This window comes from Pelobates fuscus, chromosome 1 (assembly GCF_036172605.1).
Source record: "Pelobates fuscus isolate aPelFus1 chromosome 1, aPelFus1.pri, whole genome shotgun sequence".
NCBI classification, from domain to species: Eukaryota; Metazoa; Chordata; class Amphibia; order Anura; family Pelobatidae; genus Pelobates; species Pelobates fuscus.
In genome coordinates this window covers 165,651,688-165,706,477 of record NC_086317.1, presented here as the reverse complement: position 1 = coordinate 165,706,477, position 54,790 = coordinate 165,651,688, and the positions used below count along the sequence as shown (strand labels likewise).

Genomic DNA, 54,790 nt, shown 5'->3' with positions numbered 1-54,790 from the left:
GGGTTAAGCAAATAAATACTGTAGCTAGGATCCTGGCATTTAAAGAATCCATCTGCTACAACAGTATATTAACTTAAAGGGAAACTCCAGTGCCAGAAAAACGATCCGTTTTTCTGGCACTGGAGGGTCCCTCTACCTCCCACCCCCCAATCCCCGGTTGCTGAAGGGGTGAAAACCCCTTCAGTGACTTACCTGGGACAGCGGCGATGTCCCTCGCCGCTGTCTCCGCCTCCGCAACGCTCCTCCTTGTGATTACGTCGGCCGGTGGGCGAGACTAATCTCGCCCACCGGCCGAGGAGACCTAATGCGCATGCGCGGAAATGCCGCGCATGCGCATTACGTCTTCCCATAGGAAAGCATTGAAAAATCATTTCAATGCTTTCCTATGGGGTTTTGAGTGACGCTGGAGGTCCTCACACAGCGTGAGGACGTCCAGCGACGCTCTAGCACAGGTTTCCTGTGCTAGAAACCAGGAAGTGACCTCTAGTGGCTGTCTAATAGACAGCCACTAGAGGTGGAGTTAACCCTGCAATGTATTTATTGCAGTTTATGAAAAACTGCAATAATTACACTTGCAGGGTTAAGGGTAGTGGGAGTTGGCACCCAGACCACTCCAATGAGCAGAAGTGGTCTGGGTGCCTGGAGTGTCCCTTTAACCAGATTTTAAATATCAGCCTCCTAAGCATAACCTAGCGAGGATAATCCTCCAATAGTCATACGGGTCATGCTCTTGTGAATATATACCACTTCACTTAAATTGCTGACCCTGTTGCAGCAATTAGTGATTATTGAAACCCATAATAACTAATCACCGAGCAGTAGCTAATTTGAGCCAGAAAGGAAACTTAAAGTTTCCCAATAGAATTATGTAAAAGTATATGCCAATACCCTTTATAGGCTTTACTCAAATAAAATCTATTTTAGACCCGATCTACTAAGTGCTTACCCCTGCAAAGCGCTATATGCTTTAAGACTTTAGTAATAATCCTTAACCCCTTAAGGACTCATGACATGTAAGACATGTCATGATTCCCCTTTTATTCCAGAAGTTTGGACCTTAAGGGGTTAAAAGAAAAAAACTCTCCTACTTAGAAACATTATCTACCTTACAGCACTGATAACTTATTCAGGCTAGAGTCATTTAAGATAAAGCAAAAAGTCTTACCTTAAATGTTCTCAGAGTGTGTAGGAGGTTTGGTGAGAACACACTTGCAACAGATTCTGAGTGCACCTGGCAAACGGTTAGTTGCTGCTGGGTAAACAGCCTCTCTAAGTCCTGGAAACCAATATCTTGACCCCGGAGAGAAAAAACAAAGATATTGGCGCCTGAATTTTAAAATCACATTACGCATGTCCTGCATTTCGCGATTCCACAGTGGAAATAAACATAACCTGTACGAGTGTTCCACCGCCAGGACTTCCCAGCTAGTGCCCAAAAGCGCACCATCGTCTGCCCGGCACCTGGCTCGGTATAGACGGAATTAATACAACCTGGGGAGCTACAGCCGTCTGGAGTGTTAACCCTGGCTGATCTCTGAAAAATGTATATAAAAGAAGTAGAGCCTCCAGAGCCTCAGCCCTCTCACCATACTTCTAGGGAGAAAACCTGACCTGACACCCTCCTCTGCTGGAGGCAGGCAAAGAACTGGGGATGTCTTGGATAGGAAGCTATTTATAAGGCCAAAGGTTAATTGGGGGAGGTCCTTGAAAAGTTTTGGAGATTGCCTGCCTGTTTTATCCCTCTAGATGAAATCCCATTGGTAAAAGTACTGCCTCTAATCTGAAGGGAAAAATACCTTTAAGACCCTAATTCGTTTTACAGAAAGCAAAAGATTTTCCAAGTAAAGATTATTTCATCTTACTTCAAAAACCTCTGAGCCGTGTGGGGGGCTGGTGACATGGAGAATCTTTTCTGACCAGCATCCAGATGCCAGAGGGAAACTGCAAAGCATTTATACGCCCATGGATTCAAATCCGGCGCCATTTCCTAGAAGATCCGGTTCACGCGCGTGCAATGGCGTACACGAAACTTCGGTGGAACGCAACTCTACCCCGGCGTGCGTCCCACCGCTGTGCACAGCCTGTAGTGTCATGAAGGCGCCCCTTGGCCCGCCCATATTCACAAAGCCGGAACATACTCGGCACAAGTTTAAATACCTGAAAAGACTTTGGAACCTCCACAGATGGAGCCAGGCCAAGACTGGCCATCGGGCACACCGGGCAAATGCCCGGTGGGCCGCGGTGGCCATGGGCCGAGGCCGGCAGGAGAAGGTCCCAGGATCTCCCCTGCCGGTCTATGCAGGGCCGGCACTATCCGAGCGCCGGCCCCGCTGTTTTCAATGAAGGGCCGGTGAGGGATCTCCCTCACCGGCCCACTTGGACAGACCTGCGGCACATGCGGCTGGGGAGGGAGAGGACCCGGCGGAGCTCCATCTTGCAGCTCCGCCGGGTTCCTCTCGCGAGATCCGGCGCATTGCCATAGCAATGACCGGATCTCGCGAGAGTGAACTCTAGCCTCGCAGGCTAGAGTTCACTCACCCACTGGACCGCCAGGAAAGATACCAGCGTGCCGGTCCCCCCCTCTCATTTACCAGCGTGCCACCTCCCAGGCTAAAGGTAAGAAGGGGGGGGGGGACATAATGCTACTTTTTTATTTTATTTTACCCCCCCAACACTCAATCCCTTCTAACTTTCACACACAGCACTATCACTCCCATCACACACAGCACTCTCACACCCATCACAGCACTTTCACACACAGCACTCTCACACCCATCACAGCACTTTCACACACAGCACTCTCACACCCATCACAGCACTTTCACACACAGCACTCTCACACCCATCACACACAGCACTCTCACACCCATCACACACAGCACTCTCACACCCATCACACACAGCACTCACACACATCATCCACCGCACTAGCACACTCAGCACTCTCACACACAGCACTCTCACACATCATCAACAGCACTATCACACTCGGCACCCTCACACACATCATCCACAGCACTATCACACTCAGCACTCTCACACACATCACACTCAGGACTCACACACATCACACTCAGCACTATTACAAAACACATAATACACAGCACTCTCACACACATCATACACAGCACCCTCATACACAGCACCCTCACACTGCACCCTCACACACATCATACACAGCATCCATCATACACACATACTGCACCCCTCACATACACACAGAACCTCCCCAACACACTGCACCACACACATACACAATACTTCCAAACATACATATATATATATACACACACACACACACTACATTCCTGACATACACACTCTGGATCCCCTATACACACACTAGATTCCTTGTAAGCAAACACATACTACACCCCTAAACACACACTCTCTACAAACACTACATCACATACACACACACACACACACACACTATAGCCTGTATGCACACACTTGCTACATCCCCTATACACACATTCTCTACAGCCCCTAGCCACATATGCATTACATCACACCACAAACACAACACGACTAAAACCGACCTTATTACACAATACCACACCACAATCAGCTCACTCTATACACACACACAATCCCACAAGCAGGCTCCAAACACAGCACAATACTCTTTCCTGGCATTTTTGTGTCCTGGTATCCATTTATAGAGACACCAGAGACAAGTTGCAAGGAAACACAGTGCAAGCATGTTATTAAATTTGCTTGCACTGTGCAGAACAAATACAGGGCTTTTTTCTCATGCTAGAGCTCTTTAGCAGAGCTCTGCGCATGGTCTGCCCTGGCCTGCACTTTGAGAAGGGGGCGTGTTTGTCGTTAGTGACGACAAAACACACCCTCTCTGCCGCTGTGATAAAAAAATGCTCGGGCCGAATTTTTATCCCAGTCCGGCCCTGGATGGAGTGGCTAATCGGCCCTACTCCCCCAGAAATCAACCTGTGCGCCTCACCCTAAAGTAGACGCTTGATCCATCCCGTGCTGGGAAAAGGTAGAACTGAGGTGGGTTTTACAGGGGAAGCCCTTTATGGGATAAAGGGGAGGGACTTTTAATTAAGTCTTATTTTGCAGATGTTTGTCCCAATTAAGGAGGCACAACCCACATGTACAGCACAGGTAATGCCACCACATGCCAAAAAACAAAACAAAAAAAACAACAACTTGTTTTTCTATTTCAGCACCTCGTGGCATATTAGCTAAATAGCCTTTTTGCCATTATGCCTGTTGAAGTGGAAATCAATCAATAAATTGATTACTTTGTGTATCTGCCCCTGGCCAAATTAAGAAACAGTGCGTGCACGCTCCCTGAAGTAATTCACACCAGACACATGTTTCAGGTTAATGAAAAACTTGAGGAATGTTTATTAGAGGGGGTGGCAGGGGGGGATAACATTGATTTATACATCAATAATTGGTTAGGGGTTAAGTGGTTGATTCATTGCTCGTCCTACTGGGTGTGATGTCACTGGCATCTTGCAGGTCTCCCCCAGATTCCAGCGCCATCTTGTTAGTACGAGTGTTATTCGATGACTAAGGGCAAACTCCCTGGCCCTAGCGCCCATTTTAAGTAAATCATGTGTAACGATAAATACTGATTGAAATAAAATGTAGTAAATAGACATTTTACTAACTAAAATAAATCTAGAAGCTATTTCATGTCCACAACAGTCCCCCCTTAAAATGGCTATTTACTAGATAGTCGACTGCAACTGTCCCTAAGGTGTCCCTAACTGGCTGCAGCTCATCTGTCTCAACAGGCCTCGAACGCTTCACTCCGTGGATATCCCGCAGTGGCTAACCCACTACTTCTTCCACGAGAGACTTCTGCCCGTAGAGACAGACGCTATCCCTACCCTGTCCCTATAGGAAAGCAGTTGTCTGTTTGAACTGGTGAGACTGTAGGGGTGTGTGTGGTGTGTCACATTTTGTATCATCAATGTCCTGGTGTAGAAATGTAGGAGTTACATTGTCAATGGTCTGTCCTACTGTCTTCTGTAGGTATTTCTGTATGCAAGGTAGTATGCAGCATGTTAGGAAAAGGAAGATGACTGTTACCGTGAGGACCGCCATTCCAACCTGGAATAGAGTCTTCTGCCACCCATTCATCCATCCAAACCATCTGTCCCACGTATTGGGGACTCCAGAATTCTTTTGTAATTCATCAGAGAGGTTATCTAGTTTTTCTATTGCCATTGTTACCTTCCCGCTAGGGCCTGTGTTATCAGGGATAAAGGTACAACAAGTCATGGTATCGGGGAGTATTTTGCATACTCCTCCCTTTTCAGCTAGAATCATGTCCAAAGCCATCCTATTTTGAAATGTCATTTGGGAAGTAGCTTGTAACTGCTCTGCTAAGCCCTGTAGGGCATCACGAGTGTAATTAACAAACCGCTGTTGATTATAGTAAATATAGTTTATCCAGTTAACGTTTTTATTGGCGGTAATTAGCGGGACTAAGGATTCAAATCCTGCAGCTACCTCATCCCTAGCTTTAAACTCATTAGGCACCCCCCTTGGCACTCCTATGGCATCAAAATAAACGTGCAGATCGAAACTTCCGCGTAGGGGGGCTTCCCTTCTAACTCAGAAATACGTATGTGGGGAATCTAGTGGGCCTTGGTGATCATCTGAGATGGCTTTGGCTAGGGTGCATTCCCCCCACCATAGGCCTGCTAATTGGGATCTTAACTGCATGTCACCGCAAAGGCAGTAGATATCTCCAATTGATTTGACATGATTTACCAATAATGTCATAGGTGGGTCATGATAGGTAGTACAATAACCAGATGGAAACTTCCCCATGAACTTACCAGTGTTCTTATGTATTGTATAACAAGTGTAATTACCTGGGTACACTGTAACGCCATCAGGTGGCTTGACGTTTCCCTGGGTAATAGGGTACACCTTTTTCCACGATTCACATATTGATGAGTTAATGGTTGTCTGTACATAGAGGCTTAGGAAACACAATTCAACCTCAGGAGGTAGATTAAGGGGCACGGTACCCAAGTGAGGTCTAGCCCCGCCACATACATAACAATTGAAGATTATGCTAGCGCAGTGTACTAATAATCTTAATTTTAATAATGACAGGAGGCGAGTATTTGCATTAACTTTCTTTACTCACTCCATAGCAGCAAAGAAAAAAACAGTAAAACAAAGAACCAATCACAGTGAGTCAGAGTGTATATCAGTTCAGGCATAGCCCATCATTTCCTCTTGATTAATGCGACATCACAAGTTCCAATGTAACATGTAACGTGTCTGATCCAACTAGAAAACGATAATGTAGTTAGGTCTTCCCGGTAATCCATACTTGTTAAACTGAAAGGAAAGAGAAAGTAGTATCAGTGATACGGAATGGACCGTATGAAACATATGTTCTATGAGTGTTATATAAACTCTATGCTGATTTAGATTATCTATCGGTTGTCATTTTAATGTCCATCTATCGTATTATTTACCCCTACCTAGGGTGTAATTCAGTAGTCATCCCACATTCCTTAATTCAACTTACCTGAGACGAGGGTGGGAACATCAAGAATGATAAGGGAGGGAAATACTCGCCTCCTGTCATTATTAAAATTAAGATTATTAGTACACTGCGCTAGCATAATCTTCAATTTTATAACATGACAGGAGGCTTCGTATTTGCAGTTTTAATGCTTCGGCAAAAGAGAAAAAGCGGCGTTGGAAGACTGGCGGAAGTAGAACGTCCGGGAGGTCGATTCTCGGGACCAGTCTGCCGCATGTAAGATATCCGATAGCGACGCGCCTGCTAAAAAGACTGAAGACGCTGCAGCTCCTCTCACGGAATGAGCTCCGAAGGACGGGTCCATTCCTGCTAGGGTGAGGAGCCATCTAATCCATCTGGATAGTGTAGTGGTCGAGACTGGACTGTGAGGGTTAACGTATGAAATCAGTAATTGTCAAGAGGTTGGCTGGCGTAGTGTCTCCGTTGCCGCCATGTATGTTCTCAAAGCCCTAACTACACATAGTTGGGGCTCTGCCGTGAAGAACGGATAGAAAATTGATGTTGAGTCGGTTTTGGTTCGTCTTGAGATCTGGAATGTGACCCCTTCCGGGTTGATAGAAAATGCGTCTGATTCGAAAGTTCGTATGTCTGAGACTCGACGAAATGAGACTAGGCACAGTAAGAAGGTGAATTTCGCTGACATTTGTCTCAAAGATAGTAGTTCATTCCGTGAAGTACCTTCTCCACATCCCAGAGGTGTTGGTATTTTGGTGCTGGGGGGCGTCTCAACCTGATGCCCCTTAGTGCCCCTTAGTAACCGGCAGATCAAAGGGTTTCCTTGGGATGGAATGTGGGCTGCTGATATAGCCGATCTGATGACGTTGATGGTGCGGTATGATTTGCCTTCTTCGAAGATGGAAGACAGAAAATTCATTATCTCGGGAACAGGAGCTGTAAAGGGATCCAAGTCCCGTCCCATGCACCAACTGTGCCAAGTTCTCCATGCAGATAGGTAACTTTTCCTAGTTCCTGGGGCCCATGAGTCCCACAGCAGGTCCTTAGTTGTAGCCGATAGTTCGTGGGTGTCCCAGGCACCCCTGAAAGAGTCCAGGCCACCAGGGTTAGTCTGTCATCCTGAAGCATGGGATGCGGGTTCCCTGTTGGGTCCCTGAGTAGATATGGGTCGGTCAGTAGGAGGAGTGGATCCTCGCACGTTAGTTCGAGAAGGTCCGGGAACCAGGGTTGGCTCTGCCATAGTGGTGTCAGTAGTGTTAGCGTCACCTCTCGTCGTCGAATGTGGTGAAGTACTCTCGCAATCATTGCAAATGGGGGAAAAGCATACGCCCCTTGTTTGGGCTAGTGTTGAGTGAAGGCATCCACTGCCGTGCATTCCGGGTCCGGGATCCAGCTGTAAAATCTTGGGAGTTGATGGTTGTTGCGTGATGCGAAGAGGTCGAGGATGAACGGGCCTCTCTGTTCGTTCAGGTGGGTGAATATTTGTGTGTTTATTTGCCAGTCGCTGGTATCCCTCCAATGTCGTGAGTACCAGTCTGCGGTGAGGTTCGATTCTCCTGGGAGATGTTCTTGCCGAATCGAGATGTTGCGTGGAAGCAATAATCGAAGATCCCTCCCAGGTGGTTGATGTATCGTACTGCGGAGATGTTGTCCATCCGCAGTAGGATGCAGCAATTGGATTATCCCTTCGTCAGGCTTTGGATGGCGAAGGATCCGGCCAATAATTCCAGGCAATTGATGTGCATGGTGAGTTCCTGATTCATCCAGGTCCCACCTGTGGCTGCGTTCCCATCTGTTGCGCCCCATCCCCACCGGCTCGCATCGGATTCCAGAATGAAGTCCACCCGGTTGCCGAAGATGGCTCGTCCATTCCACGCTTGCATGCAGTCCGTCCGTCAGTGGTACCGGTTGGTTATCTGTGGGGTCTTGTCTGAGGAAGCGGGCTTTTAGCCGTTGCATGGCCCGGTAGTGTAAGGGGCCAGGAAAGATGGCCTGGATGGAGGAGGATAGCAGACCTATTATCCGTGCCAATTGTCGGAGGGGAATGTTCTCGAGTTTGAGGACTTTGCGTATCTCTTTCCTGATGGCCGATACCTTGGTATTTGGAAGGTGAAGAGTGCAAGACCTGGAGTCTGTTTCGAAGCCCAGGAATTGGATAGTGCGCGTGGGGGTCAGTGACGATTTGTCTCTGTTGACAATAAATCCCAGTGATTCTAACAGTTGAATCGTGTATTCGGTGTGGTGTGAAACCCCTTCACTTGTTCTGCAAAAAATGAGTATATCGTCTAAGTAGATGATACATCTGATACCTCGAGTCCTGAGATGGGCCACTACTGGTTTCAGAATTTTTGTAAAGCACCAAGGTGCTGAGCTGAGGCCGAATGGGAGGCAAGTGAATTGCCATGGGGACCCCTGCCATAGGAACCGAAGGAGCGGTTGGCTGTCTTTGTGAATAGGGATCGACAGGTATGCGTCTTTGAGGTCCAGACGCGTGAACCAGTCCCTTTCTTGTAGTAAGTCCCTTAAGAGGTGTATGCCCTCCATCTTGAAATGGCGGTATACAACGTGGGCGTTCAGTGCCCTCAGGTTGATCACCGGCCTGAAGTCTCTGTTTTTTTTTGCGAACCAGAAACATGTTGCTGAAGTAGCCCCCTTGCGTGTGTGCGGGTTGTATTGCGCCTTTGTTGTGGAGCTCGTATAGTTCCTGTTCTATAAGCTGGGCGTTCGTGTCTGCCAAGTATAGGGGGGTTGGGGGGTGATGTTGGTTGGGATATGATTGTAGTTTGATGCGGTAACCTCTGACCGTCTGTAGCACCCACGCGTCTGTGGTTAGACCTGCCCAATTCTGGGAAAAAAGAGAAACGCGGCTGGCAGTCATGGTTAATAAAGGCACATTTGAGTTTGGTTTCCTTACCCGTGGGAAATCTTGCGCGGGCACATCCGCGTCCTCCCCGGCCTCTATCTGTTCCTCTTTGGAAATAGGAATAGGATTGTCTTGCACCCGAGTCCGGATAGGACTGTTGCGGGTAGAAAGGTTGTGGAGCTCCAATGCGGGGGCCTGATGGCCAGAAGCAGCTGGTGGCACGGCCCCGCTGCCGACCAGCCCTGCCAAAAACACTGGGAGGGGTTACCTCTGAAGACTTTCCGCATAGAGGTACGCGCTCTGTTCAGAGAAGTGAATACATTCACATGTTTGTTGAGCTCCTTCATGAATGCCAATCTCCAAAAAGCTTGCCCTGTGCCTGCGGGCCTAGTTCTTTCACCCCGAGATCAGCCAACTTTGGGTCAATGCGGAATAGTGCTGCGCGGCGCCGTTCTGTTGATAGGGCCGCATTGGTATTGCCCAGGAAACAGAAACCCCGCTGGGTCCATTCCCTGATATCGTGAGCACACTCACGTACCATGTCCGCAGTAAAGGAGTCTGCTCTGGCGTAGGCGTCATCCGCCAGGTACATCACTCGGGCCAATGGCCCCATTGTATCTAGGAGCTTATCTTGCGCCCCTTTAAAGCTCCTTTCGATCCCCCAGCGTGGTGTCAGGATCGGGACAGGGATCCAACACGCAGAGTACAAACAGTAGCCAGATACGTATACCGGACCTTAGAATGGCTGGACTAACGTAAGTAGTACAGTATAGAATGGTCAAAGACAAGCCGAGGTCGAGGGTAACAGAAGACAGGTAAGCGAGAGACAAGCCGAATCAAGGGTAACAGAGATAAGCAGAGTAAGGTAAACAAGCCGGGTCAAAACCAAAAGGAATAATAGAATACACAAGCACTGAGTGACTAGAACAAGCTAGAACCACGACAGGGCAATGAGCAAATGAAAGAAGCTCTGTTAAATACCCTGTTCAGAGCAGTAACCACGCCTCCGAGGCGTCCTGATTGGTCCTGCAGCAATTGACTGACAGGTCGTTCCGGGGGAGTGTCCTGATGACTACTTCCTGCCTAGATGCTGTAAAAGGCAGTCACTCCCTCGCGGCCGGCCTAGCATGACCGGATAGACCGCGGGGAAGGGAGCCATCAGACCGTCTGGATGGAGGAACAGCTAAGTCTCTACCTCTTTCGGAGGTAGAGACCACAGGTACCCTGACAGTACCCCCCCTCTCAGATACGCCCACCGGGCGGAATGAACCGGGACGAGATGGGAAGCGAGAGTGATACGCCCTGCGGAGACGGGGAGCATGAACATCCTCCTGAGGTACCCAACTCCTCTCCTCAGGACCATATCCCTTCCAATCAACCAGATATTGTACTCTCCCCCGGGAGATTCGAGAATCAATAATAGAGTTAACCTCATACTCCTCCTGACCCTCCACCTGAACGGAGCGAGGAGGGGCTATTGTGGAGGAAAATCTGTTACATATGCGTGGTTTCAGCAATGAAACGTGAAACGAGTTCGGGATGCGTAAGGTATTAGGAAGAGCTAAACGATACGCAACTGGATTGATACGGGTCAGCACCCTGTAGGTTCCAATATAACGAGGAGCGAACTTCATGGAGGGCACTTTTAAACGGATGTTCCTCGTGCTCAGCCATACCCTATCACCAGGAACAAAGACCGGGGCCGCCCTTCTACGTTTATCAGCGTGTTTCTTGACCAACATAGAGTTGTGCACAAGGATTTGTCGAGTTTGATCCCACAACTTCCTCAAATTGGCAACATGAACATCAACCGACGGTACCCCCTGGGAAGGAGAATCCGAAGGAAGAATAGACGGATGAAAACCATAATTCATGAAGAAGGGGCTTGAATGAGTAGAATCGCAAACGAGATTGTTGTGTGCAAACTCCGCCCAAGGAATCAAACCGACCCAATCATCCTGGTGTTCAGAAACAAAGCATCGTAAATATTGTTCAATTTTCTGGTTGGTACGTTCAGCAGCTCCGTTAGACTGAGGATGATAGGCAGAAGAAAAGTTTAATTTAATACCAAGTTGAGAGCAGAAGGACCTCCAAAAGCGGGAAACAAATTGGGAGCCTCTGTCCGATACAATTTGAGAGGGTATCCCATGTAGGCGAAAAATCTCCTTAGCGAATATCTCTGCCAATTCGGGAGAAGACGGGAGTTTAGGCAGGGGAATGAAGTGTGCCATCTTAGTAAACCTGTCAACCACGGTGAGGATAACAGTCTGTCTTTTAGAGATAGGTAGATCGACAATAAAGTCCATGGCCAAACAGGACCATGGTTTTTCTGGAACCTCCAAGGGTTGCAGGAATCCACATGGAAGCGTATGGGGTTGTTTGGTTTTAGTACAAACTTCACATGCAGCGATGAACTCCTCAATATCCCTCCGTAAAGCAGGCCACCAGAAGTCCTTAGAGATCAACGCGTAAGTTTTGCGAATACCAGGATGTCCCGCCATCTTGCTATTATGTAAACACTGTAAAAGTTCCAGTTGAAGAGCAGGAGGAACGAAATGACGGCCCGCAGGAGTCTGTTTGGGTGCTAGATGTTGCAACTTAATGATCTCGGCCAATAATGGAGAATGAATCCTGAGGAGCATTGCATAGTCCAAATGGCATAACAGTGTATTCGTAATGGCCATACCGGGTATTGAATGCCGTCATCCACTCGTGACCTTGCTGGATTCTCACCAAATTGTAAGCCCCTCTGAGATCTAACTTGGTGAAGATTTTGGAGCCCTTAAGACGATCAAATAACTCGGTAATCAGTGGGATAGGATAGGCATTTCTGACAGTTATTTTATTCAAGCCTCGGTAATCGATACAAGGTCTCAGCGTGCCATCCTTCTTCTTAATGAAAAAGAACACAGCCCCGGCCGGAGAAGAAGACCTCCTGATGAATCCCTTTTCTAAATTCTCCCGAATGTACTCCTCTAGAACCGAGTTTTCCTGAACAGACAAAGGATATACATGGCCCCTCGGAGGCATAGTGCCGGGTAGAAGCTTAATCTTACAGTCAAATGACCTGTGTGGAGGCAAAGAATCGGCATTCTTCTTGTCAAACACTGCCCTTAAGTCTAGGTAAAGGTCTGGTATTTGTCTTTCTGTGGACTGAGTAGGATTCTCCGGTATGTTAATATTAGCTAATGGAGAAACCTTGCACAAACACCGATCCTGGCAGCCCTGGCCCCACGAGAGTATCTCTCCTAACTCCCAATCGATAATAGGGTTATGTTTTTTCAACCATGGGTACCCCAGAACTATGGGAACGGAAGGAGACGAAATGAGCAGAAGAGATAAATTCTCCACGTGTAGGATACCAACATTTAAATTAATGGGTATGGTCTCACGAAAGATAACAGGGTCTAGTAGTGGTCTACCATCTATGGCCTCAACGGCCAAAGGTGTCTCCCTTAGCTGGGATGGGAAATTGTTCTTACTAGCAAAGGCTTGGTCGATAAAATTCTCAGCAGCACCGGAATCTATCAATGCCATAGCCCTTACTACTTCCTTCCCCCAAGTTAAGGAAACTGGTAGCAGAAGCCTGTGATCTTTATAATCAGGAGTAGAGGACAAAATAGAAACACCCAAGGCCTGTCCTCTAGAGAGACTTAGGTGCGAGCGTTTCCCGGGCGGTTAGAACAGTTCGAGAGTAAATGACCCTTGGCTCCACAATACATACACAAACCCTCTCTTCTCCTGTGCTGTCTTTCCTCCTCAGAGAGGCGGGTATACCCTATCTGCATAGGTTCAGTAAGCAAAGATATCGTGGAGTCAGGACTTGGAACAGCGGGAGCTAACCTAAAAGAAGGTCTCTGGTTCCTCTCTCGAGTGTTCTGTCTCTCTCTTAGACGTTCATCTATATGAGAGATGAACGAAATTAAATCCTCTAAATTCTCAGGGAGTTCTCTGGTAGCAACCTCATCAAGGATTACATCAGATAGGCCATTCAAAAATACATCCATATACGCCTGCTCATTCCACTTGATTTCTGCCGCCAGAGACCTGAACTCTAGTGCATAATCCACCAGTGTTTGGTTCTCCTGTCTCAGGCATAACAGTAATCTGGCTGCATTAACCTTTCTACCTGGAGGGTCAAATGTTCTTCTAAAAGCAGCTACAAATGCGTTATAGTTATAAACTAATGGATTATCGTTCTCCCATAATGGGTTGGCCCATCTCAGAGCTTTCTCAATAAGTAGGGTGATAATAAATCCTACTTTTGCCCTATCTGTAGGATAAGAGCGAGGTTGCAATTCAAAGTGGATACTAATTTGGTTTAAAAAACCACGACACTTCTCAGGAGCCCCACCATAGCGTACTGGGGGGGTAATGTGAGAAGAAGCACCCACTGTGGCTACCTCTAGACCTGAACCGACAGGAGAAACAGGGGTATTACGTATCTCCTCTGGTGGGTTATTGGCACAAGCTAATAGAGCCTGTAGCGCAAGCGCCATCTGATCCATTCTGTGATCCATGGCTTCAAACCTAGGATCAGGAGCAGCCAGCTGACTGTTTGTACTTGCAGGATCCATTGGCCCTGTCGTAATGTCAGGATCGGGACAGGGATCCAACACGCAGAGTACAAACAGTAGCCAGATACGTATACCGGACCTTAGAATGGCCGGACTAACGTAAGTAGTACAGTATAGAATGGTCAAAGACAAGCCGAGGTCGAGGGTAACAGAAGACAGGTAAGCGAGAGACAAGCCGAATCAAGGGTAACAGAGATAAGCAGAGTAAGGTAAACAAGCCGGGTCAAAACCAAAAGGAATAATAGAATACACAAGCACTGAGTGACTAGAACAAGCTAGAACCACAACAGGGCAATGAGCAAATGAAAGAAGCTCTGTTAAATACCCTGTTCAGAGCAGTAACCACGCCTCCGAGGCGTCCTGATTGGTCCTGCAGCAATTGACTGACAGGTCGTTCCGGGGGAGTGTCCTGATGACTACTTCCTGCCTAGATGCTGTAAAAGGCAGTCACTCCCTCGCGGCCGGCCTAGCATGACCGGATAGACCGCGGGGAAGGGAGCCATCAGACCGTCTGGATGGAGGAACAGCTAAGTCTCTACCTCTTTCGGAGGTAGAGACCACAGGTACCCTGACACGTGGATCACGACCACCTCTCTCCATGAATGCCAGCATGAGCTGGTCAAACTCTGGCATAAACGCCACCTTGTCGGGCAGAGAAGGTTGAGGGCATTCCGCCCGCATCCGCTTTCGCACTCCAGCGGCTTGCGAATCCAATAGTGCATAAATTTCAAGAGGTGGTCGGGTGGAGCCCATTCCCCTGAGCGGGGGTGACGTATATTTCTGGGATCAAACATGCATTGTCCCGTCGTATCCATGAAGCTCCCCTGTTCATGGGTAGCGGTCGACGTGCCAGACTCTGCATCCCCTTTCGTCTGGGGCTCACCCAGAAAGGTCTCTGAGACGTAGACATTGGATCCCCAATCGCCTTCGTCTGAATCCGAGACCTCTGCCTGCCACTCATCCAGGATGGAGAGGGAGTGGGGCATCTCTTCTTTCTCGTCCGAGGAGATTTCTTTGGGAATTCTCAGGGGTGCGGGTGTGGGTATGCGTTTGTTACGCTTAATGGACGCCTTGCCTTTGTTAGAGGCCCTCCGGGACGCTTCACCTTTCCAGTGGCGTTTTGCCGTACGTTGTCGTTCCTGGGAGGACGCGTCTGAATCTTCCGATTCCTCCCTGGTGCGCCTAGATTTACCAGTCGGCTTGATTGCATCAGTGGCCGCTGGAAGCACCTTTGCCATGGCCTTCTCGAGGGATGCGGCTACCGCCGCATTAATCATGGCCTGCATTTGTTCAGTCGACATCTGTGGCTCTTTTTCCATTGTAGGATGGCTGACAGGCACAGGTATGAGAGGTGTAGGGACCGTGAGGGAGGGTTTGGTAATGGCCAGTGGCCGTGTATTATATAACGCTGTTTTGCGTTTAAAAGCAGACTCTTATAGACACTGGGGCTCACCCAGGAGGGACGGAATTGCTATAGCAGATTCCGGTAAGCAGCACTTATACGGGGGCTCACCCCTTGCCAGAATACTCGTTAAAAACTGACTGGCAGATCCACTCCCTAAGGGTACTATACCCAGCTGCACAGGTCCCTGTGTGAAAAAATTGTAAATAACACTCACTTTTGCGATGAGAAACAGGAGCTTCCACTTGTAGCAGTACTAATTGCCTCATCCAACACCACACAAGATGGGCGCCGTAACTGTCACTTTAAAAGCCCGGGAAAGGCAAGGAGGATTTCGGGAGCTAGTGTGATCAGATTGCGCTCGGCAGATTTGCTGTTCGCACAAACCGCCAAACTCAATATGGTGAAAAAGTGGCTTAGCGTTCGGCAGTTTGAAACAGCAAAACGCTTTAGACAGACTCCGGCTCCGTTCAAGCGGAGGAGGGCTGCCCCGTCCGTGCGTCTCTGTGGACGGACCGGGGAGAGGAAACTGGGGAGGGGACGCGATTCGCCCAGCCCAGCCCTGCAGCCAGCGGGTAGCTAACTGTGAGCTTATCCCGGTCGGGTAATGTAAAAGAGAAACGAGGTGGCGAACGTAGCCACCAGGGAGAGGAGAGGGAGGGGGATAGAGGGGGGAAAAATCCTGACAGGCTGCCTCCGATTATGTGAGGAGCCTGAAGGGTAAAAATGAGCTAACAAACATGTTGGCAAATTTAAAATCACCCATAAAGGTTTCCCCACCACCCTTAGTAAGAAACACAATACAGAATATATTAGAATATGTGTATATAGTAAAACAGAAGTAGTACTCTGACCTGTTACTTGTGATGGAGCAGCAAAGAAAGAGGAAATGATGGGCTATGCCTGAACTGATATACACTCTGACTCACTGTGATTGGTTCTTTGTTTTACAGTTTTTTTCTTTGCTGCTATAGAGTGAGTAAAGAAAGTTAATGCAAATACGAAGCCTCCTGTCATGTTATAGAAATTAGTCTTGTTGTGTGAATTTGCGTTATATCTCATCCATTCCAGCCACAGGTTAGTGTCTGAGAACCCTGTTTCTACAGCCATGGTATCTTCAAAAGTGGGATTGGCAATAGCAACCATGTCTTTTAAAGTCTTAATGTGAGGTTTCAGTGGATTAACAGTCATGTGAGTAGTACCTACCCAGTCGGGTGATGTGAGCATGTCTTGTAAGTAAAAGGTTCCCAACTGATTGTGTGAACCACCTCCCTTCCAGTACATACCCATTACATATTCCCCAGCATCCCCTGAGCTGGGATGCTCTATGTTTGAAGTGAGCTTCATAGGGGTCAACCCTGCGGGTTTACACAGTGTCATTCTATATAACAGGGGCTTCCCATTTCTGTCAACCCTATCCAGGGCACATTGGGGCTTATAGCCCCATGGTCTACCAGTGTTCCATCCGGCTGCCTTCCAGGAGCTACAGTGATGCCCCCAGCGGCTCCCTGTTACACAGATATATGGGTATTTCTTGTTAGGTATGTCCTTGTATATGGCAGAGTGTTGTGTCTGTGGAAAAGTACAAGAAACAATATCACAGTAATCAAAAGTAAAAGTAGCCACGTGTGTGTTTGAAGAATTGTACCAAAACATGTAAACATGATTGTCTTTGGTGATAGCAACTTGTTGGGCCTTTATCAGGCCTAGCAGCAAAAGTAAGCACAGGAAGCTCATGTTTCTATGGAGGTAGCTTCCTCTGGATCAGGTACTTTCTTACAATGTGAAGCGTGTAACCAGGAACTCTTTCCGGCCAGCTTTACTGAGGTAGCTGTTATCAACAGTACTTGATACGGGCCGTCGAACCTTGGCTCAAGAGTATGCTTTCATAGGAATTTTTTGACCATAACCCAGTCACCAGGGAGTAGTTTGTGGGTGCCTGTGTTTGAGTCTGGATCTGGAATAGAAGAAAACACTTGGGCATGGATTTTGGTCAAGGCATTAGAGAGAGCAGTAACATAATTTATCATAGCGTCTGACTGGATTTGAAGTTGTTGTGGGAAGTAACAACCTAACCTGGGTGCTGTACCAAACAAAATCTCATAAGGAGACAGACCGAACTTCCCTCTTGGGGTATATCGTACACTGAACAGTGCTAAGGGAAGACTCTCGGGCCAGGGCATGTTAACTTCCTGGGACATTTTTAGCATTCTGGCTTTTAATGTGCCATTCATGCGTTCTACCTTACCACTACTCTGTGGATGATATGTTGTGTGAAAGGCAAGGGTCACCCCCAGTGCTGTCCAGACTTCCTTCGTTAACAGTGCTGTGAAGGAAGTTCCTTGATCACTTTCAATTACTTCCGGTACACCGTATCGACAAACTATTTCCGTGAGGAGATGCTTAGCCGTAGTCTTTGCTGTGAGGTTGGCAACTGGAAAAGCTTCTGGCCAGCCTGAGAACATATCCACTATAACCAATGCATACTCATACCACCCACTCTTCGGCATTTGAATATGGTCAATCTGAATCCTTTGGAAAGGATACTGTGGCTTAGCCAGGTGGTTAGGAGCGGCCTTGATAACCTTCCCGGGATTACATTTAGCGCAAATTGTGCAGGATCTGCAATAGTTCCGTGTGAGGGTGGTGATACCGGGTGCTTCAAAGTGTTTATCAATTAAGGAATTCATCAGATGCTTAGACAGATGGGCTGGTCCATGGGCCCATTGGACAACAGCGGAATACATATTTTTAGGTAAACAAAACTTGAGGTTGATTGTATAGACATCATTTCTTTATCCTTCCAACTCTGTTTTTCTTGAGGAGTCGCTGCAGCTTGTTGTTCTCTGAGGATCCTGAGATCCGTGGGCAAAGTCTGCATAGTGTAGACAGGAGTCTCTTCAGGAGCCACTTTTCTGTCCACTTTCCATCCGTTTCGTGCTGCTTCTTTAGCGGCCTGGTCGGCCAGATGATTGCCCTGGGCCTCTGTTGAATTCAGCCGGCCATGTGCTTTCACCTTCAATACTGCCACCTCCCTGGGAAGTAATAGGGAATAGGGAAGTAATCATCCATGAGCTCTCCAATTGCTGCCCCATGTTTCACTGGGGTGCCAGTAACTGTAAGGAAGCCCCTGGTTTTCCAAATCAGGCCAAAGTCGTGTGCCACACCCAGGGCATACCTTGAATCTGTGTATATATTAGCACATTTTCCTTCTGACAATTTACAGGCCTCAGTCAGTGCTGTTAACTCGGCTTCTTGAGCTGATTTTGATGGTGCGAGTGCAGCAGCCCGTAATATTCGGCTTTCTGTAGTAACCGCATACCCAATATGGTATTGTCCTTGTTCATTAGCAAACCGGGAGCCATCCACGAACAATGTGCAGTCTGGATTGGGTAAGGCGGTCTCGTGCACAGTTGGTAAATGAGTGGTTTCCATCTTCATATGTTCAAAGCAATCATGGGGTGCTTCTGGGTCCTGCTCTGTATCCTCACATATCTCAGTATGGTATCGAGGATAACTAACTGTATTACAATTAATAATCGTCTTATTAACTCCCGTCAAAATGAGTTGTTCCTGGGTTGCAGTGCTCCAGGATTTGGCCAACGGGCCCAAATCTTCCCATGAGAGTTCTGGGGACTTGGTGAATGAAACATGAGGGGCAGCCACATCCCAGAGATGATAGAGATGTGATGCCTCCATTGGCAGGTGAACCAGCGAGACCATGTTGCCTCTGGAGTCCCAAAATAAATCTGTCAATGTAATTCATATCTCTACCAGACGGAATAACTCTTCCTCATAGTGTGGATCAGGTCCTGGAGTGTCTTTAAACCACAATGTACAATGCAAGAGGTTTTCAGGTTGCTCGTCATGTGGATTTGCGGGTGTAGGTACCTGGAATTCCATCCGGACGTCAGGGTTGATGTCTAGGCTGTACCAGTAATGTGGTACTCCCCCCTTTGGAAGTGGCAGAAGAGTGGCTGGATTCAGGGTATAACATCTTTAAAGAGTGACATTGTCGGGAAGAATGAGAGAGGTCTGAAGGCGAAGATGACGTTGTGATGATAGGTGGTTTGGTTGTACTTGTTGCAGAATAGCCGAAATGTCATGTGGAGCAAGGACAGTGAGAGGATGTCCGAGGACGAAATCATTGGTCCTATCCAATAATGCACTTGCAGCAAAAACAGCACGTAGACATGAGGGGCTTCCTCTCGCCACGTTTACCATGAGACTGTGTAAGGACTCCCGAAGCGTGGCCCATCTTTTCTGAAACAGTTTAAATGGTAGTTGGTAGTTGGGGAGACCCAGAGCAGGGGAGGAAGAGATAGCCTTTTGTAGAGAAGTAAAACACGCAACCGCATGGGGTGTTAATGAAAACAGTTCATTCTTCAGAACATCGTACAGTGGCTGCATGAGTAGTGAGGCTTCAGGAATCCAAGCTCTGCAATACGTGATGAGGCCCAGAAAGGCATGTAAAGACTGGTGAGTAGATGGAAGCGGTATATTCAGGACAGCAAGGATCCTATTCCTGGTGAGGTGACGGGTGCCATGGGAAAGACAATGTCCCAAGAAGACCACAGAGGGCCGGCACCACTGTAATTTTGATTTTGAGGCCTTACAACCTTCATTAGCCAGGAAACAAAGGAGATCTTCAGACTCTCGTTCAGCAGTTGAGAGGTCATCTGCACAGAGGAGTAGATCATCAACATACTGGAGTAGAACCACATCGGTATGTGTTTGCTGCCAAGGTTCCAGAACAGTAGACATGGCTTTTGCAAACTGAGTGGGGGAGTTCTGAGCACCCTGTGGCATAACTGTCCACGTGTATTGCTGTCGGTCATGTGTGAAGGCGAACAGATGTTGGCAGGATGGGTTCAATGGGACGCTGAAAAAGGCGTTAGCAAGATCAACCACTGTGAAGAACCTGGCAGTAGGTGGAACTTGTGATAGCAGGGTATGCGGATTAGGGACGACAGCTGTGTCTCGTATAGTGACTTCATTAACAGCACGAAGGTCTTGGACCAGGCGGTATTGGTCAGGCTGGCCTTTCTCTGTCTTCTTCTTAACAGGAAAAAGGGGAGTATTGCATGGAGATACGCATTTTATGAGTGCGCCTTTTGCCAGGAGACTATCAACCTGTTTGGAGATTGCGATTGCTTGAGCAGGTTTCAATGGGTACTGTGGTCTTCGTGGAGGGGCGGCTCCTGGTAAGAGGGTGACGACCACTGGTGGAACTCGTAGGCGGCCTATGTCATCAGGCCCTGTGGACCAAAGTTTAGTGGGAATTCTGTCCAAAGCACTGGGGGTATCTGTGACCCTTGTTTCCTCTTTGGGGGACGTAAGGTGAACAAGTAGGGGTAAGGAAAAGAGAACAGATGTACCTTTACGTGACAGTGGTGTCATTAATTCTACCTGGCCATCTGCAGTGAAGGTGATGGAGGCCTGTAGGCGGGACAACATAGGTTAATAGGGCAAGTGGAGGAAACAACAAAACGTGAGAGGATATCAGAACCTACACGTAGGAGCTTAGTTAAGGGGTTGCTGTGGGGAGTACCATCAACACCTACACAGGAAACATCAAGATCTGATGAACAGGATGGGTCTGGCAGGTCTTGTTCTCTAAGGACACTACGGGCTGCACCTGTGTCAACTAAAAAGGTAGTAGGATGTCCCTCAACGGGGAGGACTACTGTGGCAAGTGCCCCCCCCCCCTTTCCCCTGTAGACACTGCCATGGCAGGGGTACTAGACACAGGCTTGCCTGTTACCTATTGTAATAGATCTAAATGGGCCTGGTCTGGACCAGTGTAGTGTCGTGTGGAAGTTGAAGGCAGACTGTTCTGGGGAGCAGGGCGGGCTGTACGAATTTGTCTAGGAGCGGAATGAGCATCCTGTAAGTCACTATTACCATACCCCTCAGCAGGGGCTGGTGGTGCTTGGGAATATTCAGGGGGAGGAACATATGGGACAGGTGGAGGCGGTGGAGGTTGTAGATACCCAGGGGGGAAATATCCAAAAGCAGCAGCAGCAGGACTAGAGAAACGTGGGAGTTGAGGCCTGAAATATCTGGGATGGGGGCAATCTCTCCTAAAGTGGCCATTCTGATGGCAGTTAAAACAAGTTCTGGGTACATTCGAGGACCGACCCTGTGTAAAATGCATTGTCTGTGGTTGCACGGGGTATACTGGTGCCTGTGGCTGTTGTGATTGTACGGGATATGCCTGAGGAGCAGTGGCAAGGCCAGGGGCTGGAGTAGTGGTAGCAAGCATTAGGGGACTACCCCTTCTCTGTGTGGGCTGTAACACAGACTCTAGGCCTTTAGCAACCAACAAAAGGGTGTCCAGGGCAATAATTCGGTACTCAGGCCGTGCTAGTATCAGGCCTTTGTGGATATTCTCTTTTAGTCCGGCCACAAAGGCAGCAGACAACATCTGAGTGTGTGCTTTATTATAAATGCTGAAACCTAAGTCAGAAAACGTTTGGGTTAGGCGTGAATGATACTTTTCTACAGACTTGTCTTGGACAATATCATTAATGCAAGTGGCTTGGTCAGCCAGCTTGTCTTGGGCCCAGGCACGGAGCTGTTTACAAAAGGTGATTCCGGACTGGAAGTCCATGTCAGTAGTGAGGTGAGCATCATTGAAACTCCTTGCCATAATCAGCCAGTATGCATCCCCTGCTTTAATTTCACACAAACTGTATAGATCCCGCCAAGCAGCGGAATACGTTTTACGTATCTGAGCCATGCTGCGAAAGAATGGCATGGGCTGTTTCTCAGGGTCTGGCAGCGAAGTGACCAAGGTTGCGGCTTGTGATGGGTTGAAGGTGACATACATTGGCGGGGCACCTTCAGTGGCAGTGGGATGGGACGAGGCGGAGAGGAAGGATGAGAGGAGGGATGGCAGGTCAGTGGGAGGAGGAGGAACAGATTCAGAGGGTGGAGTAGGAGGAGTAGGAGTAGTGGGATGGGACGAGGCGGAGAGGAAGGATGAGAGGAGGGATGACAGGTCAGTGGGAGGAGGAGGAACAGATTCAGAGGGTGGAGTAGGAGGAGTAGGAGTAGTGGGATGGGACGAGGCGGAGAGGAAGGATGAGAGGAGGGATGACAGGTCAAGTGGGAGGAGGAGGAACAGATTCAGAGGGTGGAGTAGGAGGAGTCGGAGTAGTCGCATGGGACGAGGCGGAGAGGAGAGTATGAGCATCAGGGATTGTGGGAGGTGTGGCAGGAGTCAGAGCGGCAGAGTTGGCAGACAGGAGTGACGACAGGGTTGCAGAGGGAATGGGGGTGGGAGGAGTAGGAGTGCAGGCCGAAGCAACGTAGGTGGTAGAAAGGGGCGATGGAACGGGAGGAAGGAGGGGTAGAGGAGGAGCATCATCAGGCGTGACAGGGGCTGATTGGATGGGATTGGGGACAACGGGTGACGGGGCTGATGGGACAGGTGGAGCCTGTGGGAGGGTATGGGAGCAGGGGAGAGCTGGAGGGAATGAGGGAATATCAGAAGGAAATGGAGAATGGGGTGCTAGCGAGGTTAGGTCAGGTACGGGGGGGAACTGGAGAGGTGACTGGACAGGGGATGGAGAGGGAGGGGACTGCAGCGGAACGGGGAAGTAGTATGCTCCATCAACTCCGAGGACAGGACATAATGGAGTTGGGGCATGTCCTACAATCACAGGGGAGGAGGGGCGAGAGTCATTCAATATACTCTGGGCGCCATCAGAGGGCGGTGGCCGCGGGGCGACCGGGGGTACATCATCATTACATTCATTTCGATGATACACATAAATTGTTTGCCCCTCAAATATCTCCCAGTGTCCCTGGTGTCTCTCACTCTGATACATAGGGGACACTAGAGACTTGATAAAGACCTGGGTACAGGTCAAAACGTTGCGGTGTCCAATAAACCTGCTTAAATCTATCACAGTGAGTGCCTGAGATTTTTTCTTTTATACTAGGGGACACAGACACTAGGAGACATTGTGACATAGACACTGGGAGACTAGGGGACTTTGGGAGACTAGGAAACACTGAGACACTAGGGACACTGGCACACTATGGACACTGAGAGACACCAGGGACACATGGGGATACTGAGATACTAGGGACACTGGCTGGGAGACATGGGGACACTGGGAGTGCCCCATATCTCACAAGTCGCTCAGTGTCCCCATGTCCCCATGTCCCCCAGTGTCTCCATGTCCCCATGTTGCCCAGTGTCCCTTAGAGTCTGTGTCCGCATGTCTCCCAGTGTCCCGATGACACTAGGGGACACTTTGAGACATTGGGACACAGACACTGGGAGAGACATGGGGACTCTGGGAGACTAGGGACACAGACACCAGGGACAATGAGAGACACCAGGGGCACTGGGAGACTCTGGGTCACTGAAACACTAGGGACACTGGCTGGGATACATGGGGACACAGAGACTAGGGGACACTGTGTCCCTAGTGTCTCAGGGTCCCTATGTTCCTCAGTGTCCCTATGTCTCCCAGTGTCCCAAAGTCTCAGCATCCACAAGTCTCGCAGGCTGTTTGGATTCCCTGTGCAGAGCTGCTCCCCTGCGGATCAATGAGTAGAGAGAGGCAGGGAGGGAGATGCTGTAACGTCCTATCTCTGCCTCTCTCCACACAAACAGCGACCCCTACTGGCCGGTGCTGGTATTGCCGAATAATCTGTTTATACCGAGACAGACATTTGTATTGCCGGTATTACTGCAATACTGGCACCAGCTAGGCAGCCTCAAATACTTCTGAGAAATACCTGCCAACCATAAGAAATACATGAGAAATACCGGGCAACCCTAAGAGTAGTGTGTAAAAAATAAATATTTATTTTTTTACATCAATGGGCCTGGAGCTGCAGCTCCATCAGCCCTGTTCATGGGTGGAACATATAGGTGGACTTATGGGTGGGCCTTATGGGCATACTCACCGTCAGGCCCTAGTGCCCAGTCCGCAGCTTTTCAATCTTGATATCTGTCACGTAAAATCCTACAACTACACTGTCCTATAACTGATATTTGCTCTTTGGAAGAGGATACGCCACACTCCTGGCCCATGCACATGAACTTGGGAAACGCATCCTGTGATTATCTGCATTGATAAACTTTTGGATATATTCAAATGTCTCTCAAATGTCAGAGAAAGCGAATACAAACTCATTAGCATGTTTACCACATGCAGCTTGTTAACACTTGTCACATTTCCCTACAAAGCTGTAAAGGGTGGCAGGAGATTTAGTGCTTTTGCAAAACTAACAAAAATCATGTAAGCTAACAAACCTTAGTACCCCTTTTCTCCCCAAATCATTCAACACTCATCCACACAAATCACCTTCCTCTTAATTGCTTCTTACCCCCTTTCTATTGTACCAAAAGATGGAGAATCCCAATTGTCACAAAAACACAATTTTGCACATGATCATTTGGAATTAACTCTTTACTTCTATAGCTTTAAGGCTTTGATTGAACCAAGAGAGGTAGAAGAAAGAATGGCCTCGGCACTATAGGTAGTTGTTTGAGCCAGGCTGTCTTTCACCACACACTTTAGCTGTTTCTTCTAAATTTTTTAGACAAAGTTATTTAAAAACGTTTTCTCCTTGCCAACAGGCATTTCCCCATTGAAGTGACAGTTTGAGTAATACGAAGAAGTAGCAGTAGTTAGTGTGGATTTATTGTTAGCAGTTTACATGAAATTAAGATGTAGGAATAAAAGATGGGATTACTGAGAACTTAGACTGGGATGTAAACACGGATTTGATTTAGAGGCAACTTATTTTTTGTTAGCCCAGAATGCCATCCGATTATGTATGGGGGTCTTCATAAAGCGAGGAGACTTCATATATGCAGCAATAGTAGGAAGAGCCTGAAGAATGGAAGAATAATACAATTATACTCTGTATAACATCGCGAAAAGGAAGAGAAAAAGCATGCAAGATTTACCTCAAACCGGTTCAGAAAGTCCTGCAAGTTCTGGACGTTTTGAAGACAAGTTGGCTCTAGCATCTGGTGCTGGTCCAAAACATCATACACGACAAAGTCAATGAAAGTGATCTAGGAAAAGCATATAATTTCAATATAGACCCATCTACTCTGCACCTGACACTCAATTCCGTGTAATTAGGGTGTTCCATGTATCTGTACAATGAAATCATACATGCAAAAAGGTATGAACGAGTAATAAAACAGACCTAGAACAGTGGTAGATTACCTTGTCTCCTACAAACCATTGTCTGTCCCCAAGGAATTTAGAAACACGTGCCAAGGCTGTAGGTAGTTGTTCAAGGTATGGTCCCTTGAGAGTTTCCTGGAAGAAAGATAATTGTATAGTTTGTTAAGATAATACACTTGCTGCATTTCTCATCTTTATCTTCACTTACGAATTGTGGGTTGTAGGCAATATGCACAAGACCCATCCGAAAATCCCAAAACTGGTTCTCAAGTAGGGATTCAATGATCTTATCTTTTTCAGTTTCAGCACCTGGAAAGGAGAAACAGTCGTAAAGTATTGAGAACAAGTTTAAGCCAGTAATAATAAAATTTCATCTACAGAGTGCATAAGTCTAAAATAGAAATAGATTATTACCCTCCACTGCTCACCTGCTACATGAAAAAACCAATACATGTTGCTTACCACTTCCACAAGCAGGGAGAGAAGCCTCATTTAATAATGACACTTTGCATAAAGTTTATTTTCTTTTTAAATTAGTGGATCACCACCTTACAATAATACAAAACATGAGGAAACCAGAAACTGTTAGGTCCACTTTTAAAATACACACTTTGGATCGAAGGCATTGTACTTATTAACAATAGAAACTACAACATTGTTTGATAAGCTACATGATAATAAGCCAAACAAATTTGTTACTTTTTAGTTGATCTTTTTCTTTATTCCAATCTTTTCAGTACTGATTGCAATTACCGTATATACTCGAGTATAAGTCGACCCGAATATAAGTCGAGACCCCTAATTTTACCCCAAAAAACTGTGAAAAACTTATTGACTCGAGTATAAGACTAGGGTGGGAAATGCAGCAGCTACTGGTAAATTTCTAAATAAAATTAGATCCCAAAAAAATTACATTAATTGAATATTTATTTTGTGTATATAATGAATGCAGTGTGTGTATATATAAAATGCAGAGTGTGTGTGTGTATGAATGCAGTGTGTGTATATAATGCAGTGTGTGTATGTGATGCAGAGTGTGTGTATGTGATGAAGAGTGTGTAACGTTGGAGGGGTGGGTGGGCATTTTTATTATTTTTTTAATCATTACATTGTTTTTAATATTAATATTTTTATTTGAATATAATTACATTTTTTATTTTATTATATTATTTACATTATTTATTTTTTTCGTCCCCTATCCCTGCTTGTTAGCTGGCCAGGGAGGGGGGCTCTCATTCGCTGGTGGTCCAGTGGCATTGGCTGTGTAGGAGGGGGGCTGGCAGCAAGCTGTGACTTACCTTTCCTGCAGCTCCTGTCAGCTCCCTCCTCCTGCGCTCTGTTCACCTCCCCTGTTAGCTCCCACTGTAAGTCTCGCGGTGTGACTGCCGCGTGGAGCGTTGCCATGGGTTCTCTGACCCTGTGGCTCTCGCGAGACTTACAGTGGGAGCTGACCGGAACGCAGGAGGAGGGAGCTGACAGGAGCTGCAGGAAAGGTAAGTTACAGCTCGCTGCCAGCCCCCAACAGGACCGCCGGGCTTGTAATGAGCCCGGCAGTCCTGGTCTGTATTATGGCAATGTAAGTTGCCATAATACAGACAGTGACTCGAGTATAAGACGAGTGGGGGTTTTTCAGCACAAAAAATGTGCAGAAAAACTCGTCTTATACTCGAGTATATACGGTAGCTATGATGAATTTAAAGTCATCCCTTTAGATTTTAACCCCCACGAGAGTCATGAGCAACACATGTCTATGAGTTAAAAGGAAGACGTGTGTGTGTGTGTGTTTAAAGTGTAGTGGTCTACAAAAAAAAAGAAAGACTCTTACACAATCCATGCTTGCTTGCGATATAGCGCAGGATGGTGTTGCTCTGAGTCAGCTTGACATCGCCATCCAACAGGTATGGAAGCTGAAAAATAAGGAAAAGCAAGAAAGTTGTACAATTGCACAAATTGCATTTAGTCACCAGAATAGCTACAAATGCATGTCAAAAGTCAAAGGGAATTGTGTTTCCCTAACTCTGTTTAAGCCTACATTTTGCAATTGTGAAGTCAAGTTTATAGCGAGTACACAAACCCCTTGGGGCTATTAGTTTATGAAATACACACATCTTTATCATGAAAAAAAAAATAAAAATAAAAAAAATATATATATATAAATATATTATTTATCAAAATTAATCAAAGCAATTCCCTAAGGGCGGGACTCATTTCACAACAGCTTGTAACACCTTGTGCCCAAAAGATGCGTTTAGCGAGGCCAGTATGTCCAATTTGTAATGTTTAGCAAACGTATGCAGAGATGACCACGTGGCTGCAGAACAAATTTGAGAAGGCGTAGCTGAAGCCCGCAGGGCCCACGATGTAGGATATAGCTCTGGTAGAATGAGCTTTAATGGAGAAAGGCACCGCAACGTTGGATGAGGAATAAGCCAGACAAATGCATTCCTTTAACCATCTGGCCAGAGATCCTTTTGAAGCCATCAAACCTTTCCTAGGGCCATGAAACAAGACAAAAAAAGTCTGTTAGATTTCCTAAAGGCCTTTGTACTTTCCAGGTACTGAAGCAGAGATCTCTTAACGTCCAGACAGTGGAATTTAACTTCTAATGATGGTAGCGGAAGAATATACCCTGGGGGTAAAAGAAGGATCCAGCTTTAACACTACTTTGTCTTGATGGAAGACTAAAAAAGAAAAAGTCGCATTAAGAGCTTGAAGTTCTCCCAATCTTTAAGCCGAGGTAATGGCCACCAAAAACAAATTGAATGATAAAACCTTCACAGAAGACTTTTCTAGAGGTTCAAACTGAGGTTCGCAGAGAGCTGATAAAACCAAATTAAGATCCCATGGAGAACAAGTTTCCCTGATGGTAGGAACCAAACGAAACAGCGCCTTAAAATATCTGGAGATTAGGATATTTGAAGCCAAGTATCTGAACAAAAAAACTGATAGCTGAAAGTTGGACTTTGAGTGTGGCTGGTTTTAAACCTTTCGCAAAGCCCATCTGAAGGAAACTAAGGATGTTTGGAATGGAAGCGGAGACTGGATTTTCCTTGACCCTGACACACCAAGAACAAAACTTCTTCCATATTCTGAAATAAATCTTGGAGGTAGAATCCTTTTTAGCAGCCATCAAAATCTTAACATCAGGAGACAAACCCTTTCTCTTTAATATCTGGTATTCAGACACCATGCCGTCAATTTGAATTTCCTCAGAGTCAGAAGAGGTACTATGGAGTGTTCCAGTATGTCTACTGACAGGGGAAGTTTCCAAAAGGTTGATCCGGGAATATTTAGGAGAACTGAGAACCAACTTCTTCTCAGCCACCAAGGGAGAATTAGGATTATTCTCACCCTTTCTATCCTGATCTTCTGAAGAATTCTGGGAATAAGAGAAATAGGAGGAAACACGTAAGCCAGGTCGAACTTCCAGGGAATTAAAAAAGAGTCTATGACCTCTGGTCTGTCTGCCAGGTTTAGAGATCCAAATCTTCTTGTTTTCTTGTTTGATCTTGAAGCCATTTCTGGATAACCAAATTTCTTTGAGATTTGACTGAAGATCTGGGAAGAAAGGGACCAATCTGCTTGCTTTAAATGTTGACGACTTAGATCGTCTGCCAGTACGTTGAATTCTCCTTTTAAGTGAACAGCTGAAATTGACAGAAGGTGGAACTCTGACCACAGCATGATTCTGGAACACATATCTTCCAAACTCGTTGATCTTGTTCGTCCTTGTTTGTTTATATAAGCTACTGTTGTAGAATTGTCTGACCTGATCTGGACATGTTGATTCTGGATTTGATTCCGAAAAGCAATGAGAGCCAACCAGACAGCCTTCAGTTTTTTGTAGTTCGATGAACTTAAATCTTTTACTTGCCAAACTCCTGGTTTCTTCTTTTCTCCTAAATGAGCACCCCAGCCGCGACCTGAGGCATCTGTTAAAACTTTGACCAACTTCATTTGGAACGAGAGGCCTGTTTGTAGGAAATGAGACGAGGTCCACCAGAGAAAACTCTTCAGCGCATGACTTGGGTTTTAAAAGGCATGTCTAAGCTGTACGTTTGCCTGTTCCAGCAGCTTAAAATGTTTCTTTGAAGGGGTCTCATTCTGGCCTTTGCACAATTGACTGCTGGGATGGAGGCTGTGAAAAGACCAAGCAAACTCATTGCATCTCTGATGGAGCACCAACTTCTTTCTCTGAGGTTCTGAATAGCCAGGGCAATCTTCGTTCTTTTTTCTTCTGGAAGGAATATTTTCATAACGAGTGTGTCTATAATCAGACCCAGGAACTGAATTCTTTGAACTGGGATCAATTCCGACTTTATGAAATTTATCAACCAACCATGATTTTTTTTAAAGTGTCTAAAGCCGTTTTGAGGTCTAGATAGTATTTCTTTGGAGTCTGCAATCAAAAGCCAGTCGTCTAAATAAGGGATGACATTGATGCCTTTTCCCCTTAAATCTGCTGAAATGACTGCCAGAATCTTTGTGAACACTCTTGGGGCTGAAGACAAACCAAAGGGAAGAGCTCTGAACTGGTAATGAAGAGTCCGACTCTGGAAGTTGATAGCGAACCTTAGGAATCTTTTGCTGGGGTCTGCGATGGGAACGTGTAGATAGGCGTCTTTTAGATCCAGAGAAATCAGCCAGTTTTCTCATTGAATCATACGAGTTGCGGACTTTGTTTCCATATGAAACTTCTTTTTTAGAATAAATTTGTTGACGGTCTTGAGATCTAGAATGGGTCTGAAAGAACCGTCTGGCTTTGGAACCAAAAAGAGTCTTGAATAAGTGCCCAGAAATCTGTCTTTTGGATGCACTATTTCTATGACATTCTTTTGTAGAAGTTGACACTTCTCCCATTAGCACTTTTTCTTTCGCCGACGAGTGGACTGTAGAGCATAAGAATTTTATTTTTGGGATCTCTGATACATCCAGATAGAAACCCTTCCTTATTACTGAAAGAACCCAGTGATCCGAGGTAGTTTTCTGCCAGAAATCCAGGAAATGAGTGAGTCTTTCTCCAATAGGAATGGCGTCATAAATTTATATTCCTTTTATCAAAGAACTTCTCTTTTCTCCTGTAATCAAACACCTTCATTTGTTGACCTCTGTAAGTATTCTTCTGAAAGGATCCCCTGTAAGCAGATTGGACTCTAAAAAAAAATATTTTATTCCAATTATGCTTCCTGTTAATCTTCAGGTAAAGCCTTTTTACCATCCTTCATTTGTTTCAAAATATCATCCAATTTAGAACCAAAAAGTCTGCCTCGTTCAAATGGAAGGTCACACAAATAATTTTTGGATGCTGAGTCAGCCGGCCAGTTTCTTAGTGTCACGTTCACATAGAGTTTGAAGGAGCTCAACTGGAAGCTAAGTTACCTCGCTGTATTATACGAACTTTCCCTGACTACTGAGCTCAAGCTCAGCCTGCTCACACATGCTCCTATCGTTATAGGAGTAATTCCTAATTATTTACCTTTCTACCTCCATATGAGATGTTTTCTATCAATTAAGCTAAAACGAATCTCTGCAAGTTAAAGCTACAGAGCTCAACTGCAGATTTCTGATTAATTAGATGTGAATGTGAGGAGTTGAGAAAATAAAGAGATGACAGTTCACCAGGGAGTTAACTGATACTGTGTCTTTAATAATCTTGATTGAATAAACACAGGTACTGTATCTTTAAATGGTTCAAGTTGTTGAGTGGATTCTTAGATTAATTTATACAATTGAATTGAAGCAATAATATGAAGGAAGCAATGTAGCTTTAACTTGCAGAGATTCGTTTTAGCTTAACTGATAGAAAACATCTCATATGGAGGTAGAAAGGTAAATAATTAGGAATTACTCCTATAACGATAGGAGCATGTGTGAGCAGGCTGAGCTTGAGCTCAGTAGTCAGGGAAAGTTTGTATAATACAGCGAGGTAACTTAGCTTCCAGAGGAGTTGAAGTTGGTTCCAGAGTGCCTTCCGGAGAGGTTCCGTGGAGAGAGGTCGAGAGGAGTCAAGTGCTAGCCGTGGTCGAGGAAGGAGAAGGAGGTTAGTCGTTTACGAGTCCGGTTCGGTACACAGGTAAGTTTGAAGAGAAAAGTTGCAGCCGGTATGATTCCGCGGTACGCTGTTCATTAATCCAGCGTCTGTTGCCTGGCGCGGTTGCATTATGTAGCGCAATGAGACCGCGTCAGAGGGGGGTGTGGCTACAGTCCGTCAACCTGGAAGAGACAGGCAGTGCAAGTAACGGCCATGACAGTATCCCCCCTGTAACGAGCACCCACCGGGTGCTATCCACGTGGTTTGGATGGATAACGTTTGTGGAAAGCTGTACGCAGCCTATCAGCATGAATCTCAGAGGAATCTTCCCATGAATCTTCATCAACTCCATAACCCTTCCATCTAACGAGATACTGTAGAGAGCCACGATGGATCCTTGAATCAAGAATTTTGTGGACCTCGTATTCCTCAGTACCATGTACCAAGATAGGATCAGGAGAAGTGATTACATTTCTTTGAAAAGGATCAGGATGATAGGGCTTGAGCAAGGACACATGAAAGACGGGGTGAAGCTTAAAAGTAGGTGGAAGCTTCAATTTCACAACATTAGAGTTTATGATAGACGTTATTTGAAAAGGGCCAAGAAACAGGGAACTCAACTTCTTCGAGGGACGGTTGGTGGAGATGTTCTTTGAGGAGAGCCAGACAAAATCGCCAACTTTGTAAGAAGGGGAAGGTTGTCTCTTAGCATCATAAAACTTCTTCTGGTTAGAAGATGCCACTTCAAGATTTTCATGTAATTGTTGAAATAAGGAGGACATATGAGAGATTTGATCCGAGACAGTGGGGTTAGATGAAGGAATGATTTGAGAAGGAAATGAGGAGGGATGAAATCCGTAATTGGAGAAGAATGGAGTCATTTTGCTACTTGTATGAACTGAGTTGTTATAAGCAAATTCGGCCTTCGGTAACCACGTTATCCAATCATCCTGTAGGTGGGAACAATAACAACGTAAATACTGTTCCAGGCATTGATTAACTTGTTCAGTCTGCCCGTTGGTTTGAGGATGATAAGCGGAAGATAGTTTACGTTGGATACGAAGGGAAGTACATAATGCATTCCAGAATTTGGAGGTAAACTGGGTTCCGCGGTCCGATATGATTTCATCTGGGAGTCCATGAAGTTTCACAATGTTATCGAGAAATGTTTTTGAAAGTTCTGATGATGAGGGTAATTTCTTCAAAGGAATGAAATGGGACATCTTTGTGAATCGGTCTACTACTACTAAAATGGTAGAATGGTGTTGAGAAGGGGGAAGTTCCACCAGGAAATCCATAGAGATGGATTGCCAAGGTCTCTCTGGAACTGGTAGGTTCATCAACTGACCAAAGGGTTGATGATGGTCAGATTTGGATCTTTGACAGGTTGAACAGTTTTTCACGTAGGATTCGATGGTGCTGTCCTGACGCGGCCACCAATAATATCTTTTGGATAATTCGAGGGTCTTTTTAATACCTGGATGACCTGCCAGAGGAGAGTCATGAATGAATTCAAGTATTTTATTCCTAAACAGGGGAGGAATGTAAATTCTATCATGAAAATAATAGAGACCGTCCTTCAGTGATAATTTAGTTGATTTAGGAAGGTCAAGAGCATCTGGATGAAGACCTTTTATGTCATCTATTAGGGATGTGACAATTCCGATGACTGTATGGGGGTTTTCTACTTCAGGTTCTTGATGAATTCTGGAGAGGGCACCCGCCTTTTTGTTCCTTGCCCCAGGTCTAAAAACGATTTGAAAATTAAACCGGGAGAAGAAGAGGTTCCATCTTACTTGTCTCGCAGACAGAGTTTTGTTGGAGTGAAGATATTCAAGGTTTTTATGGTCAGTATAAACTATTATAGGAGTTTGGGTTCCTTCTAGAAGATGTCTCCAGTTTTCTAAAGCTAATTTTATGCTTAATAATTCTTTTTCTCCTATAGGGTAATTCTTTTCAGCCGGAGACATGGAACGGGAAAAGAAGGCAACAGGGTGAAGAGGATCTTGAGGAGTTTTGTGTTGGGAAAGGACAGCTCCGAGAGCAGTTTCTGAAGCATCTGTTTCAAGGACATATAGACATGTGGGATCAGGGAGTTGAAGGATAGGAGCAGTTGTAAACCTTCTTTTCAATTCATCGAAAGCCTTTTGGGCCTTTTCATTCCAATTGAAAGCATGTTTTTTGCTGTTAAGTGAATTAAGTGAATGAGTTACATCAGAGTAATTTTTAATGAATTTCCTGTAGAAGTTAGCAAAGCCCAAGAACCGTTGTAATTCTTTTACGTTAGAAGGAATGGGCCAGTTGAGGATACAACTGATTTTTGAGTTATCCATTCCAATTGAATGAGGAGTGATAACGTAACCTAAGAAGGTTATTTCGTTGACATTAAAGAGACATTTTTCTGGTTTAGCGTATAATTTATGAGTTCGCAGTCTGGATAACACCCATCTCACGTGTTTTTTGTGTTCTTCAGGTGTATTGGAGAGTATATAAGAATGTCATCTAAGTAAATGATAACACAGACGTCCAGAAGATCCCTGAAGATGTCATTTATGAAATGTTGAAAGGTGGCAGGGGCATTGCAGAGGCCAAAAGGCATCACAAGATACTCGTAGAGACCATATCTAGTTCTGAAGGCAGTTTTCCATTCATCGTTGGCTTTGATTCTAACGAGATTGTATGCCCCACGGAGGTCAAGCTTAGTATAGATAGTGGCTGTTTTTAACCTTTCACTTAGCTCGTTTATCAGGGGAAGAGGATAGCGATTTTTGACTGTTATCTTATTTAAAGCTCTGTAATCAATGATGGGACAGATGGTCTGGTCCTTATTCCTCACAAAAAACATACTGGAGGCCGCAGGTGAGCTGGAAGGTCTAATGAACCCCTTACGGAGGTTTTCCTCCAAGTATTCCTTGAGGATTTTTTATTCTGATTCAGAGAGAGGGTATATGTGCCCAAAAGGTATGGGGGCACCAGGTATGAGGTCGATAGGGCAGTCGTAGGGACGATGAGGTGGAAGTGTCTCAGCTTCCTTTTTACTGAATACATCAGAGAATTCTGAATAGCAAGAAGGTATAGATGGTTCTTCGATAGTTTGGCGGAGTGGAATATGTTGTAAGCACGTTTCCTTACAGTACAGAGTTAAAAGCGAGAGAAAAGGGAGACCAGGTAATTTGAGGGTTGTGGTCCCTTAGCCAATTGATCCCTAGGATGACCGGATAAACTGGAGAAGAGATAACATCGAAAATGAGGTATTCGGTATGAGTGTTAAGTGAAGTTGTTCGTATAGGAATAGTTTCTTTTGTGATAGGACCCGAGGCTATGAGGGAGCCATCAATTACTCTGACAGAGACAGAAGTGCTTTTACGGACACAAGGAATTTTATTTTTGATTACAAAGGATGAATCGATGAACACTCTATTAGCCCCAGAGTCAACGATGGCTTCAGTCGTTATTCTTTCTTTGTCCCACTGTAATATGAGAGAAATGGAGAAAAATTGAGTGGATGATTTAGGAGGGAGTGCACTCAGTATAGAAGTGGTATGAGCATGCTTACCACTCCGTGGTCTTTTCAATAGAGGGCAGTCCGGGATTAAGTGGTCTTGTGAGGCATAGTACATACAAAGGTTAAGTAGTCGTCTTCTAGATTTTTCTTCTAGTGTGAGAGGACCTCTTATAGTGCCAATTTCCATAGGTTCGTTAGGCAATGAAGGTTTTTCAGCTGGTTTTGGAGGAGCAGCTGGTTTCCTAATTGATGAACCTGAGAGAGCTCTTTCAGCCTTTCTTTCCCTAAGCCGTCTGTCAATACTGATAGATAGTTGAATAAGAGCGTTTAATGTAGCAGGGAGTTCAGTTCGAGAAAGTTCATCTTTTACTCCTTCGGATAATCCAATTCGAAATTGGTTGCGCAGGGTTATATCGTTCCATTGAGTTTCTATTGCCCATCTCTTGAACTCAGCTATGTAATCCTCAACAGGTCTATGCTTTTGCTGGAGGGTTCGGATGGTTAAATCAGCTGTAGACTGTTTATTAGGATCTTCGTAAAGGAGAGACATAGCTTCAAAGAACTCGTCCAATGAGTCTAAGATGGGATCATCATTTTCCAAGAAAGAGTGGGCCCAGGCCATAGGTTCACCTCTTAGGAAGGAGATAATTGAACAAACCTTAGATCTTTCGGTGGGATAAGATCGGGGTTTTAGAGCAATCAATAGTTTGCAGGAGTTTAGGAACTCCCTATATTTTGATCTATCTCCAGAAAACTTCTCCGGATTACAGACAGCAGGATCACTGGCTGAGTGCATAACAACATGAGGAGTGTGGGTTTGTAAGTCTCTGACATAAGTAAGAATCCGTTCATTTGTAACCTGTAGATCTTGCATGCCTTGAGCAAGTGTATCGACTCTTTGATTCAGCATCGTCAATTTTGAATCGAAATCTGCTGGATCCATTACAAGGCTGGATTAATCTGTCACGTTCACATAGAGTTTGAAGGAGCTCAACTGCAGATTTCTGATTAATTAGATGTGAATGTGAGGAGTTGAGAAAATAAAGAGATGACAGTTCACCAGGGAGTTAACTGATACTGTGTCTTTAATAATCTTGATTGAATAAACACAGGTACTGTATCTTTAAATGGTTCAAGTTGTTGAGTGGATTCTTAGATTAATTTATACAATTGAATTGAAGCAATAATATGAAGGAAGCAATGTAGCTTTAACTTGCAGAGATTCGTTTTAGCTTAATTGATAGAAAACATCTCATATGGAGGTAGAAAGGTAAATAATTAGGAATTACTCCTATAACGATAGGAGCATGTGTGAGCAGGCTGAGCTTGAGCTCAGTAGTCAGGGAAAGTTCGTATAATACAGCGAGGTAACTTAGCTTCCAGAGGAGTTGAAGTTGGTTCCAGAGTGCCTTCCGGAGAGGTTCCGTGGAGAGAGGTCGAGAGGAGTCAAGTGCTAGCCGTGGTCGAGGAAGGAGAAGGAGGTTAGTCGTTTACGAGTCCGGTTCGGTACACAGGTAAGTTTGAAGAGAAAAGTTGCAGCCGGTATGATTCCGCGGTACGCTGTTCATTAATCCAGCGTCTGTTGCCTGGCGCGGTCGCATTATGTAGCGCAATGAGACCTCGTCAGAGGGGGGTGTGGCTACAGTCCGTCAACCCGGAAGAGACAGGTAGTGCAAGTAACGCCATGACACTTAGCCAAATTGCTCTTCTTGCCACTGTGGATAAACCCATTGTCTTAGCTGAGATCTTCAGACTTTCTGAAGAGGAATCAACTAGAAAGTTAGATGCCATCTTGATATTTTGCAACAACTTGACTGGATCTTCTTTGGATTCACCCGCATAAATCTTTTCTAATTCTTCCAGCCAATGTTTCTGTGCCTTTGCCACTGAGGTACCTGCAATCAGTGCTTTGAATTGAGATGCTGAAAAAAAAAAAAAAGTTTCTTTAAGGAAGAATCAATACGTTTATCCATGGCGTCTTTTAAGACACTTGAATCCCCTATAGGTAACGTGGTTTTCTTTCCCAGCTGCGTTATAGGCACGTCTAATGAAGGTAAAGGATCCAGGAGGCACTCATGATCCTCATTGATGGCAAAGAGAGCTTTAAAATGTTTAGATTTAAAAGGCTTTCTTCCTGGGAATTTCCATTCCCTTAGAATCAAATCCTTTAATTGTGGATGAAATGGAAAAGCTTTAGATTTATTTCCTTTGCTCCTGAAGTGTTCCTTATCACCCATCAGGCACTGTACTTCTTTTACCAATAGATTCCTCTGTAAAAGAAAATTCTTCCTCAGAAGAATCACTAGAATCCTCATTTCTTGATTCTGACATAGAAGAAGCAGAGTTTACGTCAGACAATTCCCAGGATCTAGGCCTGTAGAATCCTGGGAAGCAGAGGCCTGAGCAGACTGAACGGCTGCAGTCTGCATTTCAACAAATGTTTGTTGCAGACTTTGCTGGAACCAATTTAGGAATGTAGACATTTACGTTTTCTTTGCTTCCTCAGAAGCCTAGTACAATTGGAACAAATTTTGCGCTTGTATCTAGGCATGTGCATGGGGAAAATTTTCGGTTCAGTTCGGCATTCCGAAATTCGGGACCTTCGCAATTCGGAACTTCGGGACTTCTTTTGCAGCCGCTTAGTAGATAACTCCCTAATTCCCACGGTATTAGTGCGTTATCTACCAAAAGGCTGAAAGACCTAAATTGGTCTTTCAGACAAATTTCAGAATTCACATTTGGACCGAAACGAATTGCACATGTTTACTTATATCCATCTAGCATGGGTTGGGAACATGCAGCGCAGCTTAAATGTTTGGATTTCGCAGAACATTTCCCTCACTCTGAAGCTCTCTCTGCAGTCTCAGGATTAGAAAAAAAAAAAAGAGAAAGAAAAGCTGAACAAAATCAAAACTCCATAATTCAGGCTAGAATCGCTTAAGATAAAAGCAACAAAGTATTACCTTAAATGGCCTGTGTGTTGGAGGGCAGGTGAGAACACGCTTGCAACAGATTCTGAGTGCACCTGGCAAACAGTTAGTTGCTGCTAGTTAAATAGCCTCTCTAAGTCCTGGAAACCAATTTTGGCGCCTAAATTTGAAATTGCATTGTGCATGCGCGCCGCAATTCCACGGTGGAACGCATCGCAACATGTACATGCGTTCCACCGCCAGGACCTCCCAGCTAGTGCACGCATGCGCCCATCATCTGCCCGGCACTCGGCACGGTATAGACTGAGGGGAATAAAGACGTCTGGGGGGATAACAGGGGGATAAAGACGTCTGGCTTGCTTACCCCTGGAGGACATCCAAAAAAAAAAGGAGCAGAGCCTCCCGAGCCTCAGCCCTCTCACCTTGCTCCTGGGGAAAAACCTGCGACCCTCCTCTGCCGAAGGCAGGCAAAGAACTGGGGCTGTTTGGGGTAAGTGTCAATTGTTAGGACGGATGGAATTGGGGGAGTTACTTAAAAAAGTTTTGGGGATTGACGGTCTGTTTTTTCCCTTCAGATTAGAAATCGCTGTTGTTAAGTACTGCCTCTAATCTGAAGGGAAAAACATTTTTCCAAGCTAAAATCCACTGCGTTGATATATTTAACAGAGCTAAAGAGTCACTTACATTAGGAAAATCCAATCCAAGCTTCTCCTTTTCATCAAGCCAATGACTGCGGTCATAAGTGGGAGCTAAGGAAGTACAAGGAAAATAAACAAACAAAAATGCAGAGTATATGTAGAATTATAGAGCAATGCAAAACCCTTTTAAGTAGCTAAGGAACACTTTAAGCTCTAATGTCAAGGTGTAGCAGTTTTGGTGCATAAATGCTGTCCCTTTTCGTCGTCAATGGCAGTTCTTACTTTTGGCTGAAAACACTTTAGTTACTACTAGAATGTCACTGCTGCCACTTCCCCCTTAAAAAGAAGTACCATTTTTGAAGGTCTTCACATTTAGCATCAGCATAGTGATACCAAGCACGGTTAATGCTTCTCATAGAGATCCGATTGGTAAATGCTCCATATGCCCTCAATGATTATCTGGGACACTTTTCATTGGACAAAAATCAGAATTGATAACTTCATTGGAGTTACAAACCAGGCTTTGGAGTGGAGTGTTTTTAAAACCATAAATAAACAAAAAGTCCTAAGGGGATCATAAAACTATCAAGCATAAGGAACATGCTAAGCCTGTTGCAGTGGTTATGGTATCAGGAATACCTGGCAGCTTCCCAGGGTAAGTAGTCAAACTTGGAGTATACTTGTCATCTTACTCAGTGTCCATGAAAACGACTGCATTGAGCCAAGCCATTCTGTGCTTTATGCTCTAGGACAGCAGCAAGTATTACAATATTCAAAATATTTTATTCCAAATACATGGAAGAAAAAATAAATAAAAAGTACACTCTCCCAAATCGTTATGCATATTTAAATAACAGAGGTCTGACATGCTCAGACAATTAGCTGGCTTAGCTCAGTAGAGCTAATTAAAGCACCTTGCAGAACTTCCAGCTCCACAGGAAATGGCGGCAGGCAGCTTGCACCATAACTGGGTTGTAGTACTTATGGTGCTTGAAACGTGTTAAAAATCTGTTTTTTAGTGCTACTGCAATAGTCATTAAAGTGTAAGTTTACGTTTACCGGTCGAGGCCGGACTTCCAACATGGACAGCCGAATCTTGGTGTAGCTCTCTAAGCTTTGGCAAATACCGCTAATTTAGATTCTCAGCTTACATTGCAGAAGCTTTTCTGACACGTGGGAATATTTGCTTATGACCAGGGGGATATCCCTACCTGCTGATCACAACTTCGAGGAGCAGGACTTTCTGGAGCCCCCGACCCAGATACCAGAATTTGAAGGATCTGTGGATCTGCAGTGGGGCACTGCTGTGCCAAATTATTGCACTTTACTTCTTCACTGGCAAATATCTGTGGATGCCTCAGCCTTCCTTTGGCTCTGGTGCCAAAAGCTTCCCCTCAGAAGCAGGACTTCCACCTTTACATGGTATAGAATGATGTGGGCTCTGGGAACGGAATTCTAGCATTGTGGCAATTACCCAGGCCGCTAGAATTGTGGCAATTACCCAGGCTGCTTAACTAGAGCCTCTGCAAGTACACTTACCGATACCCCCCTGTTGATCTACCGTGCATAAGTTATTAAGTTTGGCACTCATGACTATCTTAATAACATCATAGATACCTGATCTTGGTTTCTGCCAGGTGGTATGTTTAACTAAGCTGCTCACGCATCTGTCCTATCTTATCTATTATTCTCCATTTTATCCTGGCTAATTTCTATCATGAATTAGAACCTACTCTGTTTTATCCACTTTACTAGCTCAATCCTTAGCCATAGAGGTCTACCGTGTAAAGATTGATTTCCAACACAAAAACAGATGCAGCATTCTCCACGTGTTGGGGTTTGTATCGGTCAATATTCTTGTTTTACCCTTTTTGACAGTGTCATGAAAGGGAAGGGGCATAGTCATTATCACATAAAGCCAGGGTGAACAGCGTTTTCACAACTATGGTGTCAGGAATACATGTTTGTATTCCTGACACTATAGTGTTCCTTTAAGCAAATTAAAGGAACATTCTGGTCACCATATCATCTTCATCTAAATTAAAATACTATAGTGCCAGGAAGCCCCCGGGTTCTGTTTCCTTTAAGGGGTTAAATAGTTCTCAAATGGTTTAACCCCAAAGGCTTCCTCCAGCTCCAGATCGCTCGGTGGTATTCGGCTTCTGAAACGGAGTGTCAGGAAGTGCAGATTGAAGTCAGGCATGGGTGCCAATGATTGGCTAGAGGGGTCAGTTGACAGTCTAAGCCAACCGCTACTTCACGGTTCATTAAAATGCTTTACTTTTTGTATGAATGGGGAGCTACTGATTGGCTTAGAGTGCCAGATGACCACTCTAGCCAATAAGCAACACCCCTACCCAGCGGCACTCTGTGCTTCCTTCTGTGAACATATTAACACTGATATTTTTTTTTTTTTTACCTGGGGAGATAGTTTCCTGCCAGGCCCAGGTACCAAAGCTTTATGATGTGGTGTCCAGAATAAAGTGGATGGTTCACTTCACTTGTCCTTCCTGCTCCAATCTCCTTTATTTGACGCAGTCTTCTTTCCTCCTTGGCTCCTTCACCTTTCTGCTTCTTTTACGCCCTTCTGCTCCTTTCTCTTTCTGATCCCTTTCTGCTCCTTGCAGACCCTTCCTGCTCATTATCCTACTTTACCTTTGTGCTCCTTCTGCCTCTTTAAACTCATTGCTTACGCTTTCTGCTCCTTGATGTCCCTTCCTGTTCCTTCTCCTTTACCTTTGTGCTACTCCTGTCCCTTCCTGCCCCTTTCTGCCCCTTCTACTCCTTTACCGTTGTGCTCCTTCTGCCCCTTTCTGCTCTTTGTTGTCACTTCCGGTTTCTTTCTGCTCCTTTTCCTACTTTACTTTTGTGCTCCTTCTGTCTTTTCCTACTCCTTGCTGACCCTTTCTGCTTCTTCTCCTACTTTACCTTTGCGCTCCTTGCTGCCCCTTCCTTCTCAATGCAGACCCTTCCTGCTAATTTCTGTTCCTTCTCCTACTTTACCTTTGTGCTCCTCCTGTCCCTTCCTGCTCGTTGCTGCCCTTTCCTTGCTAACCCTTTCTGATCCTTCTACTATACCTTTGTGCTGCTTTACCGTCCTGCTTCTTGCTGACCCTTCGTGCTCATTTCTGTTCCTTTGTGCTCCTTCTCCTACTTTAGCTGGGAGGGGCAGAAAGGAGCACAAGAGGTAATTTCTGTTCCTTCTCTTACTTTGTCTTCCTGCTCCTTGCTGGCCCATCCTGTAGGCTGTCTCCCCCATCCCTCACTTACCTGATCTGTAGGTGGATCCACCCCATCTCTCACTTATCTGATCTGTAGGCTTAATATTCCATCTCTGGCATCACCAAGTGGTGCGCGAGGGAGCAGAGTAGGGAGATCACAGGTCCCCTGCCGCCTGCCTACAGAATGTGCAGTCAGCAGGCCACCGCCCACCTTGGCAGCAACAGGCTCACAAATCCCAGACTAAAATTCCTGATCACCATGGCAGCCTGGCATCTAGGATTCGTTCGGGAAGTGGAGTGTCCCTTTAACAACCTGGCATAAGAGTTCTGCATTGGCTTCCATTACAAATTTAGACTAATCTGTCTCTAGCTGCCATAATACACACGGAGAAGAATCCTGGCAACATGCTAATAGCACAATTAGTTCTGCTCCCCAACAGAATTATACACAGGGTGATTGAAGAAAACTACAAAGACATGGTCACACTGGAACATTCCAGTGTAAATCCCTCACAAAATTAGTTTGGAGCCAGCTAAATGGAGCTTAGTGCAGAAACTGAAAATGTAACCTGCATGTACCTCCCTTAGAGTACAAAATAACACATTCACAGTGCAATACAGGGCTGCAGCTAGTGAAAGTGCTTAGACATCCCCTCCCCCCCTCCCCCCCCCAAAAAACAATCAGAGCAATCCTAAAGAAAAAAAGAAAAAAATGTGTGTATGTGTAACGGAGCTCCAGTACTCTGACCAAGTACCTCCGCCAAGTCTGCTTCCTTGTAGCTATCAGGGACCCTGAAACACTTCAGACCCAGACGCCGAGGCATTTTCCACCCTGGACCAAACACCAGACGACACATGGTGAAGGTTAAACAGCAACTCTTTAATGAATACAGCACACATAGTTTAAGCCCCCAACAGCCTAATTTACATACAATAGGTTACATAGACTACTATAGTACAAGGAAGGGTGGGGTCAAACAATAGCAAGGGCTGATGGAAGATTGAGGAGGGACAGAATGAAACAATAGGACAGGAAAAAGGGGGTGGGGGAGATGCACGGACCAGCAATACATTCAACATACCCTGCACAAATAATAGGCACAATGTGACAAAACACAAAAGGAATTTGAGAGCCCACCCATAGTGTCCGTCTTCCATCCACAGTGATGGTGACTACCGTCACAGTATATATTATTATTATTTTTTAATTATTATTATTTATTTTATTTTTTTTTAAATACAGCCTGTTAACCGTATCACCATATTTATAAAAAAAACAACAACAAAAAACACACAACACACACACACACACACACAAACACACGTCAACTAACGTTGTTCAGGCAGAAAGGCCACTATTATTTTTAATATATTTCATTAATTCCCAGTACATCATAAAAAAAAATCTCAAACATGCCATAACAGAGCACCGACAGTCTTGCAAATTATCACACACACACACACACACACACACACACACACACACCTTATAAAGGGAGAAGATGACTAGCCATAGGGGAGCGATGTTACTCCAGCTACACATTGCCAGACTTAGCATTGCTGACCCCACCCTAGATATGGATACCAACGTAAAAACTTTGCTAAGCAACTGCACACACACACACAAGGTTAGGGTTACTCAACTATGGGAGACCACAAAAAAAAAAAAAAGTAGCACCCGTGATACAGGGGAAAAAATTGTCACTTTAAGGCTTTAATTTAAAATGCATGGGAAGGTTGCACTGTTAACGTAACAAAGTCTGATGTTCCTATATTACTGTTTTCTATCACTTCTGTAGGTTTCGTTGAAAATTAAAAATATTTCAATAAGAAAAAGATGGTCTAAAAAAAAAAGTTTTGGATAATTATATAAAATACATGTAAGGGTGAAGCAGGTATCATCGGGGTGGGAGGACAAACACTATTGAGGGGTTCTGAAAATAAGTCCAGGTGCACAGGAAGTGATTTTCCCATAATGCACACTTCAGTGTTATGTATTTTTATATTACCCGAATATATATATTTGTGTTCGGGGCCATTTCAGTAATGGATATGAAATAAAGATTAGGTCATCTACCTTTAATAAGCAAAGTCGGTTGAGGTGTGCCGATACCGACGTATGTGATAGGCCTGTAAATAGGTGGGCAAAAGGAATACCAATCTAGCTCCAAAGATATTTATTACGAAACCACATGACATCATACCAACCTATCTATGAGGATATCTTAAATGCTTTCCTTATACACTGTTTTGATTGAGGTATAAAAACGGCATAGGCCTATGACTTCCAGTGGCCTAAGGTTTTGATCACCTGTACCGGAATGTTTTGGCTTGAGGTAGTGGATGCCGCCCCTATCCGGAATGAGTGCCCTGAATAAGTGTTGGCGTTCAAGCCGAGTCGTGTCCATAATAGTCGTATGTCTATCATGAATTTAGAAGGTTGAGGCTTTAGAAGAATTTTGAGGTTGCCCTGTGAGGGGACAGGAGAGGGAAGTGAGGCGTGAGTGGGTAGTGAAAGTAGGTATGCGTCAAACACTTTCCCGGGTACCATGAATTATAGGTGGGGTAGTAATGGAGAAGCACGATTTGACCCATCTGACTAGTCTTAGTTGTGGTTAAGCTCCGAACGTAATGGTCTTGTTACTTGTTAAGGTATGAGGTGCGAAGGTAATTTTTACTAACGTGTTGCCCTGTGACAGTGAACTCTAGTGGTCTGAGAAAGCCGTAGAAATCCAAGTACATGGCTGTTTTGATAACGGAGTTTAAATGTGGTTCGGGTGCCGTATCCAGTAAGCCTGATATGCGCTTGAACAGATGTATGTACATATGCAACCTATGTTGTGGAGTTGGATCGTTTTGGATATCCCTTTAAGAATGGTTTTGATGGGGTAGGATGTGAGGAGGCCTGGGTTGTTGGGGAAAGTTGAAAACATGTGGTGTTGGATGATAGTGAGGTATGACTTTAATGGTGTTATGTGACAGCTTCAGTTTGAGGTGGCAAAAAGTGTTGAAAGCCACCAAGGTTGTGGTGTCAAACCAGTTGGCCAGGCGGTGATCTGTCATGAACCTGTTATACAAAACAAAACCCTGTTATATGCGATATGCGTGTATTTGATAACGCCAGTTTGCTAAGACGCAGCACGTCTAGTAATCCATGATTAGATCTTGGAGCCGGGGAGTAGCTATTGTGAGGCTGTCGCCAGGGACCTACTGAATGACTGAAATCGCAGACGAGATAACTGGTCAGCAGCCGTGTCAAAATTGCCTGGTACAAGATAGCATACCAGAAAACGGGTGACAGGCTGCCAACCGCGTCAGTCTCCTGATACATTTCATGATCAGGGAGGAAGACTGGTCTTTGTTTATGACGCGGCAAATTGCCTAATTATCAGAGAACCATTGCCCCGGTCTCCCTGCCCATGAATGGCCCCATGTCACTGCTGTAGCTACTATGTGGTATACCGTGAAGAGTGCAGAGTTCTTGTAGAATCCCTCAATCTGTCTTATTTTCTGCGGCCACCTACCCCAGAGCCATTGTTCCTGAAAATAGCCGCAAACCCAGTGTATGCTGCTGCGTCAGTCCAAATGGTGGGGGAGGTCTTCAGATACCTGAGGGAGGAATACCTGAGGGAGGAACATGCATTCCTATTCCAACATGCGAGAAACATGTTCCACTTGTGTAGATCTGCAGTGGCTTGCTGGTCAAGGGGGATACGCCTGGCGAAATTTAAAGAGCCTCAGTGACTGCAGTTCGTTCCTGTTACATGAGTCTACACGTAAGTAGTGGTCTACGTCATGTCGGGTATCGTTGATTTTGTCCTGCGGTAGGCTGCTTCCGTGGCTACTGAGTCAATCTGTATGCCCAGGAAAATGGGTTCCCCATGACCCAACCAATAGGGTTAGCTCTCCAGCTAAAGAAGGGAGGGGGTTCCCCGATGTTTAAATTACGTGGGAGCTTGTTATGCAAAGGGCTAATTAAATTAGAGTAATAGCTAACAGCAACGCAACATGGAGCAGAGGAACAACTCTCTACAATTATCAATAGTACTGTGTTAGCTTACTATAATATGAATATCATCAATAATTCATGCACTACATAATATAATTAACCATCTTTAACATAACTGTAGGTCCCTGTGTTGGACTGTTGTGCTACTGTCAAGATTATTATGCATCATTGTAACGTGGCCTCGTGGTGGCACGGAGTGATGAGCGTGGCACCGTGCTTGTTTAGGACTCTGTCGGCCTGACGAGGCAGGTAGCGCGTGGGTGAGCCCGTACTTATGGCAAGAGTTAGACTGCCACCTTCTGTGTAGGATGGCCGCTATGGCATCGTGTGGCCGCCAGCCAAAACCAACCCCTGGGAGACATAGTGACCGTGCCGGCCGCGGCATGCCCTTAGGGAGGTGTTGGCGTATTATGCGGCTATACCCTCCAGGGATAACATTACCCTCCGTGCCCCTGTTAAGTCCGTGGGGTCTTAATGAGTGGGCCGCAATGAAAAGTTTGAAACTTAAATGGCAGAGTATTGAGTAACGAGACAGTATTGCATGATTATGCTCTAAATACCACTGAAGATGTTCAAAACAAAACTGATCCTTAAATACACTTAAAACACTGGATCTATGTATATGTGTGATGTAAATTATGAACCATATAAGACAACATGTGGGATGGTATCAGGTGTGAAAACTCTGGACTGTTTTGAAAAAGCAGGGTGCTTTTTTTTTTTTTTTTTTAACTGATGCAAATTAAAGTTATAACGTACTTGCCACATGACACAGAGGAGGGGGAAGGAGGAGAAGACCCGGGGAAGCCGGTATGTGACACCCCTCCATGCCCCTGTTGATAGGGGGTGGGGGGAGTTGGCCTGTGGGTACTCTCCATGCCCTTGGTGATACCATGGGGGGTGGTGAGGGGGAGGGGAGGAGGGTATCGAGCCATGCTGCAGACCCCAGCTGGTTGTGTGATCCCCATATAGGATACAGACTGTGTACTAGTGTACCCGTCTGTACTCACTGTTAAGGCCCTGGGGAGATAGCGCAGCTAAGCGGACAAGGGCACATATAGGAGTGTGGGGATATATGCGTCGGTGGGGTTAGGTTCTATGTAAGTTAGTGTGGGGGAGGTCTTACCTCAGTGGCACTTGGGATTCGGGCCAGTAAACAGCTTAGCTTCTTGTCCCCTGCTCCTGTTTGCCTGGGCCTGTAGTTTCACAGCTTGAGGGATGGATATTGAGGCGATCCTGGCGTCCCTCAGGGCTGCTGTAGCACTGGATGGTGGCCAGCAACTGAGGGAGCAATTTGGGCACATTACTGGAGGTATGGCTACCGGTGTGGGCTCCCCCCCCCCCCCCGCGGCCTACCTCCCCCTGGAGCACCCCCTGTGGTCTCCCCTGCTGGCACGGGCCGGCGTTCCCACCGCCAGACTTTCCCCAGACAACACTCCTCGGACCCTGTTGATAAGTGGGAGCCCGGGCCCGAGGCATCGCCAGGACCACTCCAGCAAGGCCTGATGCCCCGGCCTTCTCCTGCCGCGCACACGGCCTACTGCATTGAGGCCTGCTGCTGCCACACGGGTGGCACGGCCTACCCGGCGGGCTCCGGTCGCCAGGCTTCTCCTACTCCATCCGCCCTTTTAGCGCTTTGGGTTCCGGGCTGGGGGGGGTTCCTCTCAGGGTCTTCATGGGTTTTAGATCAGTGGGAGCGGAGGGTGGCAGTTAGTGGGGTCACTTCTATTGATGGTCAGCTTCGGTCGGTTTGGTCCCCTGCCCAGCTCCCCCCTACTGGTCAGTCTTCACCCCCTTCTGGGCCCATGCCCTGAGTTCCCCTGTGCCCGCAGTGGCCAGTGTTGGCTCCGCCTCTGGCAACGCTTGTCTCGAGGCAGGGGTTTCGGACATGGCGCGGGGCGCTGCTTACATGTGCTGGTCTGGCCCTCTGGGCTTGCACTTGAAGCAGGAGACGGGGAAAACATTTGGAAAGGGGAATGTCGGTTGCCCCAAGACAAGGTCCTGGACCTGCGCCTAGCGGTGTCACGGGCCATGGGGCAGCGTAAGATCCGTCTATGATGCCTGCAATCTCTGCTGGGGAAATTAAATTTTACCTGTCGCATATTGCCTATGGGGCGTATCTTTAAAAGGCGCTTGGCGGCAGCGACATCTGGGGTCGTTCGCCCGCAACACTGTATCCGCCTTACGTGGCCCTTGCGGGCTGACTTGGCTGTCTTCGGGCAGTGGCTTCGCAAGCCAAATTGGAGGGTGTCTCATGCCTGACAGAGATGTGGTCATTGGGTCTGACAGACTAATGGAGTTGGTCCGTGGGTCGGGCTCTGCGGCCACATGGGACCGCTAGTACAAGGTTTGGAGGGAATGGGACAGGTGGGAGATGTCCCACGGGGGTTTCCGGGACTCGACCACTCGCCTGCAGGGTCTGGTTCTTCTCCTGGGGGACTGGGAGGCTGCGGGGTTGCTCCCCCCGGCCATTTCTGCGCCATTGGCGGGGCTCAGCTTCCTGTTCAAGTTGCAGGGCTGGGAAGACGCTACCAAAGCGTTTATAGTACGCCAGGCCCTGAAAGGTTTAAAGCGGGGCAGGGTGTCTTCACAAGACTTGAGGCGTCCTGTGTCAGGCACTCTCCTAACTAATCTGTGTGAGGCGTTGCACAGGGTTCTAAGACTGATGTCTTGGAGGGCAAAATGGGTCCGATTGGGGGTCGTGCCGGGTTCCGGCTTTTGTCCTGTTTTGTCCTTTGGGGAGTATTGTGCCTTGCGCCCTTCTCCCGCGCTTCCCCTCCTGGTACAGGTGAATGGTCGTTTCCTTTCCCACTTCCAGTTTATTAGAGTGTTTCACTTGGGGCTGGAAGCCATGGGAATAGATAGCAGGGAGTTCGGGGGCCATTCATTCCATATTGGGGCGGCTACCGAGGCCTCTAGACTTGGCATGCTGGCGCAGGTGGTTCAGAGAATTGGGAGGTGGGAATCGAGACTTTATGTTTTTTATGTTCGCCCGGCTGGTTTACTGACGTAATTTTTTCCGCAGATTCGGTTCCCCCCAGTATTTGGATCATCGGACACTCATATGTTTACTGGGCTGGTCAGCATGCGGCAGTTCGGCCTGGAGGCGAGCGGTTGGGTTTCACGCCCTTCGGAGTAGAGGTTCGATGGCTCGGTATAAGGAGTATGAGGTGGTGCAGCTGTCCCATCTCCTGGGTCCTGGTGATCCACCTGGGGGGGAATGATCTTGGTTCGGTGCCCATTTGGGATTTGATTTCGGCGGTGAAGCAGGACTTAGCCCGAATTTTGGTTTTGTTCCCAAACGTGCGCTTGCCCGTAACTATTGGCGGGGCGCCCGGAGCCAGAGTACCATGGAGTGTTGCCGCCGCAAGTTAAACAGGCGGGTTTCACTGTTTGTTTCGGGGGTTCGGGGGATCCTGGTCCGCCATAGGGTTTTTGAGCGAGAGGTGGTCAATTTTTTTCGGGGCTTATGGTGTACACCTAACGGAGGTCTGGCTCAACCTTTTTAATCTCACCCTACAGGAAGCAGTGGAACAGGCCATGGGTGGTTTTGGTGGGGTTCCCCGCTGATTTTAGGGGTAAAACAGCGGGTCTTGTGGCGGGGGTATGTCCTTGCCAATTAAGTTTGAGGGGTTATGTTTAAGGATGGAGTGAGTTCAGTATGTTTGCAGGTCTCAACCTCCCCTGCTACAAAGGTTACCTGGGGTGTCGTGCCCATCGAGCGTGGATAAGGTCGGCTGATGGGGGGCATTGGAAGGATATGATTTTATGACGAGGGGGGAGGTGAGAGGAAGTGGAAATTAGGAACAATGTATGTTTATTGGCAAGGACGGTTGGGTCACTGTATAACACCAAGTGTTGACTTGAGTTATATATGCATAGATGTTAATTTATGCTTATTTATGTCTAACGTCTTTTGGTTACAGAAAAAGGAAGAGAATTAATAAATAAAGTTATGGATGTGTTATGCAGTAATTTATTTTAGGTTATAATAAATGCTGTGGCCTGTTTCATTCATACTAAGCTCTCTGTCTGTATTGGGGGTTGAATGGGGTTAGTTTATGTATTATGCTGCATCGAAATTCCCCACTACGTACATACAAGCGCGGGAGCAGCCTTTTTAGCAAGGAATACCGCAGACCCCCATGACACATGAGTCCGTGGGTGGCCTGTAGTATATCCAGAATGCATGTATAACGGAGCCAGGGACCCTGATTCTCCGGTATGATACAGACGGTGTAAAATAGTACCCGTCTGTAAACTCACGATTAGAGCTGGCACACGCTGTATCAGTAGTGAAGAGGCTTACACGCTGGAAACCCGGAAGTAACTTCAGCAGCACATCTGGAACCCATCAGGTAATGTAGGGAAGGGGAGTCCCTTTTAAAGGTACACAGCCCCTGCTACAACTTCAGGCCCATCTCTCTCTCTCTCTCTCTCTCTCTCTCTCTCTCTTCAGCTGATGAAGAATGCAGATATGGACATATAAAAAGCACGTGTTTGTTTCTCAGGGCAGGACTGATTGTCTAAGATTTAGCCTGCCAAGGATGTAAGCTTGTTTAAGTGTGGCCCTCATCAACCCTATTGTTCCAATTGTCTCATTTATTGTTAGATTTTCCTCTTTTATAAAAATGTAAAGCACTGCGGAATAGGTGCTATATAGATGCCAAAAATAATCTCAGCTCCTGACCTTGAACTATACCTGGCCAGCCCAGTTCCTACTGGACCCCAGGGAAGCCACCCACACCGCTAGATACACACAGAGCCGCAGAATAAACCTCCCCCACATACAAATTGCCCCCCCCCCCCCACACACACACAACTCTACTGATAATCTGCCTACACACACATAGCCCCACAAGCAGCCTGACACATACACACAATGTGACATATCATACACACACTTCCACAAGCAGCTCACATTCATAAGTATAATCCACAATACCACAAACTACTCATGAACGTATACAATATAAACAGCCCACATACACACAAATGTGTTACAAAGCAACTGCAGCATCCATAAATAACATGCAGAATATGGTAACATACACACCTCAATTTAAATGAACAGGCACTCAAAGCGACTTCAAGATTTTGTTTTGGCACAGTACTACTATACGGTTGCCTATCCCTGCACTACATTAAGATGTAGTGGTTCTGGTGTATATAGTGTCCCTCTAAGAATAAGAGAAAGCCACCTTCCAAATACATAGAGCGGTCTCCCTTACATGTAGTGATGCAGAGCATTATATAAACAGAATATTTTTTTTAGGGTGATATTGAAAGTCCAAAATCAGTCTGTACCTACCCTGGCTCACTAAGGAAGCTAGCCGACGCGTACAACACGTGAACCCATTTGTGAAGACCACTCAGGATCTGGCACCAAAAAGGCCCCAAATTCTATCTTACGACGGACCCGAGTCCCCTACTTCCCCTCAGAGGTAACCCAGATTTCACAGCAGGAGACATGGGCCCAACCCTGCAATCAGGGCTCAACAACGCGCTGTCTCGGATAGTAGATGTGCTCACATCTACGGGCGCAATACACCCAATAACCACCCTTTTTCCGGACCAAAGACATACCCTATTACACACTATAGCGCGTGAACAAATACGGCGCTACACACGCTCGATCCCCCAACAACCGAGCCTTATACGGGGATGTACGGAGTTCGAATCCCTATGCAGAACGGACACACCGCCCCCCAGGGCGATCTCTCAAATATACACCTCGCTGGCAACCGGACGGTACCTCCTGGCACCGCCATGCATTCGGAGATGGGAAGAGGACCTTGAGGAGCCACTCACAGATGCAGACTGGGATAAAATAATTACACTCATCCAGAAGACTCCCGGCTCAGCGAGGCTCCAGGAAACCTCATATAAACTATTCACGAGGTGGTACGTCACTCCAGCGGACCTTCACACCAGAGACAGCTCAAAATCGGACGCATGCTGGAGATGTGGAAGAGAGACCCGGACGTTCTTACACCTCTGGTGGGACTGCACTCTCATTAGACCATTCTGGGTAATGGTGGGACGAGTGATCACCGAAACTACGGAGAAGGCAACCACAGCAGCGGCAAAGGAAAAATACACGAAGAGGTGGTTCTACTGGATGAAATATGTCGCCTCAGATGACTTCGTATCCCTTTTGACTACACCAGAATTTAGGGAGGAGGATACAAGGACCCGAGGAGAGACGGCCACCGGTGGTGCTGACGGGGCGGGGCGGTCTGGGGCGGAGAATGGGGGTACAGATAGGCAGGGCGGCAGAGATGCCCACCCGCCTTGATGCCACTATCTCTTCTAGCCCCCCCCTACATACCTTGCCTCCCCACTCTGCTATGTTTTTCAACCCATCCCCTTTCCCAAATCCCAGACCCACACACCCACGAAAACGCCCTGACTTGGACACACATAGACACCCAGATACTGGAATCGGAACCAAACTCTATGACAACTATGCTACGTATGATTAAGGCACACACACAGACACACACAAGACAAAAGTTTCTCATTTTGTTTATATAATTATCACCTATATGATTCTTATACAATTGCAAGTTTCTTAATACAAGTACCTGACTCTGCCTGTGTTGCCCACTAGATGGGGCTGAGAAAACACATGCCTCGTTCAACCTATGCTCAAAGAGCTTCTACTACTAACTTTCACAGCATTGTTACCAGCCAACATATGAATGTTAACTGTACAGAGTTCACTTTGTTACCGCTATATTGCAACTGTTGATTTGACCTGTTGCACTGGACGGCTTACCGTTGTACAACGCTTTTCCACATCTGAGCTAAGCCTCTGCGCAGCAAACACATTCAAATTGTCATAAATGTAAAGTACTTGACTATACGCAACGTTCACAAAAATAAAAACCATTTAAAACAAAATTAGTCTGTAAAACACCAAACAGACCAGTATCAAAATAAAGTTTATTAAAAGGGCTGGATGAAAAATGGCACAAACACCATGTTCCTTACATTTCAAGTGTGCAGACAACAGGGACATCGAAAAGCTTTTTATAGAATGCAAGAAAATATGTAACCATAGACACAATGAATGACATCACCCCTCCCTTCACAGCTAGCATTCCCCCCAGACATAGACAGGCATGCATTAACTCTGCACCCCTCCAAACCTGCCCTAGTTCTTCCTGTGCCCAGACACTCACCATCTCCCACCACATAGTGCTTGTCTTCAAATGGGGTCTCAGTGTACTCCAGCAGGAGGCGGATAGAATGAACCAGCTGCAAAAAGTAAAAGCAAGCAATCAGTATATGTCCTGGTCACACACAGCCGCCATTACCAGCATGCGCAGGCTCACTCACTCCTCTGACTTCCCAATACCCCAGGATCATCATGGTTAATTCAGACCAACACACAGTACACTTGACTAGCACTACTGATAGTATACTCTGACTGCTCAGAGTCCTGAACAGGTCAGGTGATATATATGCTAAGAGCCAATCAGGAAAACGACTTCACACACCCACCTCCCTCCCTTCACTGCTGTTTTAATCAAGTAAATTAAAGAGACAGCACAAACTGAGAGCGTGGATGGTGGTCTGCATTCTAAATGTAATACTCACAGGGTTATTCACTGAAGTGAGAATTCAAGGTGAATTTTAAGGACTGTGGTCAAATGGAAAGTATAGCTGTTTAATTATTTTGACCTTACATGTAAAATTACCCGTATTTTTCGCTCCATAAGACACACTTTTTTCCCCCTCAAAAGTGAGGGGAAATGTCTGTGCGTCTTATGGAGCGAATATGAAGCTTTACTTACCTGTCTTGCAGCGTTGGCCGGCAGCACAGGGCGCACCGCGGTAGTGGAACTTGAATTTCATGTTCCGGTTTCCGGCAGGACTGAAAGGAAGTGTGCACAAGCTGAGTGCGCACTTCCTTTCAGTCCCGCCGGAAACCGGAACATGAAATTCAAGTTCCACTACCGCGGTGCGCCCTGTGCTGCCGGCCAACGCTACAAGACAGGTAAGTAATTATGGGACAAGGGGAGGGGGACAGTAAGGGGGGGGATGAAGTCTATGGGGGGGGGGATGAAGTCTATGGGGGGGGGATGAAGTCTATGGGGGGGATGAAGTCTATGGGGGGGATGAAGTCTATGGGGGGGATGAAGTCTATGGGGGGGGTGAAGTCTATGGGGGGGATGAAGTCTATGGGGGGATGAAGTCTATGGGGGGGATGAAGTCTATGGGGGGGATGAAGTCTATGGGGGTGGATGAAGTCTATGGGGAGGTGGTGGATGAAGTCTATGGGGAGGGGGTGGATGAAGACTATGGGGAGGGGGGGAGATAAGGTCTATGGGGAGGGGGTGGATGAAGACTATGGGGATGGGGGGATGAAGACTATGGGGAGGGGGTGGATGAAGACTATGGGGAGGGGGTGAGTGTAGACTATGGGAGAGAGGAGAAGACTATGGGAGGGGGGGACACTATGGGACAGGGGAGAAAAAAAATATTCTGTACAAACTGTCCCATAGTAAGAAACACTATGGGACAGTTTGTTCAGAATATTTTTTTTCTGGGTTTCTTCCTCTAAAAACTAGGTGCGTCTTATGGTGAGGTGCGTCTTATGGAGCGAAAAATACGGTAACTATGTACTGTACTTACTTTGAATTCTCACTTGGGTTAATAGCCCTGTGCAGCAACTGTGGCCTTAAATTTGAAATTCACTTTTAATTCTTCCTTCAGTAAATAACCCTTTTGATTCTAGCTTTACAATTATATATAGCATACGATGAAGAAGAAACAATATATGCATAAAGCACGATCTGCATATCAGTTCACAGCCAGTATAAATTGACATTACAGTTTAAAGTTTAAAAAAATGGGAATTGGGGGCACACCCAGAACATGCCTTTCTATTTAGTGGTGCTGCCGTAAAGACCAAAATATATACAACATTTATATGTG

The 54,790-nt window shown here is 46.1% G+C and overlaps 1 protein-coding gene across 1 annotated transcript; it reads right to left on the bottom strand.

Annotated features, from left to right (window-relative positions):
- Window positions 1–24,760: 24,760 nt before the first annotated feature.
- On the bottom strand, window positions 24,761–53,321 carry LOC134590053 (glutathione S-transferase Mu 2-like). The gene is made up of 8 exons (XM_063444375.1): window positions 53,189–53,321; window positions 53,032–53,107; window positions 38,661–38,725; window positions 27,336–27,417; window positions 25,719–25,819; window positions 25,550–25,645; window positions 25,282–25,392; window positions 24,761–25,204 (listed from the first exon to the last, which is right to left on the bottom strand). Exons 1-8 carry the CDS (start codon window positions 53,219–53,221, stop codon window positions 25,112–25,114), a joined length of 657 nt encoding a protein of 218 aa, XP_063300445.1. The 5' UTR covers window positions 53,222–53,321; the 3' UTR covers window positions 24,761–25,111.
- Between the last annotated feature and the right edge of the window lie 1,469 nt (window positions 53,322–54,790).

Excerpts from the sequence above, each read along its gene's own strand:
- LOC134590053 (XM_063444375.1), bottom strand. The coding sequence starts at position 53,221 with ATGATGATCCTGGGGTATTGGGAAGTCAGAGGA. Across the intron at positions 27,418-38,660 it reads TTGGATTGGATTTTCCTAAT|CTTCCATACCTGTTGGATGG; the intron begins GTAAGTGACTCT and ends CTTATTTTTCAG. Across the intron at positions 25,393-25,549 it reads AATGGTTTGTAGGAGACAAG|ATCACTTTCATTGACTTTGT; the intron begins GTAATCTACCAC and ends TGCTTTTCCTAG.